The sequence below is a fragment of the Pinus tabuliformis genome, chromosome 4_2 (genome assembly GCF_031772625.1).
Source record: "Pinus tabuliformis cultivar Carrire ecotype Pingquan chromosome 4_2, CPIR1, whole genome shotgun sequence".
Classification (NCBI taxonomy): Eukaryota; Viridiplantae; Streptophyta; class Pinopsida; order Pinales; family Pinaceae; genus Pinus; species Pinus tabuliformis.
The window spans coordinates 488,209,233-488,281,321 of record NC_142304.1 but is presented as its reverse complement, the minus strand read 5'-3'; the positions used below and the strand labels follow the sequence as shown (position 1 = coordinate 488,281,321).

Below are 72,089 nucleotides of genomic sequence, written 5' to 3'. Positions count from 1 at the left end.
GTGACATGCTAAGTTACAAAAACTTAAACATGCAATAAAACCCCATTTGCAAATTTTGAAAGCCCATATTAACACCTTAAACATGGCGGATTCTCCACAGTACCTTCAAATATGAAGAAATCATTTTTCATGGCAAATAAGCACATGACAAAACCAAATAAGAATTATATTAGTTCATATCCAGTGGAAGCATTTCATAAGATCGAAGCATCAGTTTCCATTCATTGTATAAAGAAGGATTTCAGAGATTGTGTATGTGCCAAGGAAGTGGATAGCCCCGGCTACCATATGGAGGTCTAATGAACCAAGGCTGGAATTAACGAAGGGGAAAGGTTGTGCAGATATCCATTATATTGTTGCACGCACCATATTTGTAAAAACAACGAAGGGGAATGGCAGTAGAAAAAGATCCATCCTGCTCCAGATCTATCATTTGAGAAGAATCAAATCTTCCAATGCACAACCTTTCTTCAAGTTTTTTCAATTTAAAAAAGTTTTCACCTTGAGAGATAATCTCTTTCCATCCATAGTTAGGAGAATCTATGTTGGTTCCTAATATATATGTGTGCACGCACACACATCACATGTCAATTCCATATTGAGAACAAAAGGAATTACACATCTCTCTCATACTAAACATTTTACTTAAGGTGGACATTGTAATATTTTACTTCTAGTGAACACTGAAATGTCTTTTTGTTATTAATTCTTTTAAATGTTGTGTCAACTGCATGTTGAACACTAGATAACTACACATCTCCCTCATATTGGGCTGTAAAAGATGTGCTTTGACGCAATAAGAAACTTTTTACTTTCAATTGTTCTATATATATATATATATATAGCCCCCAGGAGTAAGTTCAATTGGCAATCACCATGAAGTAAAATGTAAACTCTGAGATCTGAGGTTTAAAGTCTCCTGATTAATCCATGTCCATGGAAGGGGCATATGTAGACACCTAGAGGTTATAGTAGTTGCAATGCCTCTTCCATTCTTCCACTCTGTTCACAGAATTATAGTTTGGATGACTTAGCCAGTTCTGTTATCTGTGGTCTGGTTGGCCTTTTATAAATATATGTTGTCTTAAATTACTGGCAATGTAGGATTGTCTGCATCGAGTCAGACAGAATTGTAAGCGTTGGAAGCTTCTATTCTAATCTCTGGAGTTGGCAGAAAGGTGTATTTTTGCCTTTATCCTTGGTATTGAGAATTTGGGAACGGCTTAAATAAATTTTAAATAGGAGTGTAATCATGGTTTCAGGTTTGAAATATTTTCCTTTTAACCATTGAAAATTTTGATCTAATCAAATTTCCCATCATTTGCTCGTGCCTTAATGTTTTGGTCCTTTATCAATGTTTGGTATTTTATTTCGTGGTACTTAATCTCTCTTCTATAATGTTCTTTCGAAATATTAGAAGAAAATGGAGTAACCTTTTAATCATTAATGTCGGGGTCCAAATTGTTTTGCATATACATGCTCTGTGTTTTGTTTATGGTCATGGATGACATTACTATTGATCTGGTTTGCTTTGTATTAAGCCTGTGCAGGATTTGAGCTGGATGTGGAGATGGGTTCCTTTTGTCACGACGTTTATATAACAGCGTATCGTTGTACCAAGAACTTGATTCTTATGGGTAAAATATGATTCCTGCATAATTATACATGCTTACTGCTTTACAAATCCACTCCATCTCTAATGTTGTGCTTTATTTGGAGAATTATTGACCTAGCAATGATTTACGTCAATTATGCAAGCCTTTGTATGCATATTTAAAGTCTTAACGTATCATCTATGCTTTTATTCGAGTTTAAAAATCAGGCACGTATCATCTATGCTTTTATTCGAGTTTAAAAATCAGGCTGTGATTATGTTCATAGAGTCTAATTAGGCCCAGGGGTTTTAGTATTCTTGATTCTAAAATGAGAACCTATATATGGCGATTATATTCTATGCCAGTATATATACAAAGGTTTCTACATTTTCAGCGATTAAGATCAACCGATCCAATCAGAGTCAGCATTGTGTGGTTGCAACATTAGAATGCCATTCCAAGTGACCTCTTGAAAAATTCTGTGAACGAGCAAATGCCTTTAAGATGACGGAAACTTTCTGAAACTGCTGCGATAACTTTAATTGATAATGAAGTTAATCAAGGGCTTGGAAGTGCAGTGAGCGTTATAAACCTACTAATTTGGAATAAACATCAAATAGTTGATATTTTCAATGTCTGAACAACAGAAGTTTGGAGTTGACTGAAAGTTGGTCTTTCGCAGACATGCTGGACATCTTCATGAGAATTGTAAGTTTTGGAAAGTCAAAGGTAGAGATTCAGAACTACAACTATACCATTTTTCATATTATTTCTGAAACTTCTACCATAACTTCAGTTAAAAATGAAGTTGATCAAGGACTTGGAAGTGCAGTGGGCATTATAAAGCTACTAATTTGGAATAAACATCAAATAGTGGATATTTTTAATGTCTGAACATCAGAAGTTTGGAGTTGACTGAAAGCTAGCCTTTCCCAGACATGTTGGACATTTTCATGAGAATTGTAATTGTGAATCTAGAGTGGCAGTCATTGAATACTGATTACAATTCTTTCCCAAGTTAAGTTTTGGAAAGTCAAATATAGACATTCAGAGGTACAATTATACCATTTTTCATATCATGAAATTATCTCTTTTCATTATGGTTGTACCTGCAGAAGTTGAGTCCTTTTTTTCTTGCATGTTGACAAGTCCAATGACGGGAAATCCAAAGCAAGACAACAGACTTGAGGAGTATCCAGAAATTTACATATCATGTATGTTAATAAAAATAGAGTGCAAAAAAGTCCCAGGGGTCCGCTCAATTGCTGATAGAAGTAATGTGAAATCTGTGAAAACTGAGAGATCCAAAGTTCAAATCTTCCTGGATGTGACACAGTTTACAGAGAGGACATGCCATAGACCCCAAAAATTTACTAGTAACTACGTATCAAGCAGTTTGTTGGGTTCGTCTGGCATTTAAAAAAAAAAGAAAAATTATAGTACAAAAAAATAAGAAGATGAGCATGCAATTGATGCATGAAATGCCATCTGGATTTTCTCAGAATAAAGCTAAAAGTTAGCAAAATCTAAAAGCGTAAAGCTAACTGGAATTTCGTATCATTACCTCATTTAGAAGAAATTATTTTCAGTTTCTGCTGATTTAGGAATGCTATCCACCCAGCTGCAGTAAGTGGAATTTCGTATCATTACCTCATTTAGAAGAAATTATTTTCAGTTTCTGCTGATTTAGGAATGCTATACACCCAGCCGCAGAAATGACTCTACAGACCGGATGGTACATGGAGCATCCAAATGCCATGGTTTCGCTGCATGACCATCAACATAAGCATCCAAGGAGCATCCTGCTGCCATGGTCCTGCCGGATGACCATCACATAAGCATTATAGTTTGGATGACTTAGCCTCTCTCCCACAAAGTTGGAGAAGTCACAACAATTGTCTTGAAGCCCTCAAGGTTAGGATCCATAGTTAGGACCAACAGATTACCCCATTTACCATTAATGGATCATGGGGAAATACTTTGAGGGTTTTCCACAAGGGTTTCCTTGGATATAATATACTTAAGATGGATATCAACATTGAAATATTTTTTTTGTTATTAATTTTTTTTAAATGCCATGTGTCAACTCCATGTTGAGCACATAAATAATTGTTGAGCGGTAAAATATTCATGCATGTGCCAAATTAATTCAATACCAACCTTCTCAGACAATAAGAGTTAATGAACCGGTGCCTTGGCAAAGCTCTCAACTTTCTGCCAGCCACACTTCATTTCTGGCCCCTCAGATGGCATAAAATATGGCATCAACATGAACAATGTAAAATATTCTGTAATGCACAGACCAGTACATGCAATGACGTGTAGACCCAATCATCTCACCTCATTTGCCGGCAAAACATGCTATATTAATGGTGACTTATAACTTTATCGTAATGCCACCTCAATGATCTTAGAATATTAATTTAAAGTTTAAACCAATCATGATGTGCCATACAAGTTCCCCTCCAGGCGAAGCTCGGTTAACCCTCTACATACAGCTCCACAAACTCGACGGTAAGTTTATAACAGACAGAAATAATCTAAGTCTCCACCACTTATGGCACAAGTTTGATTTTGTGTCACCAATAATCGCCACAAGAACAATCTCCATCTTTAAAATGATGGAACCTATTGGCATCCCTCACAACAATTTCGCGCCTAACAATCTTGGAGATGAAATTGGTGGCGGTGTGGCAATCACCACACATGCGAAGATTCTTGATAACCCGTATTGGTGTGCCAATGGGTACACTGATAATTCCAAATGAAATAGCCAGTTTCTCACTGTGATAGAAGACCATGTGTTTCTTTTCCTCCTCGTTAACATCATGCAGTACAGAGTTGGTATCTGGCACATACCCTGCCTCCTCCATCTGGCCAGCCAAACTCTCGAGCATGCCATAGATCTGCTCTATTTGAGAATGCGATCTGTCTCCTCCGAGGAATGCATGTACTTTGTTATTTACCTGAATCCAACTAGAACCTGGAACTTTCTGAATTCCCCAATTTTTCATCTTTTGTCTCAACTTTGCTACATTATCCCATCGTCCAGTCACTGCATAAAGATTTGACATCAGCACGTAGGTTCCTGCATTTTGTGGTTCCAACTCAAAAAGATGTTCAGCTGCGCATTCTGCTATCTCCAAATTTAGGTGGATTTTACATGCACCAAGCAAGGCTCCCCAAACAACCGCATCAGGTTCAAAATGCATGCTGTTGATAAAGTCCTCTGCCTCTTCCAAACTCCCAAAGCACCCGAGAAGGTCAACCATGGATGCACAATGCTCAGCTGTCGGTGAGATATGATAATCGTGCCTCATAGTGTCAAAGAAGCGCCAACCCTCAATCACAAGGCCTGCATGCCTGCATGCAGACAGGACACCAACAAAAGTGACTTTGTCAGGCTTCATACCTGCCTGCTGCATTTACTGAAAGAGTTTCAGAGCTTCCTTGCCATGCCCATGTTGGGCAAAGCCAGAAATCATTGCATTCCACAACACTAGATCTCTTTTAGACGCTCTGTTGAACACATGCTGTGCATTCCCTATACTCCCACATTTGACATACATAGTAATAAGAATGCTTCCCACGTGGACATCTAATTCAAATCCCATTTTAAGAATGTGATCATGAACCTGCTTGCCATGTTCCAGAGCTACTAGGCTTGCACAAACTGTTAGAACGCTAATTAAAGTGGACTGGTTTGGCTTGACGCCTGCCATCTGCATTTGTGAAAATAATTTAATCGCATCATTATTAAATCCATGCTGAGCGTACCCTTTAATTATGGCAGTCCAGGACTCTGTAGTTTGCTCAGGCATCTTCTCAAACAGTTGCAATGCCTCTTCCATTCTTCCACTCTGAGCAAATCCTGTGAGCATAGCAGTCCATGAAACAACATTCCTCTCAGATAACCGCTCAAACAATTGGTGCGCATCATCCACTAGCCCATTTTGGGCATAACCTGTAATCATTGCATTACAGGCAATCAGAGACTGCCAAGGCATCATGTCAAACATCCGACGTGCCTCCTCTATTCTCCCATTCTGAGCATACCCTGTAATCATAGCAGTCCAGGATATATCATTTCGTTCAGGCATTTGATCAAACATTTCTCGAGCATCTTCAATGTGACCATTTTGAGCATATCCAGAAACCAAGGCAGTCCATGAGACGACATTTCGTTCGGGCATCTTATCAAAAAGGTGGCGCGCATCTTCCATTCTCCCATGTTGGGCGTAACCCGCAATCATCGAAGTCCATGTAACAACATCTCGAACAGGCATTTCGTCGAACAACTGCCTCGCCTCTTCAATCCTCCCAGCCTCAACATATCCCGTCATCATCGCAGTCCACGATACCACATTCCTCTGAACCATTTTATCAAACAGCTCGCGTGCATTGTCTAATCTTCCGCGTTGAACATACCCTGTAATCATCGCCGTCCATGAAACCACGTTTCGTTGCGGCATTTTGTCAAACAGCTCGCGTGCTTCCTCTATTCTCCCATTCTGAGTATATCCTGTGATCATTCCGTTCCATGACACGACATCTCGTTGAAGCATTTTGTCAAACAGTAGACGCACATCGTCCACTTTACCATTCTTAGCATACCCTGAAATCATGGCATTCCAAGAAACCACGCTTTGTTGAGGCATTTCATCAAATAGTTTGCGTGCGCTATTTAATCTACCATTCCTCGCATACCATGTAAGCATGGCATTGGAGGAAACCACATCGTAGCTGCTGCCAATAGAACCCTGGTAGCACGCTTCTTTATGGCGGTACTCTCATCTCTCCGCAATTGCATTAGACTTGGCACCACTCTGATATCCCGAAACCGGTGAGGGGATGGCTGTGTTTTTCGTCGAATATTGATTCCACGGCTTCCAAACCTGAAAAACGCATGAATACGAACAAGGTAAAATGTACCGCCCGATCGTTATAGTGGTGGTTGGTACATTGAAAATAAGTTCATCTGAAACTATTATCAGCGTCATTCACTTGATTTTTCAGTATGGATTCGCTTAAACTTTGACTACGAAGACTCAAAAGGGTTATTCCAATAGTCTCCTAAATTTGCATCCGTAGCGTTGGCATGACGTTCAATGTTTTCCCAAATATTAGTTGGTTTCGGCTGTAATTTTCTGGTTTCGCACCACTACACGAGTTCGGATGCTGAATTCTGAATCTATTTTGTATGATTTTTTACTGAAAATTTTCTAAATTACTTAACAACTACATTCAACGTATATTTAATTTATTTATCAGGCGATACAAAGAAAAAGTCAAAATTTTCCTTAAAACTCTTCTTCCCATCAAGGGAGGGAGACTAAAATAAAGGAGTGCAATAATGATGATAGAAACCAATCCCACAACATGCAATATACAAAATATATTTAAAAAAAATTACTTTTATTGTATTATTAATAAGTGTGTTTTTTTAACGATAACGGGTGAGTCAGTAATTTAGAATCAGTAATTTTAGAGGATTATCATGATTTTAAAAGAAAGAAGAGTTTATACTCTTGTTTTCCATAGCAGTTGAAGAGGAGTTACCAATACCTGGACTTTGAAACTGTGTTTCACTCTGAGATGAAGATCTACCTATCCCAACAATCTCATCCTTCCTTCTTGTCCTCTTAAAACTTGCTTTTTTAATGGCTTCCAATGCAGCTACCATTTCAGTAGTGACTTCATCAGGGAAACTTTGACAACATCCTACACCATGCCCAGGAATTCTGGCTAGGTGGTATTTAAACCTGTTTATGCCTGCATACATTGTGGCATTGCAATAATTTCACTTGATATTGTGGTCATTACCGGGAATGATTCGTTGACCATTTTCCCATGCCGAATCACGAGATTGTCTGAAACCCTTTGGTGGCATGGTAACAAAATCTAGAAGAAAAAAAAATAAATTTATTTGTTTTTTTTCTTTGGTTTTGAATTTTCTTTTTAATTTGCAAATCTTTTTGGTTGTGGCTGAGAAACTCAACCACACAGGGTTGTGGTGTGGCTGAGTTTCTCACCCACAAGTATTCCCAATCAAAAAAATATTTGCAAACATATATATATATATATATATATATATATATATATGGAAAACATTCTAACTACATTCATGAATCCTACCTGAAGCTTACTCTGATCCGATGAAGTTTCCTTTAGCCTCCTCCAACAGCGCTTTCATGCTCCTTTAGCTTCACTCTCAAGTTTCAACACTCACACAAATTAGCCAAACACTCAAATGACAAGTGAATGAGAAATAGAAGGAGAGAGGTGCTTATAAAGTTTTTTTCCCTCCAATTTCCCTTTTCCTGCACCTCATTTTCAAAAAAAAAAAAAAACAAACAAACAAATTTTTGGACAGTTTGGGGGTTTCGCTGCTTGAAAGGTCATATAGGGGTCTGATGGGAGTCTTATAGGCTACCCGCGGGTCTAATGAGGGTAAACGGGTCTTGTACAAAACCTGCCAAGTAAGGGTAAAGAACGTGGGTTTAATGAGGGTCACCCATCTTCCCTTCTGACCCGTTCTTACCCACGGGTTTAATAACGGTGGTGCTTCACTGATATTTTGTTGTATTCCCAGTCAGTGTGTGAGATGACACCTTCTGCTTAACTTATGATGTAAAAATGGCGTGGCAAAGAGTCTGTAATGTGTCTGAAATGGATCTGTGTTGGTTCTCAGATTATATGGTAGTTTTTCCCAATTACCTTTGTACAATTTTTCTTCCAAAAAGAAATATAAAGTGCTTATCTTTACCAAAAAAAGCAAAAATTAATTTAATTAATTAAATCATCCACCAAGTATTTCCATAGATAGTTGAATGGTGGATTAGACATAGGCAAGGTAGGTTGGGTTATATCTGCTAATCCCATCCTTGACTTGTCAAGGACACAGTGTCTACCAATTTCTGACACTTTAAATATATTGATCTAAACTGGAAAAATATTAACAAAAATAAAAAGAAATTAGAAGTTAATTAATTGAAAACCAATAGGAATTATTTTATTGATTCACTTACTTTTGTCACAGGGCCACCCATCATCATCATTGTTTGATTTAATTTCCCATAAGAGAGTACTTGTTAAAAACATATATCTTCACTTTAACCTTCTGACTGCTTGCTTACATCCAAATTTAACACAGAAGCTTTGTACTCTAAATTCACTATTTGTGGCTAACAAATTGACATGTAGATAAACATTGAAACATGAATATGCAAATTAGAGGGATTATTTGCAAATCTAAGTTTGAACTTGAGCCTCTACAGCCATCCAGTCTTCCAACATTTGTTCAAACATTGATATAACCAGTGTTGAGAATATCTGTGTCGGCAAAATATCGGCGAGGGTCCAGAAAATATCTTATCGGCGAAAATATTGGCAAAATATCGACACGCATAAAAAATGCATAATATATTCATTTTTTTTTCAGAGTTTTAAACATATAAAGCAATAACAACATGAAATAAACACATTGGCACATAAATATGAAGAAAGCACTGATATATATGATGTCAAATAGAAATGATACATCCAAGGCAATACCAAAACCTACTGATCCCTGATAATTTTCCATTCAAGGACTCAAATGTGGAGAACCAATACAAAATAACATCACATATATAAAAGTATCTCATCATCACGAGTTATATGTAGCATAACAAATAAAACTAGCAGATATCTATCTGAAATCACTGCCCTCTCCCCCTTTTACGGGAAAACATGATGGGTTGTTTTCCAGGCCTGCCCCTAGTAGTAAAAAGCCCTGACCCTGCCTCTACACCTAATGTCAAATAATGAGTGCTAGGTATGGAGTTGTGCTCTCCTATATCTATAGCAGATGGTGTTGATGCTAATGCTCCCACAGTGTCCTCCTCCTGCTCCTCCTCCGAGTCCTTCTCCTCTTGCTGCCCCTGTTCTAATGGATCATCTGGCTCTAGCCATGAACGTGACTCCTCCAAGATGGGCTCCTCAAACTCCACCCTCCACTGAGACAATACATTAATATTGTCCAAGGAAATGGCATCTGGATCCATTGGTGCTTCTATTTGCCTCACTTGAAGTCGGATGTTGTAATGCACATACACTAAATCATTGAGGCGTGCGAACTCCACCCTATAAGAGTGTCCAAAAAACTAATGAGTCTTGACTCTTGACTCTTGACACTTGAAGGTCATAAATTAAAAATTAAAAATTACAATAAGCATAATTTCTCAACTGAAAGCTGGAGCTCAAAGTTATACCTGTTGCGCTTTTTTGCATGTATTTTCTCAAATACACTCCAATTACACTCACGCTCTGAAGAGCTACATGTTTGACTCAATATTCTTATGGCCAATTTATGAAAATTTGGTGCCCTTGCACCATAACTTCGCCACCAAATATCTACAACAGAATACAGAAATAAAAAATTCAAAAACTTAAAACATAATTAAACTTTCAAATAAAAGTTACATAATTGAATTAAAAAAAACAAAAAAATAGAATTATAAGTAAGGAAATTCTAAATTGAAAATTCCAATTTCTAATGAGTGATGACTGTCACTTACGTGGCATGAAGAGGGTCCTTTCCCTAATAGCATCATCAAATCCAAATAGGCCAACACAATCCTGATAATACTGTATCTCGCGATTGATTTTGCTACGAAGTTCAGGATCAAGTACCATCCTATGAATATAGGAATGGAGCCCTTCCATCACCTCGCCATCAAAATCAAAGCTGCATTTGTATGAAAATGCGGGGTTGAGGAAGAGTGTTGTTGCATGAATGGGTCGATGAAGCATCCCTGTCCACCGACTATCAATCATATCCCATAATATCATATGCCTATCAAGGCCAGCAGAACCCTCGTTTGCATAATAAGAATGAATGGTCTCCTTGGCCCTATCCATGGCCTCATACAAATAAGCCATTGCAGGCTTCTCCCCATCTACCAATCTAAGAACCTTTACTATAGGTTCACTAACTGAGCATGCTTCTTCTACTTCACGCCAAAACGTCTCAAAGTACACCATTTTTGCAATGCCTTTCCTGTTCTGTCTCCTGCTGTATCTACAATTACGCCATTCATCAGACACAAACATTTGCTTCAATTCGAACTGACATCGAAGCAAAGACTAAAGAGTAATAAAGTTTGTGGCAAAACGTGTGATCACAGGTCGCCACAACTCCTTGTTTCTAGTGAACTTCCTCATGAGACTAAGAACAAAAGTATGGTTATAAATAAACTTGGGGACGCTCCTAGCCATATCAACCGCCTCTTTGATGAAGGAGAGTTTCCCCATATCCTCAAGCAACAAATCGAGACAATGTGCTGCACATGGAGTCCAGAACAATGTGCAATGCCTCTCCATAAGCATCTTGCCAACAGACACATAATTAGCTGCATTGTCTGTTATGACTTGCACCACATTCTGCACACCAATCTCCCGAATGAACCCATCTAACAACTCACATATCATTGTTGCATCTTTGATATGTTCTTATGCATGCACCGATTTAATAAACATGGTACCTTTAGGACAATGTACCAAGAAATTTAGAAGGGTCCTACCCTTCCTATCTGTCCAACCATCAGACATCATTGTGCATCCAGTAACTTCCCATGTTTTTTTCAACTCCGCCAATCTAGAGTTGATGTCTTGCTTTTCTGCTTGAAGAATTGGTCCCCGCAACTCAACAACAGCAATAGCATCACACATTCGCTGCCAAAATGGATTCGTTTTGGTGATGCTGAGAGGTAAGTCGCTCCAGAAAATACACCTCCCCATGACTCTATCTGCTTCTTGCTTCTCCTTTTTTTTAACAAGCGATTTTATGCCAAGTTGTGATCCATGCCCTGTTCGTGGAACAAAAAATGATGACCTTGCACTAGCAGTAGCAGGTAATGATGTGTCAGCGGTGGAACCCCTCCCACTACCCTCAACATCAAAATCAAGAGAAGATATCCCGAAAGATCTACCTGCACGTTCAACCTTGTTTCTTTTTGTCTCTTCCTTCTTTCTGTCTTTTTCATCAATTGCCTCAAGAGCTTTTTGTATAAGCTCCGAACTAGAAACTGTACAAATCCCAACATCATATCCAGTGAGTCTAGCCAGATGGTATTTCAGTCGTGTAACCCCTCCTGTCATCCTAGTCCCACACAATTTGCATGTAAGATATGCTCGATTTGTCCCACCATCAGGGTCCCATACTCCCAAAATGGGTGCAAGGCTTTTGGCACTAACTCAAACCTAGGGCACTGGAATTAATAAGTAATAACCACATCATTTTACAAAATAATTTTTTTGCTACATTATTTGCAATGTGAATTCAATGAAAAACCATATATGACAATTGTATTTGCTCTCCAAATATGTTGCATTTTCTCATGGGCATGAAAATCATAGCAAAAAAAAAAAAGATTGAGGCAAATAGGCAAGCAAGAATAATCCTGGGGTTTATTTGAACATACCTGTTAATGGAAGAAATGAAATTGTCTCACTGTTCAAGCTTAGGTTGGTGGCGATAATAGCTATTCAACACTCAAACCCTCCTTGGCAGCGAGCACATAGGGAAATGAACAAGCCGCTTTTCTCTGTCTCCTGGCATATTTTAGCTCATCGCGAGATATTTCCCTGAGATATTGCCGATATTTCGGAAATATCGCGATATTTTCAGGAAGACAAAATATCACGATCTCGACGATATCTCGTCTCTTCGATATTTCCGAATATCGGCAATATTATATACACTGGATATAACCCTTCCTTAACAGGCGAGTAATGGCTTGGGAATAACCAGAGTCAATAGCTACAGGAAAATGAAAAAAATTAAAACAGAAATAAGTGATTTACTGTCTGGAATATCACAAGGCAAACCAGCAGGAACAAAAACATCATAGAAACATGCGGAGTGGGGTTATGACTTTATCAATGTGCATACTAACACACGGAGTACCTTTTCAAGTGCTTGTGCCTTGAAAAGACATCCATTCAATGACTATTTTGATGGTAGTTACAGGCTCGCAGAAAAATGAAGAAACGAACTACAGGCACGGAGGGCGCTATGTGGGGACTTCAAAATTCAAATTTCAAATGGGCAGGACTGCGCCGTGCCACAACAGGATGCTCCATAAATGCCTATGTGATGGTAATCTGGCAGCAAGATTCCTAAGATGCTTATGTTGATGGTCATGCAGCGAAACCATGGCAGTTGGATGCTCCATGTACCAAGTCAAAGTCATTTCTGCAGCTGGGTGGATAGCATTCCTAGATCAGCAGAAACTGAAAATAGTTTCCTCTAAATGAGGTAATGATACGAAAGTCTAGTTAGCTTTACGCTTTTAGATTTTAGCTAACCTTTAGATTCATTTTGAGAAAATCCAGATGACATTTCATGCATCAACTGCATACACAGCTTACTTTTTTGTATTCTAAATAGAAGAACTCAACAGCTCACCTGACATGTAAATTTATGATGGCATGTCTTCCTCTCTGTAAACTGTGTCATAACTGGGGATTTGAAAATTGGATCTCTCAGTTTTCACAGGATTCACATTACTTCGATCACCAATTGAGCTACCTCCCTGGGATTTTTTTGTACTCTATTTTTATTAACATACAAATATGTAAATTTCTGGCTACTACTCAAGTCTGGTCTTGCTCTGGATTTCCCGTCATTGGACTTGTCAACATGCATCAACTTCTGCAAATACAACCAAAATCAAAGCAGATAAATGCATAATATGAAAAATGGTATAATTGTACTTCTGCATGTCTATTTTTGACTTTCCAAAACTTAACTTGGCAAAGGATTGAAATCAGTATTCAATGACTACCACTCTAGATTCACAATTACAATTCTCATGAAAATGTCTAACATGTCTAGGAAAGACTAGCTTTCAATCAACATGTCTAGGAAAGACTAGCTTTCAGTCAACTCCTAACTTCTAACGTTCGGACATTAAAAATATCCACTATTTGATGTTTATTCCAAATTAGTAGCTTTATAATGCCCACTAGACTTCCAAGTCCCTGATCAACTTCATTTTTAACTGAAGTTATGGTAGCAGTTTCAGAAATAATATGAAAAATGGTATAGTTGTAGTTCTAAATCTCTACCTTTGACTTTCCAAAACTTAGCTTGGGAAAGAGTTGAAATCAGTTTTCAATTATTACGACTCTAGCTTCACAATTACAATTCTCATGAAGATGTCCAGCATGTCTGCGAAAGACCAACTTTCAGTCAACTCCAAACTTCTGCTGTTCAGACATTGAAAATATCAACTATTTGATGTTTATTCCAAATTAGTATCTCTCACTGCACTTCAAGCCCTTGATTAAATTCATTATTAACGAAATTTATGGCAGGAGTTTCAGAAAGTTTCTATCATCTTCAAGGCATTTTCTCGGTCACATAATTTTTCAAGAGGTCACTTGGAATGGCATTCAAATGTTGCAACCACAGGATGCTGACTCTGATTGGATTGGTTGATCCTAATTGCTGAAAATGTACAAACTTTTGTATATATACTGGCATAGAATATAATCGCCATATATAGGTTCTCAGTTTAGATTCTAGAATCAAGGCTACTAAATCTCCTGGGCCTAATTAGACTATGAACATATATTCGCAGTCTGATTTTTAAACTCGAATAAAAGTATACATGATACGTTCAGACTTTAAATATGCATACAAAGGCTTACATAATTGACGTAAATCATTGCTAGGTCGATAATTCTCCAAATAAAGTACAACATTAGAGATGGAGTGGATTTGCAAAGCAGTAAGCATGTATGATTCACACTTGAGTAATGCAAGTTCCACAATATGTGATATTTGTGCCATAGAAATTAATAATTATGCAGGAATCATATTCTACCCATAAGAATCAAGTTCTTGGTACAACGATATGCTGCTATATAAACGTCGTGACAAGAGGAACCCATCTCCACATCCAGCTCAAATCCTTCTCGGGCTTAATACAAAGAAAACCAGATCAATAGCAATATCATCCATGACCATAAACAAAAAACAGAGCATGTATATGCAAAACAATTTGGACCCTGACATTAATGATTTGGTTACTCCATTTTCTTCTAATATTTCGAAATAACATTATAGAAGAGAGATTAAGTACCACGAAATAAAATAGCAAACATTGATAAAGGACCAAACCATTAAGGCACGAGCGAATGATGGGAAATTTAATTAGATCAAATTTTTCAATGGTTAAAATGAAAATATTTCAAACCTGAAACCATTATTACACTCTTATTTAAAATTTATTTAAGCCGTTCCCAAATTCTCAAAGCCAAGGATAAAGGCAAAAATACACCTTTCTGCCAACTCCAGAGATTAGAATAGAAGCTTCCAACGCTTACAATTCTATCTGAATCGATGCACACAATCCTACATTGCCAGTAATTTAAGACAACATATATTTATAAAAAGCCAACCAGATCACATATAACAGAACTGGCTAAGTCATCCAAACTAATTCTGTGAACAGATGCTCTAGGCTGAACAAGTGGGTTTCAATGTACTATCCGATAGAAGATAGGTCAGGACTCAGAAGTGATTTTCAAGTGGATTTGAATTGACAATAGGCATGTGACATAAATTCTTCTTCAACCTCTCCATTTCCATCTACATTATGCTTGTATTTTCTAAGATTTTAGGGGTGAAAATCTGGCTCCACTTTGTTTGAGGTTGCAATGCAACAGACAGCTCACGACGTCTGACTTAAAGTTGCAGCTTATGCGGTTGGGGTACATCTGCCATTAATCAAAAAGGGTAAGTTGTTGCTCTGAATGTCAAGCCATTTTAGTGACAGGCTAAGTTAAAAAAACTTAAACATGCAATAAAATCCTATTTGCAAATTTTGAAAGCCCGTATTAACACCTTAAACATGGCGGATTCTCCACAGTGCGTTCAAATATGAAGAAATCATCTTTCATGGCAAATAAGCACATGACAAAACCAAATAAGAATTATATTAGTTCATATCCAGTGGAAGCATTTCATAACATCGAAGCATCAGTTTCCATTAATTGTATAGAGGAGGAGGATTTCAGAGATTGTGTATGTGCCAAGGAAGTGGATAGCCCCGGCTACCATATGGAGATCTAATGAACCAAGGCTGGAATTAACAAAGGGGAAAGGTTGTGCAGATATCCATCATATTGTTGCATGCACCACTTTTGTAAAAATAATGAAGGGGAATGGCAGTAGAAAAAAAATCCATCCTGCTCCAGACCTATCATGCAATGAGAAGGATCAAAGCCTCCAAGGCACCATCTTTCTTCAAGTTTTTTCAATTTAAAAAAGTTTTCACTTTAAGAGACTTAATCCTTTTTCATCCATAGTTAAGAGGATCTATGTTGGTTCTTAATATATATGTGCACGCCTGCAAGCACATCACATGTCAAATCCATGTTGAGAACAAAAGGAATTACACATCTCTCTCATACTAAAAATTTTATTTAACATTTTATTTAAGCTGGACATTGTAATATTTTACTTCTAGTTAACATTGAAATGTTTTTTTGTTATTAATATTTTTTTAAATATTGTGTGTCAACTCCATGTTGAACACTAGATAACTACACATCTCCCTCATATTGGACAGTAGAAAATGTGCTTTGACACAATAAGAAACCTTTTTACCTTCAATTGCTCTATATATATATAGCCCCCAGGATGAAGTTCAATTGGCGAACACCATGTTATGAAGTAAAATGTAAACTATGAGATCTGAGGTTTAAATCCCCCGATTAATCCATGTCCACGGAAGGGGCATATGTAGACACCTAGAGGTTATAGTGGTAGCAATCAAAATCGACCATGTGTCACGTGAGAACGAACCCTGCCCACTTGCCAATTCCTATATCAAAATCGACCCTGTGTCACGTGAGAACGAACCCTGCCCACTTGTCAATTCCTATATATATAGAGAGAGAGATAGATATAAAGCCCTAGAGGTTTAGATAAACTAGTAAGTGAGACCTCTTCTCTCTCCCACAAATTTGGAGAAGTCACAAGTTCAATTGTCTTTAAACCTTCACGGTTAGGCTCCATAGTTAGGACCAATAGATTACCCCATTTACCATCGATGGATCATGGGGAAGTACTATTAGGGTTTTCCACAACGGTTTCTTTGGAGATATATATATATATATATATATATATATATATATATATATAGTTGATACAAAAATAATATACTTAAGATGGATATCAACGTTGAAATAATTTTTTTGTTATTAATTTTTTAAATGCCATGTGTCAACTCTATATTGAACACAAAAAAGAATTGTACATCTTCCTCACAATGAGCTGTAAAAAGTCCCTCTTGACACAATCAAAATATGCATGCATGTGACAAATTAATTCAATACCAACCCGCACTGGGCCACCATAGAATTTAACGTGCTCGGACACTAAGAGTTAAATGAACCGGTGCCTTGGAAAAGCTCTCAGCTTTCTGCCAACGACACTTCATTTATGGCCCCTCAGATAGCTTTAAATATGGCATCAACATGAACCATGTAAAATATTTTGTAATGCACAGACAAGTACATGCAATGACGTGTATACGCAATTATGTCACCTCTTTTGCCGGCAAAACATGCTATATTAATGGTGACCTATAACTTTATCATAACGCTACCTCAATGATCTCAGAATATTAATTTAAAGTTTAAACCAATCATGATGTGCCATACAAGTTCCCCTCTAGGGGGAGCTCGGTTAACCCTCTACATACAGCTCCTCAAACTCAACAGTAACTTTATAACGAACAGAAATAAACTAGGTCACCAACAGTTCATGGCACAAGTTTGATTTAGTGTCACCAATAATCGCCCCAAGAACAATCTCCATCTTTAAAATTATGGAACCTATTGGCATCCCTCACAATAATTTCGCGCGTAACAATCTTGGACATGCACTTGGTGGCGGTGTGGAAATCACCACACATGTGAAGATTCTTGATAACCCGTATTGGTGTGCCAAAGGGTACATTGATAATACCAAATGCAATTGCCAGTTTCTCATTGTGATAGAAGACCATGTGTTTCTTTTCCTCCTCGTTAACATCATGAAATACAGCCTCCTCCATATGCTAGCCAAACTCTCGAGCATGCCATAGATTTGCTTTGTTTGACAATGCGATTTGTCTCCCCTGCGGAATGCGTGTACTTTGTTATTTACCTGAATCCAACTACAACCTGGAACTTCTTGAATTCCCCGTTTTTTCATCATTTGTCTCATCTTTACTACATCATCCCACCGTCCAGTCACTGCATAAAGATTTGACATCAGCATGTAGGTTCTTGCATTTTGTGGTTCCAACTCAAAAAGATGTTCTGTTGCACATTTCTGCTATCTCCAAATTTAGGTAGATTCTACATGCACCAAGCAAGGCTCGCCAAACAAACGCATCAGGTTCAAAATCCTCTGCCTTTTCCAAACTCCCAAAGCGCCGAGAAGATCAACCATGGATGCACAATGCTCAGCTGTCGGTGAGATATGATAATCGTGCCTCATAATATCAGAGAAGCGCCAGCCCTCATTCATAAGGCACATGGCCTGTGTGCCTGCATGCAAACAGGACACCAACAAAAGTGACTTTGTCAGGCTTCATACTTGCCTACTGGATTTGCTGAAATAGTTGCAGAGCTTCCTTACCACGCCCATGTTGGGCAAAGCCAGAAATCATTGCATTTCACAACACTAGATCTCTTTTAGACGCTTTGTTGAACACGGGTTATGCATTGCCTGTACTCCCAAATTTGACATAAATAGTAATAAGAACGCTTCCCATGTGGACATCTAATTCAAATCCTATTTTAAAAATGTGATCATCAACCTGCTTGCCATGCTCCAGAGCTACTAGGCTTGCACAAGATGTTAAAACGCTAATTAAGGTGGATTGGTTTGGCTTGACGCCTTCGATCTGCATTTGTGAAAATAGTTTAATCGCATCATTAGTAAATCCATGTTGGATGTACCCTTCAATTGTGCAGTACAGGACTCTGTAGTTTGCTCAGGCATCTTCTTAAACAGTTGCAGCGCCTCTTCCATTCTTCCACTCTAAGCAAATCCTGTGAGCATAGCAGACCGTGAAACAACATTCCTCTTAGATAACCGCTCAGACAATTGGTGTGCATCATCCACTAGCCCATTTTGGGCATAACTTGTAATCATTGCATTACAGGCAATCGGAGATTGCCAAGGCATCATGTCAAACATACGACGTGCCTCCTCGATTTTCTCGTTCTGAGCATACCCTGTAATCATAGATGTCCAGGATATATCATTTCGTTTAGGCATTTGATCAAACATTTCTCGAGAATCTTCAATGTGTCCATTTTGAGCATATCCAAATACCAAGGCAGTCCAAGAGATGACATTTCGTTCGGGAATCATATCAAAAGTTGGCGTGCATCTTCCATTCTTCAATGTTGGGCGTACCCCGCAATCATCGAGGTCCATGTAACAATATCTCGAACAGACATTTCATCAAACAATTGCCACGCTTCTTCAATCCTCTCAGCCTCAACATATCATGTCATCATCGCAATCCACGATACCACATTCCTCTGCAGCATTTTATCAAAGAGCTCACGTGCATTGTCTAATCTTCCGCGTTGAACATACCCTGTAAGCATTGTCGTCCATGAAACCACATTTCATTGAGGCAATCTTTCTAACATCTCACGTGCTTCCTCTATTCTCCCATTCTGCGTATATCTTGTGATCATTCCATTCCATCACATGACATATCGTTGAAGCATTTTGTCAAACAGTAAACGCACAGCCTCTAGTTTGCCATTCTTAGCATACCCTGTAATCATGGCATTTCAAGAAACCACACTCCGTTGAAGCATTTCATCAAATAATTTGCATGCGCTATTTAATTTACCATTCCTTGCATACCATCTAAGCATGGAATTGGAGGAAAGCCACATCGTAGCTGCTGCCAGAACCCTCGTAGAACGCTCGTTTATGGCGGATCTCTCGTCTCTCGGCAATTGCATTAGAATTGGCGCCACTCTGCTACCCCGAAATCGGTGAGGGGATGGCTGCATTGGCTGCATTTTTCCTCAAATATTGATTCCACCGATTCCAAACCCGAAAGACGCATGAATACGAACAAGATAAAATGTACTACCCGATCGTTATAGTGGTGGTTTCTACATTGCAAAATAAGTTCATTTGAAACTATTATCAGTGTCATTCCGCTTATATAACCCTTCCTTAAAAGGTGAGTAATGGCTTGGGAATAACCATATCCAATAGCTACATGAAAATGAAAAAATTAAAACAGAAATAAGTGATTTACTGTCTGGAATATCACAAGGCAAACCAGCAGGAACAAAAACATCATAGAAACACGCGGAGTGGGGTTATGAGTTATATCAATGTCTTACTATTGCATTCACGAACACGCCGAGTCGTGACCTCGTTCAAGTGTCTGTGCCTTGAAAAGACATCCATTCATTTCATGCCTGTTTTGAGCTGGTAGTTACAGGCTACCTCAAAACTGAAGAAACAAACTGTAGGAAGGTCTATGGGGGGTATTCACGGAGGGCGCTATGTGGGGTATTCAAAATTCAAATTTCAAATGGGTGGGACTGCGTCCTGAGAGTTGATCCATGGCAGGATGCTCCATAAATGCCTATGTGATGGTCATCCGGCAGGACCATGGCAGCAGGATGCTCCTTGGATGCTTATGTTGATGGTCATGCAGCAAAACCATGGCAGTTGGATGCTCCATGTACCATCCGGTCTGTAGAGTCACTTCTGTAGCTAGGTGTATAGCATTCCTAAATCAGCAGAAACTGAAAATAATTTCCTCTAAATCAAGTAATGATGTGAAATTCCAGTTAGCTTTACGCTTTTAGATTTTAGCTAACCTTTAGCTATATTTTGAGAAAATCCAGATGGCATTTCATGCATCAACTGCATGTTCATCTTCTTACTTTTTTGCACTATAATTTATTTTTTAATCCCAGAGGAACCCAACAAACCGCTTGAGACGTAGTTACTAGTAAATCTTTGGGGTTTATGGCAGATTTAGGGTCTATCACATGTCCTGCTTTCTGTAAACTGTGTCACAACCAGGAAGATTTGAACCTTGGATCTCTCAGTTTTCACAGATTTCACATTACTTCAATCAACAATTGAGCTGCCCCTGGGACTTTTTTGCACTCTATTTTTATTAACATACATGATATGTAAATTTCTGACTACTCCTCAAGTCTGTTGTCTTGCTCTGGATTTCCCGTCATTGGACTCGTCAACGTGCAAGAAAAAAAGGACTCAACTTCTGCAGGTACAACCAAAATGAAAGGAGATAATTGCATAATATGAAAAATGGTATAATTGTACTTCTGAATGTCTATATTTGACTTTCCAAAACTTAACTTGGGAAAGAATTGAAATCAGTATTCAATGACTACGACTCTAGATTCACAATTACAATTCTCATGAAAATGTCCAACATGTCTGGGAAAGACTAGCTTTCAGTCAACCCCAAACTTCCGAAGTTCAGACATTAAAAATATCCACTATTTGATGTTTATTCCAAATTAGTAGCTTTATAATGCCCACTGCACTTCCAAGTCCTTGATCAACTTCATTTTTAACTGAAGTTATGGTGGCAGTTTCAGAAATAATATGAAAAATGGTATAGTTGTAGTTCTGAATCTCTACCTTTGACTTTCCAAAACTTAGCTTGGGAAAGAGTTGAAATCAGTTTTCAATTATTACGACTCTAACTTCAAAATTACAATTCTCATAAAGATGTCCAGCATGTCTGCGAAAGACCAACTTTCAGTCAACTCCAAACATCTGTTGTTCAGACATTTATTCCAAATTACTAGGTTTATAACGCTCACTGCACTTCCAAGCCCTTGATTAAGTTCATTATTAATTAAAGTTATCGCAGCGGTTTCAGAAAGTTTCCGTCATCTTAAAGGCATTTGCTCGTTCACAGGATTTTTCAAGAGGTCACTTGGAATGGCATTCCAATGTTGCAACCACACAATGCTAACTCTGATTGGATCGGTTGATCCTATTCGCTGAAAATGTAGAAACCTTTGTATATATACTGGCATAGAATATAATCGCCATATATAGGTTCTCAGTTTAGAATCAAGAATACTAAAACCCCTGGGCCTAATTAGACTCTATGAACATAATCACAGCCTGATTTTTAAACTCGAATAAAAGCATAGATGATACGTGCCTGATTTTTAAACTCGAATAAAAGCATAGATGATACGTTCAGACTTTAAATATGCATACAAAGGCTTACATAATTGGATTCAAGTAAATAACAAAGTACAAAATTAGGACCAACAGATTACCCCATTTAACATTTATGGATCATGGGGAAATACTTTGAGGGTTTTCCACAAGGGTTTCCTTGGATATAATATACTTAAGATGGATATCAACATTGAAATATTTTTTTTGTTATTAATTTTTTTTAAATGCCATGTGTCAACTCCATGTTGAGCACAGAAATAATTGTTGAGCGGTAAAATATCCATGCATGTGCCAAATTAATTCAATACCAACCTTCTCAGACAATAAGAGTTAATGAACCGGTGCCTTGGCAAAGCTCTCAACTTTCTGCCAGCCACACTTCATTTCTGGCCCCTCAGATGGCATAAAATATGGCATCAACATGAACAATGTAAAATATTCTGTAATGCACAGACCAGTACATGCAATGACGTGTAGACCCAATCATCTCACCTCATTTGCCGGCAAAACATGCTATATTAATGGTGACTTATAACTTTATCGTAATGCCACCTCAATGATCTTAGAATATTAATTTAAAGTTTAAACCAATCATGATGTGCCATACAAGTTCATGTGCCATACAAGTTCCCCTCCAGGCGAAGCTCGGTTAGCCCTCTACATACAGGTCCACAAACTCGACGGTAAGTTTACAACAGACATAAATAATCTAAGTCGCCACCACTTATGGCACAAGTTTGATTTAGTGTCACCAATAATCGCCACAAGAACAATCTCCATCTTTAAAATGATGGAACCTATTGGCATCCCTCACAACAATTTCGTGCCTAACAATCTTGGAGATGAACTTGGTGGCGGTGTGGCAATCACCACACATGCGAAGATTCTTGATAACCCGTATTGGTGTGCCAATGGGTACACTGATAATTCCAAATGCAATAGCCAGTTTCTCACTGTGATAGAAGACCATGTGTTTCTTTTCCTCCTCGTTAACATCATGCAGTACAGAGTTGGTATCTGGCACATACCCTGCCTCCTCCATCTGGCCAGCCAAACTCTCGAGCATGCCATAGATCTGCTCTGTTTGAGAATGCGATCTGTCTCCTCCGAGGAATGCATGTACTTTGTTATTTACCTGAATCCAACTAGAACCTGGAACTTTCTGAATTCCCCGGTTTTTCATCTTTTGTCTCAACTTTGCTACATTATCCCATCGTCCAGTCACTGCATAAAGATTTGACATCAGCACGTAGGTTCCTGCATTTTGTGGTTCCAACTCAAAAAGATGTTCAGCTGCCCGTTCTGCTATCTCCAAATTTAGGTGGATTCTACATGCACCAAGCAAGGCTCCCCAAGCAACCGCATCAGGTTCAAAATGCATGTTGTTGATAAAGTCCTCTGCCTCTTCCAAACTCCCAAAGCGCCTGAGAAGGTCAACCATGGATGCACAATGCTCAGCTGTCGGTGAGATATGATAATCGTGCCTCATAATGTCAAAGAAGCGCCAACCCTCAATCACAAGGCCCGCATGCCTGCATGCAGACAGGACACCAACAAAAGTGACTTTGTCAGGCTTCATACCTGCCTGCTGCATTTGCTGAAAGAGTTTCAGAGCTTCCTTGCCATGCCCATGTTGGGCAAAGCCAGAAATCATTGCATTCCACAACACTAGATCTCTTTTAGACGCTCTGTTGAACACATGTTGTGCATTCCCTATACTCCCACATTTGACATACATAGTAATAAGAATGCTTCCCACGTGGACATCTAATTCAAATCCCATTTTAAGAATGTGATCATGAACCTGCTTGCCATGTTCCAGAGCTACTAGGCTTGCACAAACTGTTAGAACGCTAATTAAAGTGGACTGGTTTGGCTTGACGCCTGCCATCTGCATTTGTGAAAATAATTTAATCGAATCATTATTAAATCCATGCTGGGCATACCCTTTAATTATGGCAGTACAGGACTCTGTAGTTTGCTCAGGCATCTTCTCAAACAGTTGCAATACCTCTTCCATTCTTCCACTCTGAGCAAATCCTGTGAGCATAGCAGTCCATGAAACAACATTCCTCTCAGATAACCGCTCAAACAATTGGTGTGCATCATCCACTAGCCCATTTTGGGCATAACCTGTAATCATTGCATTACAGGCAATCAGAGACTGCCGAGGCATCATGTCAAACATCCGACGTGCCTCCTCTATTCTCCCATTCTGAGCATACCCTGTAATCATAGCAGTCCAGGATATATCATTTCGTTCAGGCATTTGATCAAACATTTCTCGAGCATCTTCAATGTGACCATTTTGAGCATATCCAGAAACCAAGGCAGTCCATGAGACGACATTTCGTTCGGGCATCCTATCAAAAAGGTGGCGCGCATCTTCCATTCTCCCATGTTGGGCGTAACCCGCAATCATCGATGTCCATGTAACAACATCTCGAACAGGCATTTCGTCGAACAACTGCCTCGCCTCTTCAATCCTCCCAACCTCAACATATCCCGTCATCATCGCAGTCCACGATACCACATTCCTCTGAACCATTTTATCAAACAGCTCGCGTGCATTGTCTAATCTTCCGCGTTGAACATACCCTGTAATCATCGCCGTCCATGAAACCACGTTTCGTTGCGGCATTTTGTCAAACAGCTCGCGTGCTTCCTCTATTCTCCCATTCTGAGTATATCCTGTGATCATTCTGTTCCATGACACGACATCTCGTTGAAGCATTTTGTCAAACAGTAGACGCGCATCGTCCACTTTACCATTCTTAGCATACCCTGAAATCATGGCATTCCAAGAAACCACGCTCCGTTGAGGCATTTCATCAAATAGTTTGCGTGCGTTGTTTTTCCTCACATACCATGTAAGCATGGCATTGGAGGAAACCACATCGTAGCTGATGCCAATAGAACCCTGGTAGCACGCTTCTTTATGGCGATACTCTCGTCTCTCCGCAATTGCATTAGACTTGGCGCCACTCTGATATCCCGAAACCGGTGAGGGGATGGCTGTATTTTTCGTCGAATATTGATTCCACGGCTTCCAAACCCGAAAGACGCATGAATACGAACAAGGTAAAATGTACCGCCTGATCGTTATAGTGCTGGTTGGTACATTGGAAAATAAGTTCATCTGAAACTATTATTAGCGTCATTCACTTGATTTTTCAGTATGGATTCGCTTAAACTTTGACTACGAAGACTCAAAAGGGTTATTCCAATAGTCTCCTAAATTTGCATCCGTAGCGTTGGCATGACGTTCAATGTTTTCCCAAATATTAGTTGGTTTCGGCTGTAATTTTCTGGTTTCAGCTGTAATTTTCTGGTTTCGGCTGTAATTTTCTGGTTTGGCACCACTACACGAGTTCGGATGCTGAATTCTGAATCTATTTTGTATGATTTTTTACTGAAAATTTTCTAAATTACTTAACAACTACATTCAACGTATATTTAATTTATTTATCAGGCGATACAAAGAAAAAGTCAAAATTTTCCTTTAAACTCTTCTTCCCATCAAGGGAGGGAGACTAAAATAAAGGAGTGCAATAATGATGATAGAAACCAATCCCACAACATGCAATATACCAATAAAATATATTTAAAAAAAATTACTTTTATTGTATTATTAATAATTGTGTTTTTTTAACGATAACGGGTGAGTCAGTAATTTAGAATCAGTAATTTTAGAGGATTATCATGATTTTAAAAGAAAGAAGAGTTTATACTCTTGTTTTCCATAGCAGTTGAAGAGGAGTTACCAATACCTGGACTTTAAAACTGTGTTTCACTCTGAGATGAAAATCTACCTATCCCAACAATCTCATCCTTCCTTCTTGTCCTCTTAAAAATTGCTTTTTTAATGGCTTCCAATGCAGCTACCATTTCAGTAGTGACTTCATCAGGGAAACTTTGACAACATCCTACACCATGCCCAGGAATTCTGGCTAGGTGGTATTTAAACCTGTTTATGCCTGCATACATTGTGGCATTGCAATAATATCACTTGATATTGTGGTCATTACCGGGAATGATTCGTTGACCATTTGCCCATGCCGAATCACGAGATTGTCTGAAACCCTTTGGTGGCATGGTAACAAAATCTAGAAGAAAAAAAAAAAAAATTTATTTGTTTTTTTTCTTTGGTTTTGAATTTTCTTTTTAATTTGCAAATCTTTTTGGTTGTAGCTGAGAAACTCAACCACACAGGGTTGTGGTGTGGCTGAGTTTCTCACCCACAAGTATTCCCAATCAAAAAAATATTTGCAAACATATATATATATATATATATATATATATATATATATATATATGGAAAACATTCTAACTACATTCATGAATCCTACCTGAGGCTTACTCTGATCCGATGAAGTTTCCTTTAGCCTCCTCCAATAGCGCTTTCATGCTCCTTTAGCTTCACTCTCAAGTTTCAACACTCACACAAATTAGCCAAACACTCAAATGACAAGTGAATGAGAAATAGAAGGAGAGAGGTGCTTATAAAGCTTTTTTCCCTCCAATTTCCCTTTTCCTGCACCTCATTTTCAAAAAAAAAAAAAAAAAAAACGAATTTTTGGACAATTTGGGGGTTTCGCTGCTTGAAAGGTCATATAGGGGTCTGATGGGAGTCTTATAGGCTACCCTCGGGTCTAATGAGGGTAAACGGGTCTTGTACAAAACCTGCCAAGGGTAAAGAACGTGGGTTTAATGAGGGTCACCATCTTCCCTTCTGACCCGTTCTTACCCACGGGTTTAATAACGGTGGTGCTTCACTGATATTTTGTTGTATTCCCAGTCAGTGTGTGAGATGACACCTTCTGCTTAACTTATGATGTAAAAATGGCGTGGCAAAGAGTCTGTAATGGGTCTGAAATGGATCTGTGTTGGTTCTCAGATTATATGGTAGTTTTTCCCAATTACCTTTGTACAATTTTTCTTCCAAAAAGAAATATAAAGTGTTTATGTTTACCAAAAAAACAAAAATTAATTTAATTAATTAAATCATCCACCAAGGTATTTCCATAGATAGTTGAATGGTGGATTAGACATAGGCAAGGTAGGTTGGGTTATATCTGCTAATCCCATCCTTGACCTGTGAAGGACACAGTGTCTACCAATTTTCGACACTTTAAATATATTGATCTAAACTGGAAAAATATTAACAAAAATAAAAAGAAATTAGAAGTTAATTAATTGAAAACCAATAGGAATTATTTTATTGATTCACTTACTTTTGTCACAGGGCCACCCATCATCATCATTGTTTTATTTAATTTCCCACAAGAGAGTACTTGTTAAAAACATATATCTTCACTTTAACCTTCTGACTGCTTGCTTACATCCAAATTTAACACAAAAGCTTTGTACTCTAAATTCACTATTTGTGGCTAACAAATTGACATGCAGATAAACATTGAAACATGAATATGCAAATTAGAGGGATTATTTGCAAATCTAAGTTTGAACTTGAGCCTCTACAGCCATCCAGTCTTCCAACATTTGTTCAAACATTGATATAACTAGTGTTGAGAATATCGGTATCGGCAAAATATCGGCGAGGGTCCAGAAAATATCTTATCGGCGAAAATATTGGCAAAATATCGGCACGCATAAAAAATGCATAATATATTCATTTTTTTTCAGAGTTTTAAACATATAAAGCAATAACAACATGAAATAAACACATTGGCACATAAATATGAAGAAAGCACTGATATATATGATGTCAAATAGAAATGATACATCCAAGGCGATACCAAAACCTACTGATCCCTGATAATTTTCCATTCAAGGACTCAAATGTGGAGAACCAATACAAAATAACATCACATATATAAAAGTATCTCATCATCATGAGTTATATGTAGCATAACAAATAAAACTAGCAGCTATCTATCTGAAATCACTGCCCTCTCCCCCTTTTACGGGAAAACATGATGGGTTGTTTTCCAGGCCTGCCCCTAGTAGTAAAAAGCCCTGACCCTGCCTCTACACCTAATGTCAAATAATGAGTGCTAGGTATGGAGTTGTGCTCTCCTATATCTATAGCAGATGGTGTTGATGCTAATGCTCCCACAGTGTCCTCCTCCTACTCCTCCTCCGAGTCCTTCTCCTCTTGCTGCCCCTGTTCTAATGGATCATCTGGCTCTAGCCATGAACATGACTCCTCCAAGATGGGCTCCTCAAACTCCACCCTCCACTGAGAAAATACATTAATATTGTCCAAGGAAATGGCATCTGGATCCATTGGTGCTTCTATTTGCCTCACTCGAAGTCGGATGTTGTAATGCACATACACTAAATCATTGAGGCGTGCGAACTCCACCCTATAAGAGTGTCCAAAAAACTAATGAGTCTTGACTCTTGACTCTTGACACTTGAAGGTCATAAATTAAAAATTAAAAATTACAATAAGCATAATTTCTCAACTGAAAGTTGGAGCTCAAATTTATACCTGTTGCGCTTTTTTGCGTGTATTTTCTCAAATACACTCCAATTACACTCACGCCCTGAAGAGCTACATGTTTGACTCAAGATTCTTATGGCCAATTTATGAAAATTTGGTGCCCTTACACCATAACTTCGCCACCAAATATCTACAACAGAATACAGAAATAAAAAATTCAAAAACTTAAAACATAATTAAACTTTCAAATAAAAGTTACATAATTGAATTAAAAAAAAAAAAATAGAATTATAAGTAAGGAAATTCTAAATTGAAAATTCCAATTTCTAATGAGTGATGACTTGTCACTTACGTGGCATGAAGAGGGTCCTTTCCCTAATAGCATCATCAAATCCAAATAGGCCAACACAATCCTGATAATATTGTATCTCGTGATTGATTTTGCTACGAAGTTCAGGATCAAGTACCATCCTATGAATATAGGAATGGAGCCCTTCCATCACCTCGCCATCAAAATCAAATCTGCATTTGTATGAAAATGCGGGGTTGAGGAAGAGTGTTGTTGCATGAATGGGTCGATGAAGCATCCCTGTCCACCGACTATCAATCATATCCCATAACATCATATGCCTATCAAGGCCAGCAGAACCCTCGTTTGCATAATAAGAATGAATGGTCTCCTTGGCCCTATCCATGGCCTCATACAAATAAGCCATTGCAGGCTTCTCCCCATCTACCAATCTAAGAACCTTTACTATAGGTTCACTAACTGAGCATGCTTCTTCTACTCCACGCCAAAACGTCTCAAAGTACACCATTTTTGCAATGCCTTTCCTGTTCTGTTTCCTGTTGTATCTACAATTACGCCATTCATCAGACACAAACATTTGCTTCAACTCGAACTGACATCGAAGCAAAGACTAAAGAGTAATAAAGTTTGTGGCAAAACGTGTGATCACAGGACGCCACAACTCCTTGTTTCTAGTGAACTTCCTCATGAGGCTAAGAACAAAAGTATGGTTATAAATAAACTTGGGGACACTCCTAGCCATATCAACCGCCTCTTTGATGAAGGAGAGTTTCCCCATATCCTCAAGCAACAAATCGAGACAATGTGCTGCACACGGAGTCCAGAACAATGTGCAATGCCTCTCCATAAGCATCTTGCCAACAGACACATAATTAGCTGCATTGTCTGTTATGACTTGCACCACATTCTGCACACCAATCTCCCGAATGAACCCATCTAACAACTCACATATCATTGTTGCATCTTTGATATGTTCTTATGCATGCACCGATTTAATAAACATGGTACCTTTAGGACAATGTACCAAGAAATTTAGAAGGGTCCTACCCTTCCTATCTGTCCAACCATCAGACATCATTGTGCATCCAGTAACTTCCTATGTTTTTTTCAACTCCGCCAATCTAGAGTTGATGTCTTGCTTTTCTGCTTGAAGAATTGGTCCCCGCAACTCAACAACAGCAATAGCATCACACATTCGCTGCCAAAATGGATTCGTTTTGGTGATGCTGAGAGGTAAGTTGCTCCAGAAAATACACCTCCCCATGACTCTATTTGCTTCTTGCTTCTCCTTTTTTTTAACAAGCGATTTTATGCCAAGTTGTGATCCATCATTCCCTGTTCGTGGAATAAAAAATGATGACCTTGCACTAGTAGTAGCAGGTAATGATGTGTCAGCGGTGGAACCCCTCCCACTACCCTCAACATCAAAATCAAGAGAAGATATCCCGAAAGATCTACCTGCACGTTCAACCTTGTTTCTTTTTGTCTCTTCCTTCTTTCTGTCTTTTTCATCAATTGCCTCAAGAGCTTTTTGTATAAGCTCTGAACTAGAAACTGTACAAATCCCAACATCATGTCCAGTGAGTCTAGCCAGATGGTATTTCAGTCGTGTAACCCCTCCTGTCATCCTAGTCCCACACAATTTGCATGTAAATATGCTCGATTTGTCCCACCATCAGGGTCCCATACTCCCAAAATGGGTCCAAGCCTTTTGGCATATTTGAATTTTGTAGTGAACTAACTCAAACCTAGGGCACCAAAAAAAAAAATTGGAATTAATAAGTAATAACCACATCATTTTACAAAATAATTTTTTTGCTACATTATTTGCAATGTGAATTCAATGAAAAACCATATATGACAATAAGAGGGTGTATTTGAAAGTTAAAAAAAATGAAGTTTGCTCTCCAAATATGGAGAAAACCCTTGCATTTGCTCATGGGCATGAAAATCATAGCAAAAAAAAAAAAAAAGATTGAGGCAAATAGGCAAGCAAGAATAATCCTAAAACTATCAAAAAATTCATTAACATAGGGGTTTATTTGAACATACCTGTTAATGGAAGAAATGAAATTTTCTCACTGTTCTTGAAGCTTAGATCAACAAAATCTTCATTGTTGGTGGCGATAATAGCTATTCAACACTCAAACCCTCCTTGGCAGCGAGCACATAGCTCTCCCCTTCCTTCTCCAGCAATCAGAAATGAAAATGATTTAAAAAAAAAAAAAAAATTTCACTTTTATAGCCGCAGCGGCAATTTTCTCTGTCTCCTGGCGATATTTTAGCTCATCGCGCGATATTTCCCTGAGATATTGCCGATATTTCGGAAATATCGCGATATTTTCAGGAAGACAAAATATCACGATATTTTCTCGGCGATATCTCGTCTCCCCGAAAATATTGCGATATTTCCGAATATCGGCAATATTATATACACTGGATATAACCCTTCCTTAACAGGCGAGTAATGGCTTGGGAATAACCAGAGTCAATAGCTACAGGAAAATGAAAAAAATTAAAACAGAAATAAGTGATTTACTGTCTGGAATATCACAAGGCAAACCAGCAGGAACAAAAACATCATAGAAACATGCGGAGTGGGGTTATGACTTATATCAATGTCTAACTATTGCATTCACTAACACACGGAGTGGTGACCTTGTTCAAGTGCTTGTGCCTTGAAAAGACATCCATTCATTTCATGACTGTTTTGAGCTGGTAGTTACAGGCTCGCAGAAAAATGAAGAAACGAACTACAGGAAGGAAGGTGTATGGGGTATTCACGGAGGGCGCTATGTGGGGACTTCAAAATTCAAATTTCAAATGGGCAGGACTGCGCCGTGAGAGGTGATCCACAGCAGGATGCTCCATAAATGCCTATGTGATGGTAATCCAGCAGGACCATGGCAGCAAGATGCTCCTAAGATGCTTATGTTGATGGTCATGCAGCGAAACCATGGCAGTTGGATGCTCCATGTACCATCTAGTCTGCAAAGTCATTTCTGCAGCTGGGTGGATAGCATTCCTAGATCAGCAGAAACTGAAAATAGTTTCCTCTAAATGAGGTAATGATACGAAAGTCTAGTTAGCTTTACGCTTTTAGATTTTAGCTAACCTTTAGATTCATTTTGAGAAAATCCAGATGACATTTCATGCATCAACTGCATACACAGCTTACTTTTTTGTATTCTAATTTTTTTTTTTTAAATCCCAGAAGAACTCAACAGCTCACCTGACATGTAAATTTATGGGGTCTATGGCATGTCTTCCTCTCTGTAAACTGTGTCATAACTGGGGATTTGAACATTGGATCTCCCAGTTTTCACAGGATTCACATTACTTCGATCACCAATTGAGCTACCTCCCTGGGATTTTTTTGTACTCTATTTTTATTAACATACAACATATGTAAATTTCTGGCTACTACTCAAGTCTGCTGTCTTGCTCTGGATTTCCCGTCATTGGACTTGTCAACATGCAAGAAAAAAAGGGACTCAACTTCTGCAAATACAACCAAAATCAAAGCAGATAAATGCATAATATGAAAAATGGTATAATTGTACTTCTGCATGTCTATTTTTGACTTTCCAAAACTTAACTTGGCAAAGGATTGAAATCAGTATTCAATGACTACCACTCTAGATTCACAATTACAATTCTCATGAAAATGTCTAACATGTCTAGGAAAGACTAGCTTTCAATCAACATGTCTAGGAAAGACTAGCTTTCAGTCAACTCCTAACTTCTAACGTTCAGACATTAAAAATATCCACTATTTGATGTTTATTCCAAATTAGTAGCTTTATAATGCCCACTGCACTTCCAAGTTCCTGATCAACTTCATTTTTAACTGAAGTTATGGTAGCAGTTTCAGAAATAATATGAAAAATGGTATAGTTGTACTTCTAAATCTCTACCTTTGACTTTCCAAAACTTAGCTTGGGAAAGAGTTGAAATCAGTTTTCAATTATTACGACTCTAGCTTCACAATTACAATTCTCATGAAGATGTCCAGCATGTCTGCGAAAGACCAACTTTCAGTCAACTCCAAACTTCTGCTGTTCAGACATTGAAAATATCAACTATTTGATGTTTATTCCAAATTAGTATCTCTCACTACACTTCAAGCCCTTGATTAAATTCATTATTAACGAAAGTTATGGCAGGAGTTTCAGAAAGTTTCTATCATATTCAAGGCATTTGCTCGGTCACAGAATTTTTCAAGAGGTCACTTGGAATGGCATTCAAATGTTGCAACCACACAATGCTGACTCTGATTGGATTGGTTGATCCTAATTGCTGAAAATGTACAAACCTTTGTATATATACTGGCATAGAATATAATCGCCATATATAGGTTCTCAGTTTAGATTCTAGAATCAAGGCTACTAAATCTCTTGGGCCTAATTAGACTATGAACATATATTCACAGTCTGATTTTTAAACTCGAATAAAAGTATACATGATACGTTCAGACTTTAAATATGCATACAAAGGCTTACATAATTGACGTAAATCATTGCTAGGTCGATAATTCTCCAAATAAAGTACAACATTAGAGATGGAGTGGATTTGCAAAGCAGTAAGCATGTATGATTCACACTTGAGTAATGCAAGTTCCACAATATGTGATATTTGTGCCATAGTAATTAATAATTATGCAGGAATCATATTCTACCCATAAGAATCAAGTTCTTGGTACAACGATACGCTGCTATATAAACGTCGTGACAAGAGGAACCCATCTCCACATCCAGCTCAAATCCTTCTCGGGCTTAATACAAAGAAACCAGATCAATAGCAATATCATCCATGACCATAAACAAAAAACAGAGCATGTATATGCAAAACAATTTGGACCCTGACATTAATGATTTGGTTACTCCATTTTCTTCTAATACTTCGAAATAACATTATAGTAGAGAGATTAAGTACCACGAAATAAAATAGCAAACATTGATAAAGGACCAAACCATTAAGGCACGAGCGAATGATGGGAAATTTAATTAGATCAAATTTTTCAATGGTTAAAATGAAAATATTTCAAATCTGAAACCATTATTACACTCTTATTTAAAATTTATTTAAGCCGTTCCCAAATTCTCAAAGCCAAGGATAAAGGCAAAAATACACCTTTCTGCCAACTCCAGAGATTAGAATAGAAGCTTCCAACGCTTACAATTCTATCTGAATCGATGCACACAATCCTACATTGCCATTAATTTAAGACAACATATATTTATAAAAAGCCAACCAGATCACATATAACAGAACTGGCTAAGTCATCCAAACTAATTCTGTGAACAGATGCTCTAGGCTGAACAAGTGGGTTTCAATGTACTATCCGATAGAAGATAGGTCAGGACTCAGAAGTGATTTTCAAGTGGATTTGAATTGACAATAGGCATGTGACATAAATTCTTCTTCAACCTCTCCATTTCCATCTACATTATGCTTGTATTTTCTAAGATTTTAGGGGTGAAAATCTGGCTCCACTTTGTTTGAGGTTGCAATGCAACAGACAGCTCACGACGTCTGACTTAAAGTTGTAGCTTATGCGGTTGGGGTACATCTGCCATATATCAAAAAGGGTAAGTTGTTCCTCTGAATGTCAAGCCATTTGAGTGACAGGCTAAGTTAAAAAAACTTAAACATGCAATAAAATCCTATTTGCAAATTTTGAAAGCCCGTATTAACACCTTAAACATGGCGGATTCTCCACAGTGCGTTCAAATATGAAGAAATCATCTTTCATGGCAAATAAGCACATGACAAAACCAAATAAGAATTATATTAGTTCATATCCAGTGCAAGCATTTCATAACATCGAAGCATCAGTTTCCATTAATTGTATAGAGGAGGAGGATTTCAGAGATTGTGTATGTGCCAAGGAAGTGGATAGCCCCGGCTACCATATGGAGATCTAATGAACCAAGGCTGGAATTAACAAAGGGGAAAGGTTGTGCAGATATCCATCATATTGTTGCATGCACCACTTTTGTAAAAATAATGAAGGGGAATGGCAGTAGAAAAAAAATCCATCCTGCTCCAGACCTATCATGCAATGAGAAGGATCAAAGCCTCCAACGCACCATCTTTCTTCAAGTTTTTTCAATTTAAAAAAGTTTTCACTTTAAGAGACTTAATCCTTTTTCATCCATAGTTAAGAGGATCTATGTTGGTTCTTAATATATATGTGCACGCCTGCAAGCACATCACATGTCAAATCCATGTTGAGAACAAAAGGAATTACACATCTCTCTCATACTAAACATTTTATTTAACATTTTATTTAAGCTGGACATTGTAATATTTTACTTCTAGTTAACATTGAAATGTTTTTTTGTTATTAATATTTTTTTAAATATTGTGTGTCAACTCCATGTTGAACACTAGATAACTACACATCTCCCTCATATTGGACAGTAGAAAATGTGCTTTGACACAATAAGAAACCTTTTTACCTTCAATTGCTCTATATATATATAGCCCCCAGGATGAAGTTCAATTGGCGAACACCATGTTATGAAGTAAAATGTAAACTATGAGATCTGAGGTTTAAATCCCCCGATTAATCCATGTCCACGGAAGGGGCATATGTAGCCACCTAGAGGTTATAGTGGTAGCAATCAAAATCGACCATGTGTCACGTGAGAACGAACCCTGCCCACTTGCCAATTCCTATATCAAAATCGACCCTGTGTCACGTGAGAACGAACCCTGCCCACTTGTCAATTCCTATATATATATATATATATATATATAGAGAGAGAGAGAGAGAGAGAGAGAGATAGATATAAAGCCTTAGAGGTTTAGATAAACTAGTAAGTGAGACCTCTTCTCTCTCCCACAAATTTGGATAAGTCACAAGTTCAATTGTCTTTAAACCTTCACGGTTAGGCTCCATAGTTAGGACCAATAGATTACCCCATTTACCATCGATGGATCATGGGGAAGTACTATTAGGGTTTTCCACAACGGTTTCTTTGGAGATATATATATATATATATATATATATAGTTGATACAAAAATAATATACTTAAGATGGATATCAACATTGAAATAATTTTTTTGTTATTAATTTTTTAAATGCCATGTGTCAACTCTATATTGAACACAAAAAAGAATTGTACATCTTCCTCACAATGAGCTGTAAAAAGTCCCTCTTGACACAATCAAAATATGCATGCATGTGACAAATTAATTCAATACCAACCCGCACTGGGCCACCATAGAATTTAACGTGCTCGGACACTAAGAGTTAAATGAACCGGTGCCTTGGAAAAGCTCTCAGCTTTCTGCCAACGACACTTCATTTATGGCCCCTCAGATATCTTTAAATATGGCATCAACATGAACAATGTAAAATATTTTGTAATGCACAGACAAGTACATGCAATGACGTGTATACGTAATTATGTCACCTCTTTTGTCGGCAAAACATGCTATATTAATGGTGACCTATAACTTTATCATAACGCTACCTCAATGATCTCAGAATATTAATTTAAAGTTTAAACCAATCATGATGTGCCATACAAGTTCCCCTCTAGGGGGAGCTCGGTTAACCCTCTACATACAGCTCCTCAAACTCAACAGTAACTTTATAACGGACAGAAATAAACTAGGTCACCAACAGTTCATGGCACAAGTTTGATTTAGTGTCACCAATAATCGCCCCAAGAACAATCTCCATCTTTAAAATGATGGAACCTATTGGCATCCCTCACAATAATTTCGCGCCTAACAATCTTGGACATGCACTTGGTGGCGGTGTGGAAATCACCACACATGTGAAGATTCTTGATAACCCGTATTGGTGTGCCAAAGGGTACATTGATAATACCAAATGCAATTTCCAGTTTCTCATTGTGATAGAAGACCATGTGTTTCTTTTCCTCCTCGTTAACATCATGCAATACAGCCTCCTCCATATGCTAGCCAAACTCTCGAGCATGCCATAGATTTGCTTTGTTTGACAATGCGATTTGTCTCCCCCGCGGAATGCGTGTACTTTTTTATTTACCTGAATCCAACTACAACCTGGAACTTTTTGAATTCCCCGTTTTTTCATCATTTGTCTCATCTTTACTACATCATCCCACCGTCCAGTCACTGCATAAAGATTTGACATCAGCATGTAGGTTCTTGCATTTTGTGGTTCCAACTCAAAAAGATGTTCTGTTGCGCATTTCTGCTATCTCCAAATTTAGGTAGATTCTACATGCACCAAGCAAGGCTCGCCAAACAACCGCATCAGGTTCAAAATCCTCTGCCTTTTCCAAACTCCCAAAGCGCCGAGAAGATCAACCATGGATGCACAATGCTCAGCTGTCGGTGAGATATGATAATCGTGCCTCATAATATCAGAGAAGCGCCAGCCCTCATTCATAAGGCACATGGCCCATGTGCCTGCATGCAGACAGGACACCAACAAAAGTGACTTTGTCAGGCTTCATACTTGCCTACTGGATTTGCTGAAATAGTTGCAGAGCTTCCTTACCATGCCCATGTTGGGCAAAGCCAGAAATCATTGCATTTCACAACACTAGATCTCTTTTAGACGCTTTGTTGAACACGGGTTGTGCATTGCCTGTACTCCCAAATTTGACATAAATAGTAATAAGAATGCTTCCCATGTGGACATCTAATTAAAATATATTTTAAAAATGTGATCATCAACCTGCTTGCCATGCTCCAGAGCTACTAGGCTTGCACAAGATGTTAGAACGCTAATTAAAGTGGATTGGTTTGGCTTGACGCCTGCCATCTGCATTTGTGAAAATAGTTTAATCGCATCGTTAGTAAATCCATGTTGGATGTACCCTTCAATTGTGCAGTACAGGACTCTGTAGTTTGCTCAGGCATCTTCTTAAACAGTTGCAGCGCCTCTTCCATTCTTCCACTCTGAGCAAATCCTGTGAGCATAGCAGACCGTGAAACAACATTCCTCTTAGATAACCGCTCAAACAATTGGTGTGCATCATCCACTAGCCCATTTTGGGCATAACTTGTAATCATTGCATTACAGGCAATCGGAGATTGCCAAGGCATCATGTCAAACATCCGACGTGCCTCCTCGGTTCTCCCGTTCTGAGCATACCCTATAATCATAGATGTCCAGGATATATCATTTCGTTTAGGCATTTGATCAAACATTTCTCGAGCATCTTCAATGTGTCCATTTTGAGCATATCCAAAAACCAAGGCAATCCAAGAGATGACATTTCGTTCGGGCATCATATCAAAAGTTGGCGTGCATCTTCCATTCTTCAATGTTGGGCGTACCCCGCAATCATCGAGGTCCATGTAACAATATCTCGAACAGACATTTCATCAAACAATTGCCACGCTTCTTCAATCCTCTCAGCCTCAACATATCATGTCATCATCGCAGTCCACGATACCACATTCCTCTGCAGCATTTTATCAAACAGCTCATGTGCATTGTCTAATCTTCCGCGTTGAACATACCCTGTAAGCATTGTCGTCCATGAAACCACATTTCATTGAGGCAATCTTTCTAACATCTCACGTGCTTCCTCTATTCTCCCATTCTGCGTATATCTTGTGATCATTCCATTCCATCACATGACATCTCGTTGAAGCATTTTGTCAAACAGTAAACGCACAGCCTCCAGTTTGCCATTCTTAGCATACCCTGTAATCATGGCATTTCAAGAAACCACACTCCGTTGAAGCATTTCATCAAATAGTTTGCATGCGCTATTTAATTTACCATTCCTTGCATACCATCTAAGCATGGAATTGGAGGAAAGCCACATCGTAGCTGCTGCCAGAACCCTCGTAGAACGCTCGTTTATGGCGGATCTCTCGTCTCTCGGCAATTGCATTAGAATTGGCGCCACTCTACTACCCCGAAATCGGTGAGGGGATGGCTGCATTGGCTGCATTTTTCCTCAAATATTGATTCCACCGATTCCAAACCCGAAAGACGCATGAATACGAACAAGATAAAATGTACTACCCGATCGTTATAGTGGTGGTTTCTACATTGGAAAATAAGTTCATTTGAAACTATTATCAGTGTCATTCCGCTTATATAACCCTTCCTTAAAAGGTGAGTAATGGCTTGGGAATAACCATATCCAATAGCTACATGAAAATGAAAAAATTAAAACAGAAATAAGTGATTTATTGTCTAGAATATCACAAGGCAAACCAGCAGGAACAAAAACATCATAGAAACACGCGGAGTGGGGTTATGAGTTATACCAATGTCTTACTATTGCATTCACGAACACGCCGAGTCGTGACCTCGTTCAAGTGTCTGTGCCTTGAAAAGACATCCATTCATTTCATGCCTATTTTGAGCTGGTAATTACAGGCTACCTCAAAAATGAAGAAGCAAACTGCAGGAAGGTCTATGGGGGGTATTCACGGAGGGCGCTATGTGGGGTATTCAAAATTCAAATTTCAAATGGGTGGGACTGCGTCCTGAGAGTTGATCCATGGCAGGATGCTCCATAAATGCCTATGTGATGGTCATCCGGTAGGACCATGGCAGCAGGATGCTCCTTGGATGCTTATGTTGATGGTCATGCAGCAAAACCATGGCAGTTGGATGCTCCATGTACCATCCGGTCTGTAGAGTCACTTCTGCAGCTGGGTGTATAGCATTCCTAAATCAGCAGAAACTGAAAATAATTTCCTCTAAATCAAGTAATGATGCGAAATTCCAGTTAGCTTTACGCTTTTAGATTTTAGCTAACCTTTAGCTTTATTTTGAGAAAATCCAGATGGCATTTCATGCATCAACTGCATGTTCATCTTCTTACTTTTTTGCACTATAATTTATTTTTTAATCCCAGAGGAACCCAACAAACCGCTTGAGACGTAGTTACTAGTAAATCTTTGGGGTTTATGGCAGATTTAGGGTCTATCACATGTCCTGCTTTCTGTAAACTGTGTCACAACCAGGAAGATTTGAACCTTGGATCTCTCAGTTTTCACAGATTTCACATTACTTCAATCAACAATTGAGCTGCCCCTGGGACTTTTTTGCACTCTATTTTTATTAACATACATGATATGTAAATTTCTGACTACTCCTCAAGTCTGTTGTCTTGCTCTGGATTTCCCGTCATTGGACTCGTCAACGTGCAAGAAAAAAAGGACTCAACTTCTGCAGGTACAGCCAAAATGAAAGGAGATAATTGCATAATATGAAAAATGGTATAATTGTACTTCTGAATGTCTATATTTGACTTTCCAAAACTTAACTTGGGAAAGAATTGAAATCAGTATTCAATGACTACGACTCTAGATTCACAATTACAATTCTCATTAAAATGTCCAACATGTCTGGGAAAGACTAGCTTTCAGTCAACCCCAAACTTCCGAAGTTCAGACATTAAAAATATCTACTATTTGATGTTTATTCCAAATTAGTAGCTTTATAATGCCCACTGCACTTCCAAGTCCTTGATCAACTTCATTTTTAACTTAAGTTATGGTGGCAGTTTCAGAAATAATATGAAAAATGGTATAGTTGTAGTTCTGAATCTCTACCTTTGACTTTCCAAAACTTAGCTTGGGAAAGAGTTGAAATCAGTTTTCAATTATTACGACTCTAACTTCAAAATTACAATTCTCATAAAGATGTCCAGCATGTCTGCGAAAGACCAACTTTCAATCAACTCCAAACATCTGTTGTTCAGACATTTATTCCAAATTACTAGGTTTATAACGCTCACTGCACTTCCAAGCCCTTGATTAACTTCATTATTAATTAAAGTTATCGCAGCGGTTTCAGAAAGTTTCCGTCATCTTAAAGGCATTTGCTCGTTCACAGGATTTTTCAAGAGGTCACTTGGAATGGCATTCCAACGTTGCAACCACACAATGCTGACTCTGATTGGATCGGTTGATCCTAATCGCTGAAAATGTAGAAACCTTTGTATATATACTGGCATAGAATATAATCGCCATATATAGGTTCTCAGTTCAGAATCAAGAATACTAAAACCCCTGGGCCTAATTAGACTCTATGAACATAATCACAGCCTAATTTTTAAACTCGAATAAAAGCATAGATGATACGTGCCTGATTTTTAAACTCGAATAAAAGCATAGATGATACGTTCAGACTTTAAATATGCATACAAAGGCTTACATAATTGGATTCAGTTAAATAACAAAGTACAAAGTTAGGACCAACAGATTACCCCATTTACCATTTATGGATCATGGGGAAATACTTTGAGGGTTTTCCACAAGGGTTTCCTTGGATATAATATACTTAAAATGGATATCAACATTGAAATAATTTTTTTGTTATTAATTTTTTTTAAATGCCATGTGTCAACTCCATGTTGAGCACAGAAATAATTGTTGAGCGGTAAAATATCCATGCATGTGCCAAATTAATTCAATACCAACCTTCTCAGACAATAAGAGTTAATGAACCAGTGCCTTGGCAAAGCTCTCAACTTTCTGCCAGCCACACTTCATTTCTGGCCCCTCAGATGGCATAAAATATGGCATCAACATGAACAATGTAAAATATTCTGTAATGCACAGACCAGTACATGCAATGACGTGTAGACCCAATCATCTCACCTCATTTGCCGGCAAAACATGCTATATTAATGGTGACTTATAACTTTATCGTAATGCCACCTCAATGATCTTAGAATATTAATTTAAAGTTTAAACCAATCATGATGTGCCATACAAGTTCATGTGCCATACAAGTTCCCTTCCAGGCGAAGCTCGGTTAACCCTCTACATACAGCTCCACAAACTCGACGGTAAGTTTATAACAGACAGAAATAATCTAAGTCGCCACCACTTATGGCACAAGTTTGATTTAGTGTCACCAATAATCGCCACAAGAACAATCTCCATCTTTAAAATGATGGAACCTATTGGCATCCCTCACAACAATTTCGCGCCTAACAATCTTGGAGATGAACTTGGTGGCGGTGTGGCAATCACCACACATGCAAAGATTCTTGATAACCCGTATTGGTGTGCCAATGGGTACACTGATAATTCCAAATGCAATAGCCATTTTCTCACTGTGATAGAAGACCATGTGTTTCTTTTCCTCCTCGTTAACATCATGCAGTACAGAGTTGGTATCTGGCACATACCCTGCCTCCTCCATCTGGCCAGCCAAACTCTCGAGCATGCCATAGATCTGCTCTGTTTGAGAATGCGATCTGTCTCCTCCGAGGAATGCATGTACTTTGTTATTTACCTGAATCCAACTAGAACTTGGAACTTTCTGAATTCCCCGGTTTTTCATCTTTTGTCTCAACTTTGCTACATTATCCCATCGTCCAGTCACTGCATAAAGATTTGACATCAGCACGTAGGTTCCTGCATTTTGTGGTTCCAACTCAAAAAGATGTTCACCTGCGCGTTCTGCTATCTCCAAATTTAGGTGGATTCTACATGCACCAAGCAAGGCTCCCCAAACAACCGCATCAGGTTCAAAATGCATGTTGTTGATAAAGTCCTATGCCTCTTCCAAACTCCCAAAGCGCCAGAGAAGGTCAACCATGGATGCACAATGCTCAGCTATCGGTGAGATATGATAATCGTGCCTCATAATGTCAAAGAAGCGCCAACCCTCAATCACAAGGCCCGCATGCCTGCATGCAGACAGGACACCAACAAAAGTGACTTTGTCAGGCTTCATACCCACCTGCTGCATTTGCTGACAGAGTTTCAGAGCTTCCTTGCCATGCCCATGTTGGGCAAAGCCAGAAATCATTGCATTCCACAACACTAGATCTCTTTTAGACGCTCTGTTGAACACATGCTGTGCATTCCCTATACTCCCACATTTGACATACATAGTAATAAGAATGCTTCCCACGTGGACATCTAATTCAAATCCCATTTTAAGAATGTGATCGTGAACCTGCTTGCCCTGTTCCAGAGCTACTAGGCTTGCACAAACTGTTAGAACGCTAATTAAAATGGACTGGTTTGGCTTGACGCCTGCCATCTGCATTTGTGAAAATAAATTAATCGCATCATTATTAAATCCATGCTGGGCATACCCTTTAATTATGGCAGTCCAGGACTCTGTAGTTTGCTCAGGCATCTTCTCAAACAGTTGCAATGCCTCTTCCATTCTTCCACTCTGAGCAAATCCTGTGAGCATAGCAGTCCATGAAACAACATTCCTCTCAGATAACCGCTCAAACAATTGGTGTGCATCATCCACTAGCCCATTTTGGGCATAACCTGTAATCATTGCATTACAGGCAATCAGAGACTGCCGAGGCATCATGTCAAACATCCGACGTGCCTCCTCTATTCTCCCATTCTGAGCATACCCTGTAATCATAGCAGTCCAGGATATATCATTTCGTTCAGGCATTTGATCAAACATTTCTCGAGCATCTTCAATGTGACCATTTTGAGCATATCTAGAAACCAAGGCAGTCCATGAGACGACATTTCGTTCGGGCATCCTATCAAAAAGGTGGCGTGCATCTTCCATTCTCCCATGTTGGGTGTAACCCGCAATCATCGAAGTCCATGTAACAACATCTCGAACAGGCATTTCGTCGAACAACTGCCTCGCCGATTCAATCCTCCCAGCCTCAACATATCCCGTCATCATCGCAGTCCACGATACCACATTCCTCTGAACCATTTTATCAAACAGATCGCGTGCATTGTCTAATCTTCCGCGTTGAACATACCCTGTAATCATCGCCGTCCATGAAACCACGTTTCGTTGCGGCATTTTGTCAAACAGCTCGCGTGCTTCCTCTATTCTCCCATTTTGAGTATATCCTGTGATCATTCTGTTCCATGACACGACATCTCGTTGAAGCATTTTGTCAAACAGTAGACGCGCATCGTCCACTTTACCATTCTTAGCATACCCTGAAATCATGGCATTCCAAGAAACCACGCTCCGTTGAGGCATTTCATCAAATAGTTTGCGTGCGCTGTTTAATCTACCATTCCTCGCATACCATGTAAGCATGGCATTGGAGGAAACCACATCGTAGCTGCTGCCAATAGAACCCTGGTAGCACGCTTCTTTATGGCGGTACTCTCGTCTCTCCGCAATTGCATTAGACTTGGCGCCACTCTGATATCCCGAAACCGGTGAGGGGATGGTTGTATTTTTTGTCGAATATTAATTCCGCGGCTTCCAAACCCGAAAGACGCATGAATACGAACAAGGTAAAATGTACCGCCCGATCGTTATAGTGGTGGTTGGTACATTGGAAAATAAGTTCATTTGAAACTATTATCAGCGTCATTCACTTGATTTTTCAGTATGGATTCGCTTAAACTTTGACTACGAAGACTCAAAAGGGTTATTCCAATAGTCTCCTAAATTTGCATCCGTAGCGTTGGCATGACGTTCAATGTTTTCCCAAATATTAGTTGGTTTCGGCTGTAATTTTCTGGTTTCAGCTGTAATTTTCTGGTTTCGGCTGTAATTTTCTGGTTTGGCACCACTACACAAGTTCGGATGCTGAATTCTGAATCTATTTTGTATGATTTTTTACTGAAAATTTTCTAAATTACTTAACAACTACATTCAACGTATATTTAATTTATTTATCAGGCGATACAAAGAAAAAGTCAAAATTTTCCTTTAAACTCTTCTTCCCATCAAGGGAGGGAGACTAAAATAAAGGAGTGCAATAATGATGATAGAAACCAATCCCACAACATGCAATATACCAATAAAATATATTTAAAAAAAATTACTTTTATTGTATTATTAATAATTGTGTTTTTTTAACGATAACGGGTGAGTCAGTAATTTAGAATCAGTAATTTTAGAGGATTATCATGATTTTAAAAGAAAGAAGAGTTTATACTCTTGTTTTCCATAGCAGTTGAAGAGGAGTTACCAATACCTGGACTTTGAAACTGTGTTTCACTCTGAGATGAAGATCTACCTATCCCAACAATCTCATCCTTCCTTCTTGTCCTCTTAAAACTTGCTTTTTTAATGGCTTCCAATGCAGCTACCATTTCAGTAGTGACTTCATCAGGGAAACTTTGACAACATCCTACACCATGCCCAGGAATTCTGGCTAGGTGGTATTTAAACCTGTTTATGCCTGCATACATTGTGGCATTGCAATAATTTCACTTGATATTGTGGTCATTACCGGGAATGATTCGTTGACCATTTGCCCATGCCGAATCACGAGATTGTCTGAAACCCTTTGGTGGCATGGTAACAAAATCTAGAAGAAAAAAAAAAAAAAATTATTTGTTTTTTTTCTTTGGTTTTGAATTTTCTTTTTAATTTGCAAATCTTTTTGGTTGTGGCTGAGAAACTCAACCACACAGGGTTGTGGTGTGGCTGAGTTTCTCACCCACAAGTATTCCCAATCAAAAAAATATTTGCAAACATATATATATATATATATATATATATGGAAAACATTCTAACTACATTCATGAATCCTACCTGAAGCTTACTCTGATCCGATGAAGTTTCCTTTAGCCTCCTCCAACAGCGCTTTCATGCTCCTTTAGCTTCACTCTCAAGTTTCAACACTCACACAAATTAGCCAAACACTCAAATGACAAGTGAATGAGAAATAGAAGGAGAGAGGTGCTTATAAAGTTTTTTTCTCTCCAATTTCCCTTTTCCTGCACCTCATTTTCAAAAAAAAAAAAAAAAAAAACGAATTTTTGGACAGTTTGGGGGTTTCGCTGCTTGAAAGGTCATATAGGGGCCTGATCGTTATAGTGCTGGTTGGTACATTGGAAAATAAGTTCATCTGAAACTATTATTAGCGTCATTCACTTGATTTTTCAGTATGGATTCGCTTAAACTTTGACTACGATGACTCAAAAGGGTTATTCCAATAGTCTCCTAAATTTGCATCCATAGCGTTGGCATGACGTTCAATGTTTTCCCAAATATTAGTTGGTTTCGGCTGTAATTTTCTGGTTTCAGCTGTAATTTTCTGGTTTCGGCTGTAATTTTCTGGTTTGGCACCACTACACGAGTTCGGATGCTGAATTCTGAATCTATTTTGTATGATTTTTTACTGAAAATTTTCTAAATTACTTAACAACTACATTCAACGTATATTTAATTTATTTATCAGGCGATACAAAGAAAAAGTCAAAATTTTCCTTTAAACTCTTCTTCCCATCAAGGGAGGGAGACTAAAATAAAGGAGTGCAATAATGATGATAGAAACCAATCCCACAACATGCAATATACCAATAAAATATATTTAAAAAAAATTACTTTTATTGTATTATTAATAAGTGTGTTTTTTTAACGATAACGGGTGAGTCAGTGATTTAGAATCAGTAATTTTAGAGGATTATCATGATTTTAAAAGAAAGAAGAGTTTATACTCTTGTTTTCCATAGCAGTTGAAGAAGAGTTACCAATACCTGGACTTTGAAACTGTGTTTCACTCTGAGATGAAGATCTACCTATCCCAACAATCTCATCCTTCCTTCTTGTCCTCTTAAAACTTGCTTTTTTAATGGCTTCCAATGCAGCTACCATTTCAGTAGTGACTTCATCAGGGAAACTTTGACAACATCCTACACCATGCCCAGGAATTCTGGCTAGGTGGTATTTAACCCTGTTTATGCCTGCATACATTGTGGCATTGCAATAATTTCACTTGATATTGTGGTCATTACCGGGAATGATTCGTTGACCATTTGCCCATGCCGAATCACGAGATTATCTGAAACCCTTTGGTGGCATGGTAACAAAATCTAGAAGAAAAAAAATAAATTTATTTGGTTTTTTTCTTTGGTTTTGAATTTTCTTTTTAATTTGCAAATCTTTTTGGTTGTGGCTGAGAAACTCAACCACACAGGGTTGTGGTGTGGCTGAGTTTCTCACCCACAAGTATTCCCAATCAAAAAAATATTTGCAAACACAGATATATATATATATATATATATATGGAAAACATTCTAACTACATTCATGAATCCTACCTGAAGCTTACTCTGATCCGATGAAGTTTCCTTTAGCCTCCTCCAATAGCGCTTTCATGCTCCTTTAGCTTCACTCTCAAGTTTCAACACTCACACAAATTAGCCAAACACTCAAATGACAAGTGAATGAGAAATAGAAGGAGAGAGGTGGTGCTTATAAAGTTTTTTTCCCTCCAATTTCCCTTTTCCTGCACCTCATTTTCAAAAAAAAAAAAAAAAAAAACGAATTTTTGGACAGTTTGGGGGTTTTGCTGCTTGAAAGGTCATATAGGGGTCTTATGGGAGTCTTATAGGCTACCCGCGGGTCTAATGAGGGTAAACGGGTCTTGTACAAAACCTGCCAAGTAAGGGTAAAGAACGTGGGTTTAATGAGGGTCACCCATCTTCCCTTCTGACCCATTCTTACCCACGGGTTTAATAACGGTGGTGCTTCACTGATATTTTGTTGTATTACCAGTCAGTGTGTGAGATGACACCTTCTGCTTAACTTATGATGTAAAAATGGCGTGGCAAAGAGTCTGTAATGGGTCTGAAATGGATCTGTGTTGGTTCTCAGATTATATGGTAGTTTTTCCCAATTACCTTTGTACAATTTTTCTTCCAAAAAGAAATATAAAGTGTTTATCTTTACCAAAAAAAGCAAAAATTAATTTAATTAATTAAATCATCCACCAAGGTATTTCCATAGATAGTTGAATGGTGGATTAGACATAGGCAAGGTAGGTTGGGTTATATTTGCTAATCCCATCCTTGACTTGTCAAGGACACAGTGTCTACCAATTTCCGACACTTTAAATATACTGATCTAAACTGGAAAAATATTAACAAAAATAAAAAGAAATTAGAAGTTAATTAATTGAAAACCAATAGGAATTATTTTATTGATTCACTTACTTTTGTCACAGGGCCACCCATCATCATCATTGTTTGATTTAATTTCCCACAAGAGAGTACTTGTTAAAAACATATATCTTCACTTTAACCTTCTGACTGCTTGCTTACATCCAAATTTAACACAGAAGCTTTGTACTCTAAATTCACTATTTGTGGCTAACAAATTGACATGTAGATAAACATTGAAACATGAATATGCAAATTAGAGGGATTATTTGCAAATCTAAGTTTGAACTTGAGCCTCTACAGCCATCCAGTCTTCCAACATTTGTTCAAACATTGATATAACCAGTGTTGAGAATATCGGTATTCGCAAAATATCGGCGAGGGTCCAGAAAATATCTTATCGGCGATACATTCAGACTTTAAATATGTATACAAAGGCTTACATAATTGACGTAAATCATTGCTAGGTCGATAATTCTCCAAATAAAGTACAACATTAGAGATGGAGTGGATTTGCAAAGCAGTAAGCATGTATGATTCACACTTGAGTAATGCAAGTTCCACAATATGTGATATTTGTGCCATAGCAATTAATAATTATGCAGGAATGATATTCTACCCATAAGAATCAAGTTCTTGGTACAACGATATGCTGCTATATAAACGTCGTGACAAGAGGAACCCATCTCCACATCCAGCTCAAATCCTTCTCGGGCTTAATACAAAGAAACCAGATCAATAGCAATATCATCCATGACCATAAACAAAAAACAGAGCATGTATATGCAAAACAATTTGGACCCTGACATTAATGATTTGGTTACTCCATTTTCTTCTAATATTTCGAAATAACATTATAGACGGGAGATTAAGTACCACGAAATAAAATAACAAACATTGATAAAGGACCAAACCATTAAGGCACGAGCGAATGATGGGAAGTTTAATTAGATCAAATTTTTCAATGGTTAAAATGAAAATATTTCAAATCTGAAACCATTATTACACTCTTATTTAAAATTTATTTAAGCCGTTCCCAAATTCTCAAAGCCAAGGATAAAGGCAAAAATACACCTTTCTGCCAACTCCAGAGATTAGAATAGAAGCTTCCAACACTTACAATTCTATCTGAATCGATGCACACAATCCTACATTGCCAGTAATTTAAGACAACATATATTTATAAAAAGCCAACCAGATCACATATAACAGAACTGGCTAAGTCATCCAAACTAATTCTGTGAACAGATGCTCTAGGCTGAACAAGTGGGTTTCAATGTACTATCCGATAGAAGATAGGTCAGGACTCAGAAGTGATTTTCAAGTGGATTTGAATTGACAATAGGCATGTGACATAAATTCTTCTTCAACCTCTCCATTTCCATCTACATTATGCTTGTATTTTCTAAGATTTTAGGGGTGAAAATCTGGCTCCACTTTGTTTGAGGTTGCAATGCAACAGACAGCTCACGACGTCTGACTTAAATTTGCAGCTTATGCGGTTGGGGTACATCTGCCATATATCAAAAAGGGTAAGTTGTTCCTCTGAATGTCAAGCCATTTTAGTGACAGGCTAAGTTAAAAAAACTTAAACATGCAATAAAATCCTATTTGCAAATTTTGAAAGCCCGTATTAACACCTTAAACATGGCGGATTCTCCACAGTGCGTTCAAATATGAAGAAATCATCTTTCATGGCAAATAAGCACATGACAAAACCAAATAAGAATTATATTAGTTCATATCCAGTGGAAGCATTTCATAACATCGAAGCATCAGTTTCCATTAATTGTATAGAGGAGGAGGATTTCAGAGATTGTGTATGTGCCAAGGAAGTGGATAGCCCCGGCTACCATATGGAGATCTAATGAACCAAGGCTGGAATTAACAAAGGGGAAAGGTTGTGCAGATATCCATCATATTGTTGCATGCACCACTTTTGTAAAAATAATGAAGGGGAATGGCAATAGAAAAAAAATCCATCCTGCTCCAAATCTATCATGCAATGAGAAGGATCAAAGCTTCCGAGGTACCATCTTTCTTCAAGTTTTTTCAATTTAAAAAAGTTTTCACTTTAAGAGACTTAATCCTTTTTCATCCATAGTTAAGAGGATCTATGTTGGTTCTTAATATATATGTGCACGCCTGCAAGCACATCACATGTCAAATCCATGTTGAGAACAAAAGGAATTACACATCTCTCTCATACTAAACATTTTATTTAACATTTTATTTAAGCTGGACATTGTAATATTTTACTTCTAGTTAACATTGAAATGTTTTTTTGTTATTAATATTTTTTTAAATATTGTGTGTCAACTCCATGTTGAACACTAGATAACTACACATCTCCCTCATATTGGACAGTAGAAAATGTGCTTTGACACAATAAGAAACCTTTTTACCTTCAATTGCTCTATATATATATATATAGCCCCCAGGATGAAGTTCAATTGGCGAACACCATGTTATGAAGTAAAATGTGAACTATGAGATCTGAGGTTTAAATCCCCCGATTAATCCATGTCCACGGAAGGGGCATATGTAGACACCTAGAGGTTATAGTGGTAGCAATCAAAATCGACCATGTGTCACGTGAGAACGAACCCTGCCCACTTGCCAATTCCTATATCAAAATCGACCCTGTGTCACGTGAGAACGAACCCTGCCCACTTGTCAATTCCTATATATATATATATATATATATATATATATATATATAAAAGCCCTAGAGGTTAAGATAAACTAGTAAGTGAGACCTCTTCTCTCTCCCACAAATTTGGAGAAGTCACAAGTTCAATTGTCTTTAAACCTTCACGGTTAGGCTCCATAGATAGGACCAACAGATTACCCCATTTACCATCGATGGATCATGGGGAAGTACTATTAGGGTTTTCCACAACGGTTTCTTTGGAGATATATATATATATATATAGTTGATACAAAAATAATATACTTAAGATGGATATCAACATTGAAATAATTTTTTTGTTATTAATTTTTTAAATGCCATGTGTCAACTCTATATTGAACACAAAAAAGAATTGTACATCTTCCTCACAATGAGCAGTAAAAAGTCCCTCTTGACACAATCAAAATATGCATGCATGTGACAAATTAATTCAATACCAACCCGCACTGGGCCACCATAGAATTTAACGTGCTCGGACACTAAGAGTTAAATGAACCGGTGCTTTGGAAAAGCTCTCAGCTTTCTGCCAACGACACTTCATTTATGGCCCCTCAGATATCTTTAAATATGGCATCAACATGAACAATGTAAAATATTTTGTAATGCACAGACAAGTACATGCAATGACGTGTATACGCAATTATGTCACCTCTTTTGCCGGCAAACCATGCTATATTAATGGTGACCTATAACTTTATCATAACGCTACCTCAATGATCTCAGAATATTAATTTAAAGTTTAAACCAATCATGATGTGCCATACAAGTTCCCCTCTAGGGGGAGCTCGGTTAACCCTCTACATACAGCTCCTCAAACTCAACAGTAACTTTATAACGGACAGAAATAAACTAGGTCACCAACAGTTCATGGCACAAATTTGATTTAGTGTCACCAATAATCGCCCCAAGAACAATCTTCATCTTTAAAATGATGGAACCTATTGGCATCCCTCACAATAATTTCGCGCCTAACAATCTTGGACATGCACTTGGTGGCGGTGTGGAAATCACCACACATGTGAAGATTCTTGATAACCCGTATTGGTGTGCCAAAGGGTACATTGATAATACCAAATGCAATTGCCAGTTTCTCATTGTGATAGAAGACCATGTGTTTCTTTTCCTCCTCGTTAACATCATGCAATACAGCCTCCTCCATATGCTAGCCAAACTCTCGAGCATGCCATAGATTTGCTTTGTTTGACAATGCGATTTGTCTCCCCCGCGGAATGCGTGTACTTTGTTATTTACCTGAATCCAACTACAACCTGGAACTTTTTGAATTCCCCGTTTTTTCATCATTTGTCTCATCTTTACTACATCATCCCACCATCCAGTCACTGCATAAAGATTTGACATCAGCATGTAGGTTCTTGCATTTTGTGGTTCCAACTCAAAAAGATGTTCTGTTGCGCATTTCTGCTATCTCCAAATTTAGGTAGATTCTACATGCACCAAGCAAGGCTCGCCAAACAACCGCATCAGGTTCAAAATCCTCTGCCTTTTCCAAACTCCCAAAGCGCCGAGAAGATCAACCATGGATGCACAATGCTTAGCTGTCGGTGAGATATGATAATCGTGCCTCATAATATCAGAGAAGCGCCAGCCCTCATTCATAAGGCACATGGCCCGTGTACCTGCATGCAGACAGGACACCAACAAAAGTGACTTTGTCAGGATTCATACTTGCCTACTGGATTTGCTGAAATAGTTGCAGAGCTTCCTTACCATGCCCATGTTGGGCAAAGCCAGAAATCATTGCATTTCACAACACTAGATCTCTTTTAGACGCTTTGTTGAACACGGGTTGTGCATTGCCTGTACTCCCAAATTTGACATAAATAGTAATAAGAATGCTTCCCATGTGGACATCTAATTCAAATCCCATTTTAAAAATGTGATCATCAACCTGCTTGCCATGTTCCAGAGCTACTAGGCTTGCACAAGATGTTAGAACGCTAATTAAAGTGGATTGGTTTGGCTTGACGCCTGCCATCTGCATTTGTGAAAATAGTTTAATTGCATCATTAGTAAATCCATGTTGGATGTACCCTTCAATTGTGCAGTACAGGACTCTGTAGTTTGCTCAGGCATCTTCTTAAACAGTTGCAGCGCCTCTTCCATTCTTCCACTCTGAGCAAATCCTGTGAGCATAGCAGACCGTGAAACAACATTCCTCTTAGATAACCGCTCAAACAATTGGTGTGCATCATCCACTAGCCCATTTTGGGCATAACTTGTAATCATTGCATTACAGGCAATCGGAGATTGCCAAGGCATCATGTCAAACATCCGACATGCCTCCTCGGTTCTCCCGTTCTTAGCATACCCTATAATCATAGATGTCCAGGATATATCATTTCGTATAGGCATTTGATCAAACATTTCTCGAGCATCTTCAATGTGTCCATTTTGAGCATATCCAAAAACCAAGGCAGTCCAAGAGATGACATTTCGTTCGGGCATCATATCAAAAGTTGGCGTGCATCTTCCATTCTTCAATGTTGGGCATACCCCGCAATCATCGAGGTCCATGTAACAATATCTCGAGCAGACATTTCATCAAACAATTGCCACGCTTCTTCAATCCTCTCAGCCTCAACATATCATGTCATCATCGCAGTCCACGATACCACATTCCTCTGCAGCATTTTATCAAACAGCTCACGTGCATTGTCTAATCTTCCGCGTTGAACATACCCTGTAAGCATTGTTGTCCATGAAACCACATTTCATTGAGGCAATCTTTCTAACATCTCACATGCTTCCTCTATTCTCCCATTCTGCGTATATCTTGTGATCATTCCATTCCATCACATGACATCTCGTTGAAGCATTTTGTCAAACAGTAAAAGCACAGCCTCCAGTTTGCCATTCTTAGCATACCTTGTAATCATGGCATTTCAAGAAACCACACTCCGTTGAAGCATTTCATCAAATAGTTTGCATGCGCTATTTAATTTACCATTCCTTGCATACCATCTAAGCATGGAATTGGAGGAAAACCACATCGTAGCTGCTGCCAGAACCCTCGTAGAACGCTCGTTTATGGCGGATCTCTCGTCTCTCCGCAATTGCATTAGAATTGGCGCCACTCTGCTACCCCGAAATCGGTGAGGGGATGGCTGCATTGGCTGCATTTTTCCTCAAATATTGATTCCACCGATTCCAAACCCGAAAGACGCATGAATACAAACAAGATAAAATGTACTACCCGATCGTTATAGTGGTGGTTTCTACATTGGAAAATAAGTTCATTTGAAACTATTATCAATGTCATTCCGCTTATATAACCCTTCCTTAAAAGGTGAGTAATGGCTTGGTTATAACCATATCCAATAGCTACATGAAAATGAAAAAATTAAAACAGAAATAAGTGATTTACTGTCTGGAATATCACAAGGCAAACCAGCAGGAACAAAAACATCATAGAAACACGCGGAGTGGGGTTATGAGTTATATCAATGTCTTACTATTGCATTCACGAACACACCGAGTCGTGACCTCGTTCAAGTGTCTGTGCCTTGAAAAGACATCCATTCATTTCATGCCTGTTTTGAGCTGGTAGTTACAGGCTACCTCAAAAATGAAGAAACAAACTGCAGGAAGGTCTATGGGGGGTATTCACGGAGGGCACTATGTGGGGTATTCAAAATTCAAATTTCAAATGGGTGGGACTGCGTCCTGAGAGTTGATCCATGGCAGGATGCTCCATAAATGCCTATGTGATGGTCATTCGGCAGGACCATGGCAGCAGGATGCTCCTTGGATGCTTATGTTGATGGTCATGTAGCAAAACCATGGCAGTTGGATGCTCCATGTACCATCCGGTCTGTAGAGTCACTTCTGCAGCTGGGTGTATAGCATTCCTAAATCAGCAGAAACTGAAAATAATTTCCTCTAAATCAAGTAATGATGCGAAATTTCAGTTAGCTTTACGCTTTTAGATTTTAGCTAACTTTTAGCTTTATTTTGAGAAAATCCAGATGGCATTTCATGCATCAACTGCATGTTCATCTTCTTACTTTTTTGCACTATAATTTATTTTTTAATCCCAGAGGAACCCAACAAACCGCTTGAGACGTAGTTACTAGTAAATCTTTGGGGTTTATGGCAGATTTAGGGTCTATCACATGTCCTGCTTTCTGTAAACTGTGTCACAACCAGGAAGATTTGAACCTTGGATCTCTCAGTTTTCACAGATTTCACATTACTTCAATGAGCAATTGAGCTGCCCCTGGGACTTTTTTGCACTCTATTTCTATTAACATACATGATATGTAAATTTCTGACTACTCCTCAAGTCTGTTGTCTTGCTCTGGATTTCCCGTCATTGGACTCGTCAATGTGCAAGAAAAAAAGGACTCAACTTCTGCAGGTACAACCAAAATGAAAGGAGATAATTGCATAATATGAAAAATGGTATAATTGTACTTCTGAATGTCTATATTTGACTTTCCAAAACTTAACTTGGGAAAGAATTGAAATCAGTATTCAATGACTACGACTCTAGATTTACAATTACAATTCTCATGAAAATGTCCAACATGTCTGGGAAAGACTAGCTTTCAGTCAACCCCAAACTTCCGAAGTTCAGACATTAAAAATATCCACTATTTGATGTTTATTCCAAATTAGTAGCTTTATAATGCCCACTGCACTTCCAAGTCCTTGATCAACTTCATTTTTAACTGAAGTTATGGTGGCAGTTTCAGAAATAATATGAAAAATGGTATAGTTGTAGTTCTGAATCTCTACCTTTGACTTTCCAAAACTTAGCTTGGGAAAGAGTTGAAATCAGTTTTCAATTATTACGACTCTAACTTCAAAATTACAATTCTCATAAAGATGTCCAACATGTCTGCGAAAGACCACACTTGAACACACTAACTAGTAATTTAGACTTTGAGCTGATGAGACTCAAGGTTCAAGGGTTAGCGGATGAGGAATGGAGTCGGCTCTGCATCATAGGCTGAACCCCACCTGACAGGGGTTTACAGGCCGTCCTACGGCCCTGTAAGCCTCTCCCCCACACGTACCTTTTTTCCCCGTACTCCATTTCCCGAGCCGCTTTCATCTTTTTACCTCCCGACTTGCGGCCCCATTTTTTCACTTTTTACCCTAGCGCATCGGCCCCTGTTTTCACCCTAGGGTTTCTTTCTGGCAGCACTAACCGCATCGGAACGGAGCATCCAGAGCAAGCTCGGGGTTTCGGTCGCCTACTGTTTTCCTTCCGGCGAGAGCGACCTGCGAACCTGCATTCCCAAAACGGTCCCCCGAGGTCGGTGCTGACGGTTACCAGCTCACGAGGCAGGCACAAACAAGCGGCCACATTTCTTTCGAGGAAGGCTTGCAGCTGTCGACATGGATACTGAGGACCTTGATTATTCGGATTCCCCGCTGGCGGAGTCCTCCATCTGGCGCACAACGTTCTCCTCATCTGGGGGTCTGCACAGTGGAAACTTGTCTGCTAGTTTCGAGAACCCCTCCCTGTCCCGTTTTGACCCGCCTATCCCCTCCTCCCTTTACTCTGGAGAGCCTTCCTCTTGGAATTCTTTTGCCATACCCTCTCCGGCTTCGCTTGGTTTCCTCTCGGACTGCCTCCAGTCCTCTCCGATCGGCACTGCTTCCCATATGCCGGAGATTCCCCCCATCCCCCCTCTCCCTGTTATCCCTCCGGCGACCTCAACTAACCCGGTGGAAAACCCTCCCCTGGCGACTTCTATCCCCCTCCCGGCCCATTCGGCTCCTTCAGGCAGTTACCACGCAGTTCCCCCCCTCCCTGAAGCCATCCCAGCCCTGGGGTCAAACCCCCTCCCTCCCCCTCCCAATCATCCCCCGGTGGGCTCAAAAGCTCCTTCTAACCAGGGCCGTATGTCCTCTCGTCCCTCCAAGAAGCAGCGCTGCTTTAAATCCACGGCTGAGGACGCTTTCTTGAGGTTGGAAGAAGACATACAGTGGGAAGACGCCATGGATTTGGCGGATCGTGTACTTGTGGGAAGGATTCGAGGCAGGCATGCATCGGCGGAGAAAATCAAGCAATGGGCTTCAGAGATCTGGGGTCAATACCTAGCGGAGATCCCATCTGTACAGACATTCGTGCGAGGATGGTTTGCACTCAGATTTGCTAGGGCGGACCACACGAGCTGGGTTCTTTCTTCATTTTGGCACTTTGAAAAAGCCCCGGTGCTGCTCAAACGGTGGACACCCCTCTTTGATCCTGAGACGGAGCTACTGGGCATTGGACCGATCTGGGTCAGACTGCCGGGCCTGCCCCTTCAGTACTGGTCCGATGCCATTTTCAGGAGAATTGGGAACGCGCTTGGCACTTTTATGGAAACAGACAAGTCCTACATCTCGACGGGTGCATTGGCCTATGCTAGAATACTAGTGCACATGGATACCAGAGGCGGAGTGCCGGCAAACATCACTATTCAGTGGAAATCTACCTCAAGGACGCAGAAGCTAGATTACGAGGGCATTCCCTTCCGCTGCAGAAGATGTCACCAGGTGGGGCATCTCTATAAGGACTGCCCCCTTCTCCAGAAGACTCAGCAGGCAACAACAGGAGAAGATCCGCCCATATCGGAAGGCCACACTGAACCACCGGTAGCAGAGGCACCAAGAGCGGACCACATTATTACATCCGATACTGTGGAAGCGCCTCCAGCATCTCGACGAAGGAAGCCTGCATCAAACTCAAATCGGCCGCCTTCTCCACCTCTGACACGCTCAAGAGCAGCAAAGGGAGCGGTCTTCTCGTCGGGTATGTCCTCTTCTTTGTCTGCCTCTGCATCTCTCCTTGTATCTATGAATTTATCAGCAACTGGCTGTCCCCCCTCCCCATTCCCCGTCTGCACAGGACTTGGTCAAGATGGACCGGCCTCCCCCCCCCTCCCGGGTCACAATATGTGACCTGCCCTATTCCTAAGCCATCGGGCTTACCTCTCTCCTCATCGATCCCCTCTTTCCCCCACCCCTCTTTCCCCTCGCCCTCTCCCTCGGTGAACTCTACTCCGAGATACCCCACCCGCTCGACCACCAAGCTGAAAGTATCGGACTCCATTGGGCTGTTGCTGGACAACCTTATCCTCTCACCCAAGCAGGGTCGTGGTCGACCTTCTTCTATGTCAATTGCACAAAAACAAGCGGAGGATGAAGTCCTCCTGGGAAAACAGAACACTATTCCAAGGGCCCTTAGAGCGCAGGATACCCTCCCCCATCCCCCTCCATGAAAATTTTGTCCTTCAATTGCAGAGGGTTGGCTAGCCCGGAAAAAAAATCGGCCCTGAAGCGACTTTTACTATCGAATCCGGTGGACATTATTTTTCTACAAGAAACCTTGTGTAACGCAGACTCTGCGTCCTCTATCCTAAGCCTGTGGCTGCCGGGATGGACTTTCTCAGCCATCGACGTCTCGGGCCGCTCTGGAGGAATCGCCATAGGCTTCAAGGATAAATCCATCCTGCTAAAGAATATCTGGGGTGGAGGGGGGTATATGGGGGCGGACATTTTCTCAAAAGAAATGGAGGAAAACTATAGAATCATCAATGTCTATGGTCCTTGTGTGAATAGAGAAATATACTGGCAAAAGCTTTTCAACTCCCCTCTTCTCCAATCGGATAACATTATATTGGGTGGAGACTTAAATTTCTCTCTGGGTTTCTCTGAATCTTGGGGTCATCAGGCTCAAATTGATCCCCTCTCTGACTATTTTGAGCATCTGCTAGAGGATCACCACTGGATTGATCTCCCCTCAGCAAAAGTCCAATTCACATGGAAGAACAACCGAACTGGGGATCAAAGCTTAGCCAGAAGGTTGGATCGATTCATCATCAAGGAAAGGCTCTGCAACCTACACCCCAGATCTCGACAGTGGGTGGGAAGTGGGGGGATCTCAGATCATCGTCCCATTTTCCTGGAGATGGGGACTAGACAACAGACCCAAAAGGCCCCCTTTAAATTTAATTCCACTTGGCTCAGGGACCCCAATTACATCAAGCTCATAACAGATTTCTGGACGGCACATCCGATCCCTGAGAATGTGGACCCAGCCACTACTTTTGTCAGAAACCTCTCCGAGATTAAAGGGATTTCAAGAGAATGGGCTAAACTGAAGAGAATACAGGATGATCACACACTATCTCTGGCTGAACATGCTATTGAGGCACTAGAATCTGACTCGGATGGAACTTATATGACCACAGACCAGAAATCTATGTATGAAAGTTGCATCAATAGGAGAACACAGGTCCTCAGAGACAGGGAGGACTCTTGGAGACTTAGAAGTAGAGCCATCTGGCTCAAGGAGGGGGATGAGAATTCTAAGTTCTTCCATCGGTTTGCAAATGGTCGGAAGGCGATCAACACCATTTGGGAGCTCAAGGATGAACAAGGACATCAAGTCAGCAAACCTGGAGAACTTGCCTACCTGGCCTCAGCTCACTTCAGGGACATTTACAAAGCACCGGAACAAGCAAGTCTTCTTGAAATTATGAGAGTGGCAGAGCTCTTTCCCCGTTTTGTGGATGATGAAGCTGCAGAGGCACTCACTAAAGATATCTCATTGGAGGAGATGGAAGCCACCATTAAGGGATTCCAAAAAGACAAAAGCCCAGGACCTGATGGCTGGACGATTGAGTTCTACTTAGCCTTCTTTGAGCTGATAGGCCAGGATCTCCTCAATGCCATAAAACATTGTAGCCTCTCTGGTTCTGTCCCTTCTAGCATCAAGGCCACTTTTATTGCCCTGATCCCAAAATCTGATAAGCCGGTATCTTTCAATGACTTTAGGCCTATCTCGCTCTGTAACTGTCTGTACAAGATATTAGCCAAAACCCTAGCGAACAGGCTGAAGCCCATCCTCTCGGACCATATATCCTCTGAACAATTTGCTTTCCTCCACCATCGTCAAATCCATGAAGCTATAGGCACTGCACAGGAGCTTCTCCATTCGATGCACAGCAAGAAGCTGAAGGGCATGATCCTCAAAGTGGACCTCTCAAAAGCCTTTGACAGGGTTAATCTACTATACATCCGTATGCTCCTCACTCACCTGGGCTTCCCTTACCCGTTCATCAAAAGTCTCATGAGCTGTATAACTGATGTCCCGTTCAGTGTCCTCTTAAATGGATCCCCCACCCCATTTTTCACAGCTGAAAGAGGCCTCAGACAGGGCTGTCCCCTTTCGCCCCTCCTGTTCCTCCTCATTATGGAAGGGCTAAGTAGGTTGATTGCTTCTGAACATAGGAGAGGTCGTTTTAAAGGAATCAAAATTGCGGACAACTGCTCACTTACACATCTCTTGTTTGTGGATGATGTACTCATTTTCTTAAACGGAAGCATGGCTGACTCATCCACATTACAACACATCTTTGATCTCTTCCAGAAAGCCACAGGTATGGTTATAAATGTTCAGAAATCCACTATTACAGCTCTTGGCTGCACTCCACATGAAATCATCTACACAAAGAATCGCTTCCCCTTTCAAATTCATCCCATGGAGGAAGGGCTGAAGTATTTGGGTTTTCGTGTGAAACATGGTGGATACAAGATCGCTGACTGGATTTGGCTAATCTCAAAGGTGGAGAAGAGAATCAATGTATGGTACAACAGATATCTTACAAGGGCCGGTAGACTTACTCTTATCAAAGCAGTGCTGGAAGCTACGCCGGTGTATTGGATGTCACTGGCATGGATACCAAGAGGGATATTAACCAGGCTACAAAAAATTTGTTGCAATTTCCTATGGAAGGGAAACAGACAGGGAAATCTCTTCGCCTGGGTGAAATGGGACACAATTGCAAGACCTAAAAAATGGGGGGGCTGGGGAATAAAGAGACTAGATCTTTTCGCAAATGCTCTGGCAGCAAAGCTGGGATGGCAGCTTCTCACTTCTCACAGTCTTTGGAATAAGGTAGTAAGGGAAAAATATATTGCCCCGGAGAGCATCTACAGCTGGATCTGCAGGGAACACAGAGGTAATGGAAGACACTCTATCATCTGGAAAGCTGTCCTAAATTCTCTTCCCCTTATCCGGGAGGGGCTCACCTGGAGAATCCATCAAGGAATTTCAGTCCGCATTGGCATAGATCCCTGGATTGGATGTGGCAATATGCATAGACTATCTGGACAGCTCATAGCTCACCTACAGGACCAAGGGATCACTCACATTGCTGACCATGAAAACACCTGCTTTCTTCACCAGGCTTGGAAGTCAGCACCAGATCTCCACATTCCGGAACAATGGAGACAAGAGTGGGAATCCTACATTGAAGCTCTCACACAAGCACACATCAGAATATCGGAGGAGGAAGATGAGATTGTTTGGGCTCTAGCCAAGAGTGGGTTATATACACCAAAGGAAGGATACCTGCACCTCATGCGTCCATATCAGCCAGACCATATACAACAATGGTGGAGATCTATTTGGCATTTAAAGGCAGCCCCCAGAACGAGACTGCTAATGTGGGCAATCCTGTACAACAAAATTCCTACCGGCGAAAACTTAAAAAAACGCTCCCTCCATGGACCGTTCTGGTGCCATTTATGCAGAAGGAACGATGAAGACACAGAGCATCTTTTTCTCACGTGCCCGGTGGTACAGGAACAATGGTCTCTCCTTTCTGCTCGCTCCCCCACCCTCCAGCAATGGCAGGGCCCCACTATCCTTGAAGCATGGAAACGCTGGCTGGAAAATCATTCTGGAAAGGACAAAAACATCCCTCTCCTCATGTGCTGGTCCATATGGACAGCAAGGAACAGAGCCATTTTTTATCAAAAGCTTCCTCACTGGCCTATCATTTTGACCCACATCTTTGCTGATCTTGCACTTATCCCTGACGACCCTCCTCCTGCTCCCCCCAGAACCATCACCCCTGAACTCATAGACAAATCCATCCCATGGGCCTACTTTGATGGCTCAGCCCAAGAGGAGGGATGTGGAGGGGGAGCCCTCCTCTTCCTCAGAGATGCCCACTACTTCATGCTACAAATTCCTCTGGGTCGGGGTACAAACAACTACGCTGAGCTTACTACTGCAAAACACACTATCTTTTTTGCACTCAAGAAAGGATGTACTCATCTACAATTGTTTGGGGATTCACAGCTTGTCTGCAATTGGCTCAACAGAAAATCAATTTGTAATGCTTACTCTTTAAGACATATTCTGGAAGAGGCCCTTAGACTAACAGATGCTTTTGAAAAATTTGAATGTCACCATATATACAGGGAGCGCAACGTTCGGGCGGACCACCTGTCCAAGCAAGCAGCACAGAGGCAAGAAGCGGACTGGCTAATTCAGGAGGAGCTGGACGGGACCTTCTTTCAGCACTACCACAGACCCTTTGATGATCAACAAGCACAAAGGGACGCTCAACACTGAAAGGGGTCCCAACTTTCACAGTTTATTTTGGTTTTCCTTATGTTTCTATATACATAATCTGTCATATATGTATGCACCGTCTCGTGGCGGAAAAACAGTTTGCTTTTTTTATATCATTTCCGGACAGCAAGATATAGCTGCGCCATATCAGCACCTGATACTTTTCTTGCTGTATATATTTTTTGGATATAAACCTCCCTGGAGGATGTACACTCCCTGTGTGGTGACAAACACAAAGGGAAAGGAATGATCTCTCTTAGCTCACCTGTTCAGTTCTGGAACAAACGTCAAAAATTTCTTTTTGATAGTTTTGAAAGGCACTCAGCCTTAGTATGCATATGCTCAGCATCTACAGAATGTAATTTCTTTTGCCTTAATAGAAATTACGACTTTTTCTACGGGAAAAAAAAAATGTCTGCGAAAGACCAACTTTCAGTCAACTCCAAACATCTGCTGTTCAGACATTTATTCCAAATTAGTAGGTTTATAATGCTCACTGCACTTCCAAGCCCTTGATTAACTTCATTATTAATTAAAGTTATCGCAGCGGTTTCAGAAAGTTTCCGTCATCTTAAAGGCATTTGCTTGTTCACAGGATTTTTCAAGAGGTCACTTGGAATGGCATTCCAATGTTGCAACCACACAATGCTGACTCTGATTGGATCGGTTGATCCTAATCGCTGAAAATGTAGAAACCTTTGTATATATACTGGCATAGAATATAATCGCCATATATAGGTTCTCAGTTTAGAATCAAGAATACTAAAACCCCTGGGCCTAATTAGACTCTATGAACATAATCACAGCCTGATTTTTAAACTCGAATAAAAGCATAGATGATACGTGCCTGATTTTTAAACTCGAATAAAAGCATAGATGATACGTTCAGACTTTAAATATGCATACAAAGGCTTACATAATTGGATTCAGGTAAATAACAAAGTACAAAGTTAGGACCAACAGATTACCCCATTTACCATTTATGGATCATGGGGAAATACTTTGAGGGTTTTCCACAAGGGTTTCCTTGGATATAATATACTTAAGATGGATATCAACATTGAAATATTTTTTTTGTTATTAATTTTTTTTAAATGCCATGTGTCAACTTCATGTTGAGCACAGAAATAATTGCTGAGCGGTAAAATATCCATGCATGTGCCAAATTAATTCAATACCAACCTTCTCAAACAATAAGAGTTAATGAACCGGTGCCTTGGCAAAGCTCTCAACTTTCTGCCAGCCACACTTCATTTCTGGCCCCTCAGATGGCATAAAATATGGCATCAACATGAACAATGTAAAATATTCTGTAATGCACAGACCAGTACATGCAATGACGTGTAGACCCAATCATCTCACCTCATTTGCCGGCAAAACATGCTATATTAATGGTGACTTATAACTTTATCGTAATGCCACCTCAATGATCTTAGAATATTAATTTAAAGTTTAAACCAATCATGATGTGCCATACAAGTTCATGTGCCATACAAGTTCCCCTCCAGGCAAAGCTCGGTTAACCCTCTACATACAGCTCCACAAACTCGACGGTAAGTTTATAACAGACAGAAATAATCTAAGTCGCCACCACTTATGGCACAAGTTTGATTTAGTGTCACCAATAATCGCCACAAGAACAATCTCCATCTTTAAAATGATGGAACCTATTGGCATCCCTCACAACAATTTCGCGCCTAACAATCTTGGAGATGAACTTGGTGGCGGTGTGGCAATCACCACACATGCGAAGATTCTTGATAACCCGTATTGGTGTGCCAATGGGTACACTGATAATTCCAAATGCAATAGCCAGTTTCTCACTGTGATAGAAGACCATGTGTTTCTTTTCCTCCTCGTTAACATCATGCAGTACAGAGTTGGTATCTGGCACATACCCTGCCTCCTCCATCTGGCCAGCCAAACTCTCGAGCATGCCATAGATCTGCTCTGTTTGAGAATGCGATCTGTCTCCTCCGAGGAATGCATGTACTTTGTTATTTACCTGAATCCAACTAGAACCTGGAACTTTCTGAATTCCCCGGTTTTTCATCTTTTGTCTCAACTTTGCTACATTATCCCATCGTCCAGTCACTGCATAAAGATTTGACATCAGCACGTAGGTTCCTGAATTTTGTGGTTCCAACTCAAAAAGATGTTCAGCTGCCCGTTCTGCTATCTCCAAATTTAGGTGGATTCTACATGCACCAAGCAAGGCTCCCCAAACAACCGCATCAGGTTCAAAATGCATGCTGTTGATAAAGTCCTCTGCCTCTTCCAAACTCCCAAAGCGCCCGAGAAGGTCAACCATGGATGCACAATGCTCAGCTGTCGGTGAGATATGATAATCGTGCCTCATAATGTCAAAGAAGCGCCAACCCTCAATCACAAGGCCCGCATGCCTGCATGCAGACAGGACACCAACAAAAGTGACTTTGTCAGGCTTCATACCTGCCTGCTGCATTTGCTGAAAGAGTTTCAGAGCTTCCTTGCCATGCCCATGTTGGGCAAAGCCAGAAATCATTGCATTCCACAACACTAGATCTCTTTTAGACGCTCTGTTGAACACATGCTGTGCATTCCCTATACTCCCACATTTGACATACATAGTAATAAGAATGCTTCCCACGTGGACATCTAATTCAAATCCCATTTTAAGAATGTGATCATGAACCTGTTTGCCATGTTCCAGAGCTACTAGGCTTGCACAAACTGTTAGAACGCTAATTAAAGTGGACTGGTTTGGCTTGACGCCTGCCATCTGCATTTGTGAAAATAATTTAATCGCATCATTATTAAATCCATGCTGGGCATACCCTTTAATTATGGCAGTCCAGGACTCTGTAGTTTGCTCAGGCATCTTCTTAAACAGTTGCAATGCCTCTTCCATTCTTCCACTCTGAGCAAATCCTGTGAGCATAGCAGTCCATGAAACAACATTCCTCTCAGATAATCGCTCAAACAATTGGTGCGCATCATCCACTAGCCCATTTTGGGCATAACCTGTAATCATTGCATTACAGGCAATCAGAGACTGCCGAGGCATCATGTCAAACATCCGACGTGCCTCCTCTATTCTCCCATTCTGAGCATACCCTGTAATCATAGCAGTCCAGGATATATCATTTCGTTCACGCATTTGATCAAACATTTCTCGAGCATCTTCAATGTGACCATTTTGAGCATATCCAGAAACCAAGGCAGTCCATGAGACGACATTTCGTTCGGGCATCCTATCAAAAAGGTGGCGCGCATCTTTCATTCTCCCATGTTGGGCGTAACCTGCAATCATCGAAGTCCATGTAACAACATCTCGAACAGGCATTTCGTCGAACAACTGCCTCGCCTCTTCAATCCTCCCAGCCTCAACATATCCCGTCATCATCGCAGTCCACGATACCACATTCCTCTGAACCATTTTATCAAACAGCTCGCGTGCATTGTCTAATCTTCCGCGTTGAACATACCCTGTAATCATCGCTGTCCATGAAACCACGTTTCGTTGCGGCATTTTGTCAAACAGCTCGCGTGCTTCCTCTATTCTCCCATTCTGCGTATATCCTGTGATCATTCCGTTCCATGACACGACATCTCGTTGAAACATTTTGTCAAACAGTAGACGCGCATCGTCCACTTTACCATTCTTAGCATACCCTGAAATCATGGCATTCCAAGAAACCACGCTCCGTTGAGGCATTTCATCAAATAGTTTTCGTGCGCTGTTTAATCTACCATTCCTCGCATACCATGCAACCATGGCATTGGAGGAAACCACATCGTAGCTGCTGCCAATAGAACCCTGGTAGCACGCTTCTTTATGGCGGTACTCTCGTCTCTCCGCAATTGAATTAGACTTGGCGCCACTCTGATAACCCGAAACCGGTGAGGGGATGGCTGCATTTTTCGTCGAATATTGATTCCACGGCTTCCAAACCCGAAAGACGCATGAATATGAACAAGGTAAAATGTACCGCCCGATAGTTATAGTGGTGGTTGGTACATTGGAAAATAAGTTCATCTGATCACTTGATTTTCAGTATGGATTCGCTTAAACTTCGACTACGGAGACTCAAAAGGGTTATTCCAATTTCAGTAATTGGGAAATTAAATCCATGGGCTACCACTAGAGTTATTGTGCTTTGGTATTATTAGTAAGTTTATATAAAATAATATGTTTAATATGTATTTTTAAATGAGTTATTGTGATTTGGTATTATTAATATTGATTATATAAAATAATAAGTTTAATATGCATTTTTAAATGTTTAGATATACAATTATTCTAATTTTTCTAAGTTATTCTTAAATTTTAAATCTATTAAATTGTTTTAAATTAGCTGATTTAATTTGGACGAAGAAATTGTTCACTCTATTTAATATATAGATTGAGAGTATAAAAATTTTCTTTAAAACCCTTCCCATGAAGGGAGGGAGACTAAAATAAAGGAGTACGATAATGATGATAGAAACCAATCCCACAACATACAATATACCAATAAAATATATTTAAAAAAATTACTTTTATTATATTATTAATAAGTGTGTTTAATAAGTGTGTTTTTTTAACGATAATGGGTGAGTCAGTAATTTAGAATCAGTAATTTTAGAGGATTATCATGATTTTAAAATATAGGAGAATATGTTTATGGAGAATAGAATTTCAGTAATTGGGAAATTAAATCCATGGGCTACCACTAGAGTTATTGTGCTTTGGTATTATTAGTAAGTTTATTATATAAAATAATATGTTTAATATGCATTTTTAAATGAGTTATTGTGATTTGGTATTATTAATATGTTGATTATATAAAATAATAGGTTTAATATGCATTTTTAAATGTTTAGATATACAATTATTCTAATTTTTCTAAGTTATTCTTAAATTTTAAACCTATAAAATTGTTTTAAATTAGCTGATTTAATTTGGACGAAGAAATTGTTCACTCTATTTAATATATAGATTGAGAGTTGGATAATGTTAGTAATTAATGGCATTTCAATATACTTTACATCAAGTTTATGAATTGCATAGTATTGATTTTCGTTTAAACATTTAATTAAGTAGTTATGGTAAACTTTACAATGCAATTTGTTCAACAATCTAATGCTAAATGTAGAATCCATATTGCAAAAAAAGATCATAACTTATTAAATTCATCATAATAATGTTATAGGACTATTAAACATGTTAGAAGGTAATAGATGCACAACATTTTGGAAGAGCAATTACATATCATTGGATCATTGGAAAATCAATTTCAAACACAAATTTTACAATGTATTTCTTAAAAAATTGTCATTCATGAAAGCACCATTTATGTAACTCATAGTTCAACATTGTTGATCAAATTGCTCTTAACACTTCCTCACAAAGTATCTATAGAAATTTGCTATTGCTAATGAAATAGAATTGAAATAAGAGATGAAAATTTCTTCTACTATTTTGTGGAAAGGAAAACACGTGATAGAAACACATGCAATGACATGGAACCTTTGAAGCACAAGAACACAATGATTTATAGGGGAACCCAACTGGGAAAAGCCCCCCTGTTGCTTTACATTAATTCAGATGAGAAAGAAAAACAATTACAATGTCTTGCTTCAACTCTGAAGCACAACCTGCACTGTAGAACTGTTCTCCTGCTTCCTGACCTACTCTAGCAAACACTTAGCCAATTCAAGCCTCAGCCAACCTGCTATTTCCTTGTGCAATCTTGGAGGAAATTAGCTCTTAAATAATAAGAAGATTCCTTATTTCCTTGCGCAAATCCAACCCAAAGAACTCCTTGGGCCATAACTCTCAAAAAGTCTAACAGATAACCTACACCCCAAAGTACTTATTAAAAATGCATGGGAATAACGTCTAGCATGGGACAAGAGAAGACGAGCGGCTTTAATTAGGTCAATAGTCAAGGGCTATATTGGAATTAAGGTTCATGAATTTCAATTTTTCATAAATAAAAATTGGTTAAACCATACATAATATTCTTAGTCTTATGGATTAAATTGAAGGTTTAGGAAATGAAACATCATAACTTTTTGTTTTAAAAGCAACAATAACCAATTAAATTTAATTATAATTTGTTTCATCGCATGTGAAGCATATTTACCAAGTTCGGTTGTATAGTTACCATGTGAAACATAGTTACCTAGTTTTACACTTTTATATTTAAAAAATTATAGTTACAAAATGTTAGCAAGTTTCTTATTAAAGACTTTCTTTTAAAAAAATAAGAGAGAAGGTTAGGTTTTATATTTAAAAATTGCAAAAGTTAAAATATATTTTTCACATTTTAATGATTCTACATTAGGAGGTTGGATAGTAGCCAGTATAGGAATTTATGTTTATTGCGTGTATGGAATTCAATTAAAAGGGTTTGTTTTTTTATCCACCACATATTTATTGTTGAATAAATTTATATCTCAAAGGGAAATCGATTGAGACATAAATTTCTTGGTATGTGGAGATCACTAGAAACCTACTTTTAATATTTAGTACCTAATTTTTTACATTACACTTAGTTTTGAGTTTTTTTATTCATATTATTAGATTTTACTTATATGTTTTCCCAATTCTTAATACTAGTAAATTTGATGCATTTTATCTTTCACTATTATGGAACATTTCAAATCCACACAAGATTAATAATGTAAATAATAAAAAGGGTATGCTTGTTCTCTCCGGAAAAATCATTTCAATTTTTTAAAATTTTGAAAAAAAAGATTAATATATTACTCTTTATAATATGTATATTCTCAAATTTTTACCATATTTGGATATGTGCCCTCCCACCCGAGGCTATGTAGGCATCTGCTACTTTATCAAAAGTCAACATCACGGTTATGGATCAACCGCACAAAATCCTTGTCATTGAAGTCCATTTTCTAGGTCGCACATTGTTAGTATCATAATTGGTCACAAGCATTATAGGGTATCTCTATCCTCGGATCTTCGTTTTTCATGGTTATGGGTCATCACAAACCCACACTTCATTGAAGTCCATTTTCTAGGCCGCACACTATTAGTATCACATTTGGTCACAAGCATTATAGGGTATCTCTATCATCGGATCTGTGTTTGTCATGGTTATAGTTCATCCACAAACCCACACTTCATCGAAGTCCATTTGTTAGGTCGCACATTGTCAGTATCATAGTTGGTCACAAGCATTACAGGGTATCTCTATCCTCAGATCTTTGTTCATCATGGTTATGGGTTAACCACATAAAACCCTTCTCTTCAGCAGCTCTTCATATTCAACAAAGGCTTCTTAGGAGGGAACTTCATCCAATGGGGACCATTGCTTCTTAAAGATGGAGGAATGATTTGAATGGAAAATGGAATCCACCCATGGTATTCATCGACCCATAGTATTCATTCACCCATGGAATTTACCCATGGTATTGTAAGTGGCATCCACCCATGGTATTCATCCTCCCGTGGTATTTATCCACTCATGGAATATTGTAAGTGACATCAACCCATGGTATTTACCCACCCATGGAATTTACCTATGGTATTGTGACAAAAAAAGGTTATAAATAACAAGTTACATTTTGTAAAAGGAAAATTGTCCACCACAATGTAACCTTTACAATTATTCTTTGTTTTAATAAAAAAGTTTTTTGTGGCTTTGTTTAGTGGGTGTTCTCCACTTTTTCCTAGCATTTCAATTTTTCAAATCTTAGGGCCCTCCCCCCAAGATCCAGATCAAACCTCCATTTTCAAGCACAAGTATTATGTTATATTTGTAGATGTTTTCTCACGGAAGTGATGGATCTACTTCATTCAGAAGAAAGACAAGACGTTCTCCAAATTTGTTGAATTCAAAGCATTTGTTAAGAAAGAAACTAGCAAGGAAGTGAAGGCTCTCAGGAGGGATGATGGAGGTGAGTACGTGTTGAATGAGTTTAAAAAATTTTGTGCAAAGGAAGACATTCAATAGGACTTGAAAACACCCCATAACCCACAACAAAATGGGGTGGCTGAGAGGAAGAAAAAAATTATTGTGGGAGCAACACGGGAAATGTTGCATGACCAAATCCTACCTCTGCACTTTTGGGTTGAAGCGTGTAACACAACAGTCTATTTGCATAACAAGAGTCCTCACAAGATTATTGGCATAAGTACACTAGAAGAAGTTTTTTCAGGGAAGAAACTAGATGTGTCACACTTCAAGATCTTTGGATCATCAATTTACTGTCATGTTTCCATACACACCTCAAAACTATCATGTGTACCCAAAGCCTACCTTGTAGGAATTTACAGGGTAAGTTCCTCAGAAAGAACACCAAAAGGACACCGCTCACAACCAGATCTCAAATCAATACACCAGTATTTTTGACGTGGTTAAAACCCTCAAAGAGGGAAACAGTCCACGGCCTGAGCCAACGTGGCCACTTCAGGCAATTTATTAATCAAAGAATGAAAATTTACATAAGCTTTCTCTCATAGACGGATTACCCGAACAATGACCCTCCATGCGCTTTAAATAGAACTCATGGACCAATCGGGTGTCAAGCCACGGATCAAGTGTCGGTAATACCGAGGAGAGACTGAACCGTCGGATCACTACATATCGTGACCGTCGGATTGTAAGTTACAAAATGTACAACGGTAAAGAAACACACTTTACCTAACTCTATACTAGACCAAGTTGAACTTAACTATTTCCTATGTGTCGGAATATCCTAACATCCCCCCTTAAGAACAACTTGGGATAGGATTGAAGGATTTACAAATATGACACAATAGGAGAAGGAAGGAGGCACTAGAGCCTATCCCCCCTTAGTGACAACTTCCTGAACTCCAAGCATATATCGAAGTTTAGTGAACTTCGCCTCTGTGAGAGCCTTTGTGAAGATGTCTGCAACCTGATCATCTGTTGAACAATATTGCACTTCAAGAACATGGTCATGAATGAGCTTTCTGATGAAGTGCATGTGTAGTTCAATGTGTTTGCTGCGCTGATGCTGGACTGGATCTTTGCATAGCTGAATGGCACTTTGATTATCACACCAAAGTGTGGTTGGATGCTGTTGCTCAAAGCCAAACTCTGATAGGATCTGACGAAGCCACAAGGCTTCCTTACTAGCTTCCGCGACACCACGATACTCTGCTTCTGCTGACGAAAGAGAAATGGCAGCCTGTTTCTTACAAGCCCATGTAATAGGTCCTGAACCAAGAGTGAAGACATAACCGGCAGTAGACTTCCGATCATCAGGGTCACCAGCCCAATCAGAATCAGTGAAACCAACTAATAGAGGAGCTGCTTTGGCACTGTAATGAATCCCAAACTGTACTGTACCTCGAACATAACGAAGTATTCTTTTAGCTGCTTTCCAATGACTTTCACGGGGGTTTTGCATAAAACGAGCAACAAGGCCAACAACAAAGGAAAGGTCAGGACGAGTATGGGTTAAATACAAGAGTTTTCCTACAAGTTGACGGTATAAGGTAGCATCAACTTCAGGAGAAGTACAAGAGACTGAAAGTTTGACTCCAGACTGAAAGGGAGAAGGGCTAGCTTACAGTCTTCCATGTGAAAATGACGAAGAATATCACAAGCATACTTGGACTGGGAAAGGGAAATACCCTCCTTGGATTGCAAGACTTGAAGACCGAGAAAATAGTGTAAGTGTCCTAAGTTTGTCATTTCAAATTTCTTTTTAAGGCTAGACTTCACATGGTTTATAAGGTTGGGATCACTACCAGTAAGAATAAGATCATCAACATAAAGAACAAGGATGATAAGAGAGTTGCCCACTTTCTTGGTGTAGACAGTATTGTCAGAATAACACCTAGAAAAGCCAGATTCTAAAAGAAAGCTATCCATTTTGGCATACCAAGCCCGAGGAGCTTGCTTGAGACCATAAAGAGATTTCTTAAGTCGACATACAAGGCTGGAGTCTGTTTGGATGAAGCCAATGGGTTATTCCATATAGATTTCTTCATGCAAGTCCCCATGCAAGAAGGCAGATTTAACATCCATCTGATGGACTTCCCATTTTAAAGAGGCAGCAAGGGAAAGAACAAGGCGGATAGAGTTCATTTTGGCAACAGGGGAGAAGGTTTCAGTGTAGTCAATGCCTTCAACCTGTGAAAAGCCCTTAGCAACAAGACGAGCTTTATGTTTATCAACATTCCCATCTGGTCCATACTTGGTTCTGTAAACCCATTTGCATCTAACAAGTTTGCGTCCCTTTGGTAGAGGAACAAGATCCCATGTATCATTTGCCAACAATGAATGATATTCTTCATTCATAGCTGCTTCCCAATGTGGATGGCATGAAGCTTCTGCAAAAGTGTCAGGATCATGATTAACTGGAGCTTGAGCCAGTAAAGAAGAGGCTCTTTCAAACTGAGAACGTGTACGTCGCTGATCTGTAGGATCACCGGCAAGATCACCTGCTGCATCCCGAGTAGCACGGACCCATCTTGGAAGTTGAGGATCCTGAGAAGGTGGGGCAGGATTGTCATCCTCACTTTCATCATCTGAAGAATAAATGTTTTCAAAAGTAGAAGAGATAGGAAGAGGTGGCACATCCGCCGGACTAGGCTCGCAGGCCGATTTATTTTCATCAAATTTTACATCTCTTCTAATGATAACATTTTTGGACTTAGATGGAATAAGTCTATAACCTTTTA

The 72,089-nt window shown here is 39.2% G+C and overlaps 2 protein-coding genes and 2 pseudogenes across 2 annotated transcripts; all 4 read right to left on the bottom strand.

Moving 5' to 3' along the window:
* Positions 1-4,421: 4,421 nt before the first annotated feature.
* Positions 4,422-18,550, bottom strand: LOC149170094 (uncharacterized; annotated as a pseudogene).
* Positions 18,551-22,585: 4,035 nt separating this feature from the next.
* Positions 22,586-37,893, bottom strand: LOC149170093 (uncharacterized). The gene is made up of 3 exons (XM_089425443.1): positions 37,410-37,893; positions 36,611-36,699; positions 22,586-24,910 (listed from the first exon to the last, which is right to left on the bottom strand). The coding sequence occupies exons 1-3, from the start codon at positions 37,891-37,893 to the stop codon at positions 22,613-22,615; spliced, it is 2,871 nt and encodes a 956-aa protein (XP_089281569.1). The 3' UTR covers positions 22,586-22,612.
* A 3,130-nt stretch (positions 37,894-41,023) lies between these two features.
* Positions 41,024-52,593, bottom strand: LOC149170092 (uncharacterized; annotated as a pseudogene).
* Positions 52,594-62,576: 9,983 nt separating this feature from the next.
* On the bottom strand, positions 62,577-65,578 carry LOC149170091 (uncharacterized). Its single transcript, XM_089428876.1, has one exon. The coding sequence runs from the start codon at positions 65,457-65,459 to the stop codon at positions 63,060-63,062; it is 2,400 nt and encodes a 799-aa protein (XP_089285002.1). The 5' UTR covers positions 65,460-65,578; the 3' UTR covers positions 62,577-63,059.
* Between the last annotated feature and the right edge of the window lie 6,511 nt (positions 65,579-72,089).

Coding starts and splice junctions, on each gene's coding strand:
- LOC149170093 (XM_089425443.1), bottom strand. CDS start 37,893: ATGGACCTCGATGATTGCGGGGTACGCCCAACATTGAAGAATGGAAGA. Junction 36,700..37,409: donor CTGTACTGCACAATTGAAGG/GTACATCCAACA, acceptor ATCTTTATGCAG/TGACTGGACGGTGGGATGAT. Junction 24,911..36,610: donor CAGGTTGTAGTTGGATTCAG/GTAAATAAAAAA, acceptor CGGGTTTGGAAG/CCGTGGAATCAATATTCGAC.
- LOC149170091 (XM_089428876.1), bottom strand. CDS start 65,459: ATGAACTTATTTTCCAATGTACCAACCACCACTATAACTATCGGGCGG.